The 58,740-nt window shown below is 29.6% G+C and overlaps 9 protein-coding genes across 11 annotated transcripts; 3 read left to right on the top strand and 6 right to left on the bottom strand.

Annotated features, from left to right (window-relative positions):
• Nucleotides 1-4,858: 4,858 nt before the first annotated feature.
• LOC133034588 (putative disease resistance protein At1g50180) lies at nt 4,859-9,810 on the bottom strand. The gene is made up of 4 exons (XM_061109700.1): nt 9,759-9,810; nt 8,647-9,417; nt 6,616-8,358; nt 4,859-5,591 (listed from the first exon to the last, which is right to left on the bottom strand). Exons 1-4 carry the CDS (start codon nt 9,808-9,810, stop codon nt 5,569-5,571), a joined length of 2,589 nt encoding a protein of 862 aa, XP_060965683.1. The 3' UTR covers nt 4,859-5,568.
• A 170-nt stretch (nt 9,811-9,980) lies between these two features.
• Nucleotides 9,981-16,243, bottom strand: LOC133035181 (putative disease resistance protein At1g50180). Its single transcript, XM_061111030.1, has 3 exons — nt 14,829-16,243; nt 12,935-14,671; nt 9,981-10,201 (listed from the first exon to the last, which is right to left on the bottom strand). The coding sequence occupies exons 1-3, from the start codon at nt 15,892-15,894 to the stop codon at nt 10,197-10,199; spliced, it is 2,808 nt and encodes a 935-aa protein (XP_060967013.1). The 5' UTR covers nt 15,895-16,243; the 3' UTR covers nt 9,981-10,196.
• Nucleotides 16,244-24,917: 8,674 nt separating this feature from the next.
• On the bottom strand, nt 24,918-26,521 carry LOC133034587 (putative disease resistance protein At1g59780). The gene is made up of 3 exons (XM_061109699.1): nt 26,328-26,521; nt 25,350-26,274; nt 24,918-25,249 (listed from the first exon to the last, which is right to left on the bottom strand). The coding sequence occupies exons 1-3, from the start codon at nt 26,519-26,521 to the stop codon at nt 25,124-25,126; spliced, it is 1,245 nt and encodes a 414-aa protein (XP_060965682.1). The 3' UTR covers nt 24,918-25,123.
• On the bottom strand, nt 26,200-28,134 carry LOC133035185 (putative disease resistance protein At1g50180). The gene is made up of 2 exons (XM_061111035.1): nt 26,842-28,134; nt 26,200-26,571 (listed from the first exon to the last, which is right to left on the bottom strand). The coding sequence occupies exons 1-2, from the start codon at nt 27,832-27,834 to the stop codon at nt 26,530-26,532; spliced, it is 1,035 nt and encodes a 344-aa protein (XP_060967018.1). The 5' UTR covers nt 27,835-28,134; the 3' UTR covers nt 26,200-26,529.
• A 1,386-nt stretch (nt 28,135-29,520) lies between these two features.
• Nucleotides 29,521-31,306, bottom strand: LOC133034586 (probable disease resistance RPP8-like protein 2). The gene is made up of 2 exons (XM_061109698.1): nt 30,532-31,306; nt 29,521-29,799 (listed from the first exon to the last, which is right to left on the bottom strand). The coding sequence occupies exons 1-2, from the start codon at nt 31,304-31,306 to the stop codon at nt 29,795-29,797; spliced, it is 780 nt and encodes a 259-aa protein (XP_060965681.1). The 3' UTR covers nt 29,521-29,794.
• Nucleotides 31,307-31,551: 245 nt separating this feature from the next.
• Nucleotides 31,552-33,248, top strand: LOC133034585 (G-type lectin S-receptor-like serine/threonine-protein kinase LECRK4). The gene has a single exon (XM_061109697.1). It carries the CDS (start codon nt 31,552-31,554, stop codon nt 32,935-32,937), a length of 1,386 nt encoding a protein of 461 aa, XP_060965680.1. The 3' UTR covers nt 32,938-33,248.
• A 131-nt stretch (nt 33,249-33,379) lies between these two features.
• LOC115718950 (putative disease resistance protein At1g50180) lies at nt 33,380-40,024 on the bottom strand. Its single transcript, XM_061111026.1, has 3 exons — nt 38,778-40,024; nt 36,748-38,478; nt 33,380-33,667 (listed from the first exon to the last, which is right to left on the bottom strand). The coding sequence occupies exons 1-3, from the start codon at nt 39,910-39,912 to the stop codon at nt 33,663-33,665; spliced, it is 2,871 nt and encodes a 956-aa protein (XP_060967009.1). The 5' UTR covers nt 39,913-40,024; the 3' UTR covers nt 33,380-33,662.
• A 1,042-nt stretch (nt 40,025-41,066) lies between these two features.
• Nucleotides 41,067-43,048, top strand: LOC115718655 (pentatricopeptide repeat-containing protein At5g59600). Its single transcript, XM_030647480.2, has one exon. It carries the CDS (start codon nt 41,221-41,223, stop codon nt 42,823-42,825), a length of 1,605 nt encoding a protein of 534 aa, XP_030503340.2. The 5' UTR covers nt 41,067-41,220; the 3' UTR covers nt 42,826-43,048.
• Nucleotides 43,049-54,844: 11,796 nt separating this feature from the next.
• Nucleotides 54,845-57,378, top strand: LOC115719605 (uncharacterized). Of its 3 annotated transcripts, XM_030648703.2 has the most exons (3): nt 54,874-55,154; nt 55,369-55,430; nt 56,670-57,378. In XM_030648703.2, the coding sequence occupies exon 3, from the start codon at nt 56,719-56,721 to the stop codon at nt 57,151-57,153; it is 435 nt and encodes a 144-aa protein (XP_030504563.1). In that variant the 5' UTR covers nt 54,874-55,154; nt 55,369-55,430; nt 56,670-56,718; the 3' UTR covers nt 57,154-57,378. The 3 variants fall into 3 exon arrangements, with proteins under 3 accessions (XP_060967005.1, XP_030504563.1, XP_030504564.1); XM_061111022.1 differs by having other exon boundaries at nt 54,845-55,430; XM_030648704.2 differs by lacking the exon at nt 55,369-55,430 and having other exon boundaries at nt 55,014-55,154.
• Nucleotides 57,379-58,740: the final 1,362 nt, after the last annotated feature.

The following is a 58,740-nucleotide window of genomic DNA, read 5'->3' as shown; positions in this document are numbered from 1 at the left end:
CTACTCATATATTGACTGACTTTTCCAATGGTATCTACCAAGATATAGATGTCACTGGAATGGACTGGGGCTCATGTGGCTTTAACAGTATCTGCAAGCTCAAAGACGATAAAACTTTATATAGTAAATGCCAAATCGGGCTCTCTTTCGTTGATTCAACTGACGAGTTCAGTGGTTGCAAACCAGATTTCTCACCATTTTACAGTGGTGGCATGGCATGGCATGCCAATTGTCATTAGTGTCATGTTGATGGGAGAGCCATGTTACTTGGTTTCTTATGCTACTCTTTACAAGAGAATGTCATCAAACATTGTGAGACTTAGTCAGAGCATTGAAGCCACTAAAAGGGTTCGAGGATGAGTTGGGGAGACGATCTTGTGGAATAGTTTTTAAAGGACAAACAAAATTAAGTTGAAGTGAATGTTATACGCCATACTCATCACAAGAATCTTGTTGGGTTGATTGGATATTGTGATGAGAATAATCAATAGGTTGCTTGTGTATGAGTTCATGAGAGTAACGGCACTTTAGCAAGCTTTTTTGTTTGAGGGTCTTAAATTGCTGTGACATAAATAAAGCCTCAGAATGATGAGTTCTACTTCTACAATGCTCACATTTCTGATTTTGGGATGGCAAAGCTTCGCGGGTTATTAGATCAAAGCCAATTTAATACTAAGATTATGATTAGAGGAAGAAACAAAAAGCATAAGAAGAAAAAAATTACAAAACATCAACAGAGGAACACAAAAACAAAAGATAGGAAAAAGAATCTGTAAGAGTGAGCTGAAACACTCTGCACATAAGCTTTTCTTGTTATTGCCATCTTGTCAAATTTTGTAAGGAAATTTATATGCATTGTTTATCCAAAGTTCAAGAGCTCAAACGACAATGTTCATGAGACAACAATCCAAATACATATCATATAACTGAGAAAGAGTCACAAAATTAACTAATACACACAACACAACACAACACAACAACACAATCCAAATATTAATAAACGAAGTCACATTGGCAGTGGCAAACAAATCCTCCAAATGTTGATATCAGATTATTCCCACAGCCATTTAAATTCATATATAGTCAAGTCTCCGAACCTGCATTCATTCATAGTAATGCCAACACAGAAAGAAAATGCATGAGTAAATAATTAATGCCAATTACATAGTAAAAAAGGAATGGAACAACATAAGATGTATATATATATATATGATTAGATATCTACCAAAATAACAATTGATGAATACGCGTGATGGCACATGATTGACTTTGTAGAAATCGTCTACTCCTTCCTCCATTCTTTCTTTGAATTTCTCAGGCATATTAGATATCTTTATCTCATTGAGTGTAACAAAGTTTTTTACTCCATCTGGAACTCTCCTCAATCTCTTACAAAAATCAATACTCAAATAGGCAAGTGTAGGCAATGCACTCTCCTCCACTTTCCACTCTTTCAAGTTATGTAGAGTACTAAGCTCAAGAGATTCAAGTCGAGGGAAGCCTCCTCTTGAGCACACCATCTCATTCCCTGTAAAACTATTTTTACCAATGTAAAGGGCTCTTAATTTTCGTAGCTTTTCTAATGTTAGCATTGGATCATACGGAAGTCCAAGATTACTCAACCGTAACTTGATGAGATTTGGGGAGAATTGGTTGAGTTCTGGTAACCTTAATATAGGCGAGTACAGTGAAAGCTTATAAATATGAGGACAGCTTAATATCAAAGGAACAATATCTAATATCCATGGGGATGTTGTAATATATATACATATTCATCACTTGTAATGATAAAAGACGAGTGAATGTAAGAGTTTGGGGATTGTGTAAGAATTTGTCATAATTTTCATCCACAATAATTCCTAATTTCTTGAGACTCTGCAATTGTAGAAGATCACTCAGTAGAAGATCCTTGTACGAATACCTACCAATGTTTGTAAATTTCTAGACTTGGTTGACCTCAAGAATTTACCCAATTCTATGCCACCATAAAAAATTGAAAAATATAGATGCCTCAACTGTTCCAACTTGCACATTGAATATGGTATTTTAACATCTTTTGTCGTTAAACTCGAAGTCTAGAGGAATCTTAAATTTAGGAGCCAAACTTAAACGAATAGTGCTTATTGCTTTCGCCAATAACTCCTCCTAATTTGCAATAGTCATACTCTCAAGCTTCTTTCTTTGTAGTGCCTTTACGAGCCCTTGTTGTACCAACACATCTTTCACCATGCTCTGTCATAAACTGAAATTATTCTTCCCATTAAAAAGCTCGATCTCAAATTTTTTGGAAGACACCATCTTTGACATTGTTGGTGTAGATCTAAACCTCAGCTCTAATACCACTTTTTGGGAAAAATAATAAATTTCAAGCACAACGAAATAACAAAGAAACGAAGCAAAATAATTTAAGTTTGGTAAAATTACCGAACCTACAAAGAGAGATATATTTCACTTATCACTTCAAAATTACATATGCTCTCTATCTCAATCTCTCCACCTAAATCTCAATACACATTTTGCTTCTTCCTTACTCTCACCACACAACAAACTCACACACACACCTCTTTTCACAACTCACTATTTTTCTCCACACACATACCTCTCTCACACACACAAAAACACATATTTATAAAGTTATAAAACTTGAGCATCAAGACAACTTGGGGACCAAGACATTCTAAAACTTCCTTAAGAAGACTCATCAAAACTTAGCCACCAAAACTTTCTTTTTCCTCAATTAATAATTACCCAAAAAAAATTACAAATTAACAAATATAAATAAATAATTTGAATCAAACTTCAACACCTAAAGATCCGTGGCCCTTGGCCAATTGGCGAAACACTCCCTATAAGAAAGCCAAGAATTGCAAATTTCCCTAGAGAGTCACAGTGCTCGGCTATTTTTTCATAGTTTCCTTTCTTTCATGCATAATGAAGGGGGAAGCTACGTTAAGGGACATGGGATTTGAATTTTCTGTAATGGGGAGCAGAGGAACCACGAGTAAGAAGGAAAATCATCATTGGAGGATCCAATCTTGAGTTTTTATCTTCTATTTTTACTTTTTCATGCTTGTAATTGAATTCTTTGTTTGTTGGAATGAAGATTATGGGCTAATTTCTCTTTAGGGCTTTTTTTTTATGTGAATCTTTTAGAAACCCTTTTTATAGATTAACGCAGAATTTGTTTTTCTTCTTCTTCTTTCATTTCAATTCTGTTAATTCCATTTTTAGCATATTTAATTGACAAAAATATTTTATTATTCATTGTATATTTTCGGCTGGTATGCTTTAATATGGTTTCCTATTTTGTGTATTTAAATTTGGAAGGAAAGTTGTTTAGCTTTTCTATTTTTGAAAAAAAGGTAAAAATGGTAAGCCCACCATAATAAGCCACTTCCAAGAAGGATCCCATCTCTAATTGGTTGAATCTCATGTGGTTCTAACAGTATCTGCAAGCTCAAAGATGAGAAAACTTAAGGGAAATTATATTTACACCCCCTCAAAATATACAAATGCACCCCAAAACTGAGTTTGCCCCATTTTATTATTTAAAATATTGCATTTTATAATTACACCCCATTTATTTCCCAAAATAGGTCTTGTTTGAAAGAAAATACACTCCAAGTTAGTTTTTTTTTTCATACCACCATTATCTTTAACAAATAAACTCTCCACCATAATAAGATGTATAATTTATGTGATTAATTAAAAGTTTACTGTAAAAATGCTTTCAAAACAGAAAAGTTCTAAGTATTGTTGTCTTAGCTAGTTATTTCAAAGAAGTGAGTTGTTAATTAATAGACAAAATGATTATTAAAAACCCTTTATCGATCTTCGCATTTAGAGTAGAAGGGTGCTTTTTATACTTTGATGAGATAAAAAAACAGTTTAAACAGAAATTTAGATGGAGAACTAAAATTTCAAAAGGGATAGTTTAGTCCTTTTATATTAGGATAAACATGTAATGAAATATTTTAACAAAAAAGGGTGTGTTTATAAAATTTAGAGGTGTAAATATCCCAAACTTAATCTTGTAAATGCCAAATTGGGTTGAGTTTAGTTGATTCAACTGAAGAGTTCAGTGGCTGCAAACCAGATTTCTCACCATTCTGCAATGGAATGGAATGGAAGACATATAACACTGTATCTTGCTCAGTAACTCAACTGAATTGAATACAATTGTATGATGATATAAACAATTCTCATTTTGCATTTGTTTGATGCATGTAGCTAAAAAAGTATCATATTCTTTTCACATTGAAGACAAACTAATAATTAAACTATATTTTTAAACAAGTGGTCAACTAGTCATTTTTCCTTTGATGGAAGAAGAGTAGTCTAGATTAGCATATGCATATTCATATTCAACAATATTGGTTGGTCCAAGGTTGGTGAAGGGTCGGGGTTAAGGTCTGGGTTTGGATCCAAGGTCAGGGTCCGAGATCTGGTACGGGTTTGGTGTTGGGTCCAAGCATGGAGTCGGGGTCTGAGGCTAGCGTCCAGGGCTGAGTCCGGGGTCGGGGCCATATATGGGTCCGTGGTCGTGGGTTGGGGTTAGGGCTGGGGTTTGGATCCAATGCCAAGATTGGCTCTAGGTCAAGGTTGGGGTTTGGATCCCCAACTCCAAACTCTTTCTAAATATTATAATACAAGCTAATACGAATCATTTATTATGTAAATAATATGATTCATATAATATTGAAATTTTTATATTATGTGAATGTTATAGGTTGTTTGTGTATAAGTTCATGAGTAATGACACTTTAGGTCAACTCTAATAGGATACTAAAATGTCAAATTTGTAAAGAATTCACACTTAATTTATTTCAACCACACTCGTTGTCTATAGTGTTATGCTAACGTTGTCTATATTTCATTCAAGATGTTCTGTCCAAACTAATCAAGATATCAACAAAGGAGAGTGCAGCAAATATGTTAACAAAATCACTGCTGATAACAAATTTTGATCACTGTCTCAAACTCCTTAATGTTTCCAACACTTAGAACTCAATTGGTACCTACACATTGCTAATCAAGGGTGGAGAATTGTTAGAAATTGTGGTTTGTAAGTAATGTGTCCACCTGTATGTCCATGTAAGCAATGTCTTACGCACTTGTACTCTAGGCTTAGTTTAGGTGTCATATCAGTTAGTTGAATCTTCTAGCTAGGCGTATTCATCTTAGAGTTTGTTAATGACGGTTAGTGTCAATGATGCCTATATATATTGAAGAATCATCACAATCTCTCTAGAATTTTCTAGAGAATAACTAAATAAATCTATTATTTTAGGCCAAATCCATTACAATAAAAGTAATGGGGACCTTGGGTTCTCAAGTTGTGCATCCAATAACTGAGTGTTCCAAAACCAAGTGCCTTGTATAGTAAAGTGTGTGTAGTTTAAGTGCTCCAAAGAGTGTATAAATATTTAAGAATTAAAACACAACAACACAATTCGAATATTACACATTATATATTCCAAATATTAATTATTGAATAAACAGACATTGGTGATTGGCAGTGGCAAACACATCCTCCAAATCTTGATAATGACATTCTCCCACTTAAATTCATTTATAGTCATCAGGCCAATCTGCATTCATACGTAGTAATGCCAATACAGAAAATGCATGAGCAAATAAGTACTAAGTACATATATATTCACTTCCACTCATCATTAAGGGTTGCATTTTATTTGATAATTGAAAATTCCAATTACACCATAATAAATAAGAGGAAAAAAAATAAAATTAATTGTATAAAAATAGATTCAAAATTATTCATAAAAACTATAAATTTCATAGATAGAAAAAATAATAACATTATTAGACATTAATTACACGTGTCAAATTATAGTTGCTTATGTATAATTTAATTAGTCCTGAAAATAGAGATATTTGACATTGACATACTATATGAATATCATCTTTTACAAAATATAATCAAAGTAATTATAAACTAAAAATAAATAACTAATAACTAATGGATAACTCATAACATCCCCAAAATGGGTGTTTAGTGAAAACTAATAATATAACTACAAATGTTTTGATTGCTTAAATATTTTAGGCATACAATTTATTAATTAGTCCTATTAATAGGTTTTACAAAAAAAAAAAAAAAAAAGTAATTTGTTTTTCAATTCTCCACAAAAACATAAAAGAAAATAATAAAATTATTAAAAAAAAAAATAAATACTATTTTGGATCATGTATTTTGTAAAAATTACCAATTGGATTTTCTGTTTTGTTTAATGATAAAATAGACATTGTATTTTCTAAAGTTGTACAAATGGGACATTGAACTGATTTTTTGTTAAAATAAAACTTAATAATAATCTGATCTAGAGATGTTATGATAAAACTTATTATATTTTCTGTATCTGTTCGTGTTAAAAATTGTCTTAAAATTAGTTATATTAAAAAATAAAATTATTGAAAATTGAGCTCAGGGTTCTATTTTTACCATTTTAAAAAATATAAGGTCGATTTTGTTATTTAACAAAATAGAAGGTCCAATTACTAACTTTTAAATAATACAGGATCTAAAATAGCATTTACTCAAAAAAAAAAAATTATATAAAACAAAATAATGATAGAAAAAGAAAAAGATATTACCTCTAACACAATTGATGAATACACGTGATGGCACGTGCATGACTTTGTGGAAATCGTCTCCTCCTTCTTCCATCCTTTCTTTGAATTTCTTAGGCATATTATTTATCTTTATCTCATTGAGTGTAACAATGTTTCTTATTCCATCTGGAACACTCCTCAATCCCCTACATCCATGAATACGCAAATCGGCAAGTGTAGCCAATGCACTCTCCTCCACTTTCCACTCTTTCAAGTTATGTAGAACACTAAGCTCAAGAGATTCAAGTCGAGGGAAACCTCCTCTTGAGCACACCATCTCTTCCCCCATAAAGCTATCATAGCCAATCACAAGGACTCTTAATTTTGGTAGCTTTCCTAATGTTAGCATTGGATCATCCTCAAGTCTGAGAAATTTCAACTGTAACTTTATGAGATTTGGGGAGAATAGGTTGACTTGTGGTAACCTTAATATAGCCGAGTACAATCTAAGCTTATATATATGAGGACAGCTTAATATCAAAGGAACTACATCTATGGCGGTGTAACGATTTGAACTCTCTACTTTTAAAGAACAAAGACGAGAGAATGTGAAAGATTGGGGAATGTGTAAGAATGTCTCAAAATTTCCATTCACACAAATTTCTAATTTCTTGAGACTCTTTAACTGTAGAAGATCACTCCCTACAAGATCGTTGGTACGAATACTTACCAATGTTTGTAAATTTCTAGACTTAGTTGACCTCAAGAATTTACCAAATTCTATGCCCTTACCATCTACAGTGATAAGATATAGATGCCTCAGTTGCTCCAACTTGTACATTGAACTTGGTATTTTATCACTCTTGCTCCTTACTCTCAAACTCTGCAGGCATCTTAAATTCCCAAAAGAAGATGGAATCTTTTCAATCGGCCAATTAGGAATACTTAATAACCTTAAATGGATCATATTCTCAATTTCTTTAGGCAACTTCAAAGTATAAATGGAATTATAACCAATAATCAAAACTCTAAGTTTCAAAAAGTGATTGCATGCATGTCTCAATACTCTTTTTTCATTATACTCATTTCCTCCACCATCTACAGCAAAGCACCTGAGAGAGGCATCTATATTTCCAACCATATGAATAAAATCACTACTAACAGTCTTTCCATTATCATAGATGGCAACTCTTCGTACCTTTGTTTTTATTGGCTCTTCCCATTTATTCTGCCAATCAGTAAAATGTAGAAAGTTTTCTTCTTGGGCTTTAGACACACACAAGTCTCGCATGAGATCATGAATGCAAAATGATTTTATCCTTCCTCCTCTTGAACTCATTTCTTTCACCTGAATCATACTCCTCTCTACCAACTCACACAACCAATCATGTGCCACTTCCTCCCAAGTTTCCACATAACCTCTTCTTCGCGATATTAAACCTTCTGCTATAAGTATATGACATAAATCTTTTACTCTTATCGGGACATCTTCAGCATAACGAGCCAAGTACAAAAAACAAGGCTTCAAATGAGATGGCAACTCACTGTAACTTAAACCTAACACCGCCCGAACACTAATGTATTTTGAGTTGTCATCATGTTGTTGACCACCTTCACCTATCCAGCGAATTACATTTGCTTTCAGTTGCTCCCAATCATATATGGTGTGTTTCTTTTTCGTAGATAAAAGCCCAGCGAGCACAATGATGGCTAATGGCAGACCAGAGCACTTTCTAAGCATCTCTACTGCAAGTTCTTTTTTCCTTTCTTCATCATCATTTGAGTCTGAATTTAAGTAATGGAACATAGTACTGGATTATTATCATGTCAAACATATGCATAAAGTATACTTAAATTAGGCTCTGCTTCTTAGATCATATCTCACTAATGCTACATATATTTTTCTATAAATGAAAGGAAGAACTTATATGAATAAGAATTATGATTTAACTAATGTATTCCTATCGAACTGATGTTAGTTTACTGACAAGTACATGTATATACAAATAAAAACAAAGATTAAAAAAAAGGGAATATTATGATGATTGAGTTAAAAAGAGTGAAATATATTACTTGATGGATCTGCTTCAACACAGAAGTACTTTTTATGAAACAGCTCCCAGCTTTCCTCTTCATTGAGCAAACGAGGTTCATGGATGAAACCGTGTTGATCGGCATGCAAAGCTACATCCTTGTTCCGAGTAGTGAGTAAGATCTTGCTATGCGTTTCTCCTTGAGTAGGGAATGCATGCTTTAGAAGATCCCATGTTGTTGTGGTCCATATATCATCAAGAACCACCAAACATTTTTTCTGTTTCTGAAAGTTGAAAAGCTCCCTTGCTAATTCAACATCACTTGAGTTTTTTATGTGAATTTTTTGTTCATCTGTAGGAGAAGTGAGAGAAAAGTGAATTCCTTTGAAGACATTGCTTGTATTACATTGCTGAGATATTGAGGCCCAAGCATAACAATCAAAGTGAGTCCTGACTTGAGAATGCTGATAAACCTTTCTTGCAAGAGTAGTCTTCCCCAAACCACCCATCCCGCATATCGAAACCACCTTATGCTTATGAGAATTCTCTTCTTCAGTCAAAAGGGCAACCAACTCTTCAATGTCCTTATCAAATCCAACAACAACATTGTCTTCAACAAAAGAATAAGCTTGCCTCAACTGTCTTTGCTGTTGGACATAGCTGCTTGAAGAAGCTTCATCTGCTTTTTGTATTGATCTGTGTACTCCAAGTGCTTCTAACTGTGAAGTCCAAGTATCAATGTTGGATGAGATCCTCTCAATCTCTGATCCAACTTTGTGGACATCAATAATGCGAACACACCCTTTTAAACCTCAAAACATCCTCCTAGATGACTCATTTACAGCAAGAATATCTGATTTTGGATTAGCTAAGATTTTGACAAAGAATCAGACTCAAACAAAGACTGAAATAAGAGGAACCAGAGGGTATGTTGCACCTGAATGGTTCAAAAACTCAGGTGTGAGAGTTAAGGTTGATGTGTATAGCTATGGTATAGTGTTATTGGAATTGATTTGTTGTAGGAGGAACTTTGAAGCTAAGGTAGAAGAAGAAAATGAAATGATACTGTGTGATTGGGTTTATGATTGCTATAAAGATGGGAAAATGGATATGGTTTTGGTGAATGATGAAGAAGCCTTGGGTGACATGAACAGAGTAGAGAGGTTTGTAATGGTTGCATTGTGGTGTATTCAAGAGAATCCATTGTTGAGACCCACCATCAAAAAAGTTATTCATATGCTTGAAGGAATCATTCAAATTTCTATTCCTCCCAACCCCTCTTCATTTACTAATTAATGTTAATTAATTAAGCCTTGGGTGACATGAGCTTTTCTTGTTATTGCACATTTTGCTAAAAGAAAACGACAATGTTGATGAGACAACAATCCAAACATATATATTACATAACAACATATAAAACATAAAAATTTAAAACAGACACTAATTTAAGAATTAAAACACAACACAATTCGAATATTACACTTTATATTTTAAATATTAATAATTGAATAAACAGACATTGATGATTGGCAGTGACAACACATCCTCCAAATCTTGATATGATATTCTCCCACTTTAATTCATATTTAGTCAATCTGCATTCATAGTAATGCCAATACGAAAATGCATGAGCAAATAAGTACTCAGTACATATATATATATTCACTTCTACTCATTATTGAGGGTTGCATTTTATTGATAATTAAAAATTCAATTACACAATAATAAATAAGAGGGAAAAAATAACATTAATTGTGTAAAAATAGATTCAAAATCATTCATAAAAACTATACATTTCATAGCTAAAAAATAATAACATAATTAGACATTACACATGTCAAATTATGGTTGTTTATATATAATTTAATCAGTCATAAAAAATAGAGATATATGACATATTGTATGAATATCATTTTTCACAAAATATAATGAAAGTAATTATAAACTAAAAATAAAGAACTAATAACTAATGGATAACATCCCAAAAGGGGTGTTTTAGTAAAAATCTATATATATAAAATATAAAGGAAAACATAAAATAAGTTTAGGTGGGATCTTAGATTTTTTTTATTCTATTTTTAAAATTTTGTAAAGTTTTTCTACTTTATTTAGAAAATAACTACAAAAATACATGAACTAAATATCACACATTGTTTATAAATGATGTAGGCATCATCTATGTAGCTTATAAATATTATTCTTTTTATGTCATATTAATTCATTCAAAATTATTTTTGTTTATGGGTGGTTGATTAATTTCTTACCCTATAAATTTTTATTATTTTATTTTTAAAATTTTTAAATTTTTTATCTTTCATCTAATATATATTTCATTATTTATATTTTTAAAAGTAATTATTTAATAAATATTTGTTTTATACGTTTTTTTATATTTGATGTAATATATAATAATAATATACAATTTAAGTTAATTTTATTTTAAGATTTTATATATATAATTCTATATTTTTATTAGCCCAAAAAAATTCTAACTAAATTATTTTAAATAAAATTAAACATTATTGTTTTTCTCAATATATAAAGAAAAATATAAATCAAATGAGATCTTATGAACATTTTCTTACTATTTATCTATTAATATTCTATCTATTTTATAATATTTCTTCTAAGTAATATATATATATATTTTGTAATAGTTTCACATTGTTTACAAACTATGTGAGTATTATACTTATTAACTACAAGTAAACATAATATATATTATAGAAAAATTCTACAATGCACACCCTTAAAATGGATATATTGATGCACCCCTATTTGTTTTAGCATCCGAAATAATTTTTTGGTCAAATTTTTTCTCACAGTCATGTACGTTATAGTTATTTAAGACAACCTGCAAAATTTTAAGAAATTCAGAAAAGTTTAACACGCCGAAAACTACGTTCAAACAGTGTTGCACGCGTGACTATTTTATTTTATACGCGTGTAAAATAGACTGTTTGAACATTGTTTTCTATATTGTAAATTATTCCGAATTTTTTAAAATTTTGTAGGATATCTTAAATAGATATAACGTACATGAATATGAAAAAAAATTAGACTAAAAAAATTCTTCTAGATGCCGAAACAAGTTAAGGGTGCATCAATACATCCATTTTAAGGGGGTGCATTGTAGAATCACCCTGTATTATATTTCATTAAAAAATAAACAATATGAACAAATTTATTATTAATTGCAACACTTTAGGTGGATTAATTATATTTAAGTTTAACTAACTACATGCATGCATTGCTGACCCTTTACGTGTCAATATTTAATAATTTGTTATTTTTTTTATTTAATAAAAAAAGTCACTCAATAATTTCTCATAAACCAAAAATTCTGTTATATAGCCACATTTTATATATAATAATAGATATAAGCAAATTTTTATTTTTTATTTATTTGTATTTAATAAAATAATGAATAAATAATTTCTTAATTAAATGTGAGATAGATGATTATAAAATAATTTTTTATTTTTGAAAGCATTTACCCATTGTACGACCTTTTTCTAACTTTTTTCCGTTTTTACCTGTTTTTTAATTTTCAATTATATAAACTTTTATTAACATAAATATTTCTTTATTGACTTTTTAGATTCATTTTTACGTTTTGTTGTTGAATTTATGTAAATAAAGGTTTTTACTCTCCTCCTTCCTCTTCAAATGTAGTGGCTTAATAGAAAATGCATGAGCAAATAAGTAATAACGTACCTAAGAGAAAAATAAATAAATAAATAAATAAAATTAATTGTGTGAAAATAGATTCAAATTTTTAATATAAACTATAAATTACTTGATACTTTAAAAATAATAACATAAAGCATTACACATGTCAAAGTATGCTTTCTTTGACACCATTTAGGATATGTAATCTAATTAGTCTTGAAAAAATATATATATTTGACATACCGTATAAATATTATTTTTCACAAAATATATTCAAAGTAATCGTAAACTAAAAATATATAGTAACTTGTTTCAAAAAAAATATATATAATAACTAATGGATAACATCCCAAAATGGGTGTTTTAATAAAAACTAATAATATAACTAAAAATATTTTAATTGCTATATTTTTACGTATAAAATTTAATTAGTCCTATTAACAGATTTTACAAAAAAAATAATGATAATTTGTTTTTCAATTCTCTACAAAAACAGAAAAGAAAATAATAAAAGTATTGAAAAAAAATTGTTATATTAATATAAAACAAAATGATAGAAGAGAAAAAAAAAACATGTTAATTTGGGAATTTAAGTAAAGATAATAATGATAGAAAAAGAAAAAGAATGGAGTTAACAACAAAAGATAGATATGTACCTGTATCACAATTGATGAATACACGTGATGGCACGTGGTTGACTTTGTGGAAATCGTCTCCTCCTTCCTCCATCCTTTCTTTGAATTTCTTAGGCATAGAAATTATCTTTATCTCATTGAGTGTAACAATGTTTCTTACTCCATCTGGAACTCTCAATTTGCTGCAATAATGAATACGCAAATAGGCAAGTGTAGGCAATGCACTCTCCTCCACTTTCCACTCTTTCAAGTAATATAGACCAGTAAGCTGAAGAGATTCAAGTCGAGGGAAACCTCCTCTTGAGCACACCATCTCATCCCCTGTAAAACTATTAAAACTAATCATAAGGACTCTTAATTTTGGTAGCTTTTCTAATGTTGGCATTGGATCATCCTCAAGTAACAGCCCAGTCAACTTCAACTTGATGAGATTTGGGGAGAATTGGTTGACTTCTGGTAATCTTATTATAGGCAACTCTACTGTAAGCTTATAAATTTGAGGACAGCTTAATATCAAAGGAACAATATCTATCTTGGTGCCAAAAAGATTATTCATTTGTAAAGACAGAAGACGAGTGAATGTGAGAGATTGGGGATTGTGTAAGAATGTCACAAAATTTCGATCCACACGAATCCCTAATTTCTTGAGACTCTTCAACTGTAGAAGATCACTCAGTAGAAGATCCTTAGTACTAATACCTACCAATGTTTGTAAATTTCTAGACTTAGTTGACCTCAAGAAATTACCAAATTCTATGCCATTACCATCTTCAGTGATAAGATATAGATGCCTTAGTTGCTCCAACTTGCACATTGAACTTGGTATTTTATAACTCCTGGTCCATACTCTCAAAGTCTGGAGACATCTTAAATTGCCAAAAGAAGATGGAATCTTTTTTATTTTCCATTTAGGAATACTTAATAACCTTAGATGGATCAGATTCCCAATTTCTTTAGGCAACTCGAAAGTATTGAAAGCATACCGCTGACCAATAATCAAAACTCTAAGCTTCAAAAAGTGATTGCATGCATGTCTCAATATTCTTTTTCTTTTCTCAATTCTTTCACAATATAGAGCAAGGCACCTGAGAGAGCCATCTTTGTTTCTAAGCATATGAATAAAATCACTACCATCAATATTTCCATTATCATAGATGGAAACTCTTCGTACCTTTGTTTCTATTGGAAACTCTTCCCCTTTATTCTGCCAATCAGTAAAATGTAGAAAGTTTTCTTCTTGGGCTTTAGACACACACAAGTCTCGCATGAGATCATGAATGCAAAATGATTTTATCCTTCCTTCTGTTAAACTCATTTCTTTGACCTGAATCATACTCCTCTCCACCAACTCACACAACCAATCATATGCCACTTCCTCCAAAGTTTCCACAGACCCTCCTCTTCGCGATATAAAACCTTCTGCTGCTATGAGCACAAGACATAACTCTTTTGCTCTTATTGGGACATCTTCAGCGTAACGAGCCAAGTACAGAAAACAAGGCTTCAAGTGACGTGGTAACTCGCTGTAACTCAAACCCAACACCCCCCGAACACTACGGTATTTTGAGTCATCATAATGTTGTTGACCACCTTGACCTATCCAGCGAATTACATTTGCTTTCAGTTGCTCCCAATCATATAAGGTGTGTTTCTTAGATAGAAGACCAGCGAGCACAATGATGGCTAATGGCAGACCAGAGCACTTTCTAAGCATCTCTACCGCAAGTTCTTTCTTCCTTTCTTCATCATAATTTGAGTCTGAATTTATATATCCAATGAAATACACAAAAAGAATTATGATTTAACTAATGTATTCCTATCAATCGATGTTAGTTTATTGACAAGTACATGCATATAAAGATTAAAAAAAAGGGAATATTATGATGATTGAGTTAAAAAGAGTGAAATATATTACTTGATGGATCTGCTCCAACAGAGAAGTACTTTTTATGAAACAGCTCCCAGCTTTCCTCTTCATTGAGCAAATGAGGTTCATGGATGAAACCGTGTTGATCGGCATGCAAAGCTACATCCTTGTTCCGAGTAGTGAGTAAGATCTTGCTATGTACTGTGTCTCCTTGAGTAGTAGGGAATGCATGTTTTAGAAGATCCCATGTTGTTGTGGTCCATATATCATCAAGAACCACCAAACATTTTTTCTGTTTCTGAAAGTTGTAAAGCTCCCTTGCTAATTCAACATCACTTAAGTTTTTTATGTGATTTTTTTGTGCATATGTAGGAGAAGTGAAAGAAAAGTGAATTCCTTCCAAGACTTGGCGTGTATTACACTGCTGAGATATTGAGGCCCAAGCATAACAATCAAAGTGAGTCCTGACACGAGGATGCTGATAGACCTTTTTTGCAAGAGTAGTTTTGCCCAAACCACCCATCCCACATACAGAGATCACCTTATGCTTATGAGGGTTCTCTTTTTCAGTCAAAAGGCCAACCAAATCTTTAATATCTTTGTCGAATCCAACAACAACATTGTCTTCAACAAAAGAATAAGCTTGCCTTAACTGTCTTTCTTGTTGAACATAGCTGCTTGAAGAAGCTTCAGCTGCATTGTGTATTGATCTGCGTACTCCAAAAGCTTCTAACTGTGAAGTCCAAGTATGAATGTCGGATGAGATCCTCTCAATCTCTGTTCCAACTTTGTGGACGTCAATTTCTTCTCTGAAGATGCAAATAAATCTTTTCCATTTGCTTCCTTCATTCCCCTTCAAAGCCACTTTGAAGACATAAGTCTCAATAACATCTTCCAAGTCAAGAGCATTTTCTCTGACTTGGACAACCAAAAGGCGAACTCTCTCATCACCATTTCTTACCAAAGCATCAGCATCTTTTAAGAAAGCACTCATACATTGAAGCCTGATTTGTGCATTCCCAACTTGGGCTTCAACTCCACCCAAGAATTGAGCTTCAGAAATCACCAAGTCTCCAAGCCTTTCAATCACAAACGAAACAACAGCATCTGCCATTTGATAATTTTGCTCAGTAACTAAATTGAATTGAATTGTATGATATGATCTAACAGCAAAACAGATGACTCATTTAAGCATTTCTATCCCAAGTGGTGTTGTTGGTATTCAATAATGGCTGCTGATTTTGTTCTGTTCTCTGATTTTTTTTCTTATCCTTACAGTGATTTAGAGGTGGTCCTATTCGTGTATATGTGTGGAGTAGCTAAAAGGCATTGAGCATTATTGGTAGGCCCACCATAATAAGTCACTTCCAAGAAGGAACCCATCTTTAATTGGTTGGCTCTCCTTATTACTCAACTCGATTTTCTAACTGTGGCTGTGGCTCATGTGGTTCTAACTATATCTGCAACCTCAAAGATGAGAAAACTTAAAAAGTATCATATTCTTTTCACATTGAGGACAAACTAAGAATTAAACTATATTGTCCTTTGATGGAAGAAGAGTAGCCTAGATTATATGTTAGAGATTTTATTACAATGGAAGAAAATCAAGACATTACAACACTATTGCAATATAATATAAGGATCAACAAAGAGATTAAATAAATGTTACAACAACATAATATACAACATATATACACTATATATATTATATATAAGAAATATAGAAGAAGATAAGAACACATGTAATATAAAATATGTATATATATAACAAGAGAATAATATATATATATAAATATATGTATATACTCACTCACAACCTTGAGTGTAGAATAGTAGGGATCACCATGGCTTGAACAAGGTATTACACCTTTGTCCAAAAGCTTATTTCCCCCTATCTCTAAGCACTAAGGGAACTCTCTAGGAAATAGCTTTGGGAATTATCAAGCCTTTTAGGGTTTTCTAGCAAAGTGCTTTCTTGATAGAAAACTTGACATCTCTTACAAATGAGCACCAAAGACCTCCTTTTATAATGTATAGGTGATCACTTAGAATTCAAAATACACAACACTCATTTCTCTCATATAAATGAGTATTAATATAGTTTGTAACAACTATATTTCATACCATTTGAATCCTATCATCAAATTGTGTAACAACCCTTTTATTACACTAATAATGTGTGATCAACACATGAGTTACAAGTGACAACAAATTGTAACTCCTCTCCAAGTTACAACATGTAGGTTACAAAAGTGTAGGTTATAAAATCATAGGTTACACATTTATTTACCATACACTTAATATATTATTCACATATATTTATCACATTTTAATCTACTTTATTATTATATTATAAAATAATATAACAATCCCCCACTAGATTAAAATGTGTGACACACTTGTAACACACTTGTAACATTTATTTAATCAATCAAAATATTATATCAAAATATAACATTCCCCCACTTTGATTGAATAAATATACACTTTTAAAGAAGTCTTGCTTAGGTGCATTAGGTAAAATGTCTTTCGACTTGAATTTTACCTTAGTGTAGTTACCACAAAGTTTGATGAAATTTTGGTTGCCGTAGCATTGAACCACTATCCCTTTAATACAAACCGGTGATAACACACACACCCTCGCTAATGCTCACTTGAGACCGCATGTCTTGCTCTTGCACCGTTAATGGCCATGTGCAAAATTCCAATTCATGGACTCTCTAGAGAATACTCCCAATTCTCATAAGAGGCGGCACCACCTCTAGTCCATATAGGTGGAGTTTTAGTGTCTCACCACTCGTTAGACACTTCTTAAGCTTAAGTGAGTTTTCTTAAGCTTAAGCTCCATTAAAAAACCTTTTGGTTTTAACCCTCAATTTTACAACATGTACTCATCCATAGATGGGACAATTGAGTACCACATTCACTCTATTGACTTGTTATTACCTATTGAACTTAAGACTAGATTTTTACTAGTGTTAAGATAGGTTACCATCAATGAGCAAAACGCTAAGGGAGTTTAGGTCCCATCCTTCGAAAATTCATGCTTTAATCTTGTACGGAGATTAAGCGATTTGTTATAACCTCTCACTATTGATTCCATGTGAATCATGCATGCCAAAAATATAGTGTTCATTTTGTGACCACTTTTCTCCTTAAGTACTTAAGCTTTGAAAATTTAATCATAAAAGATTAATTTTCACACAACTCAAATTCTCAATAATTTTGATACCATGCATATCAAAATTAAACACTAATTTAGACACCAAACATGTCTAAATTATACTTTATTTTAAGACACCAAACATGTCTTAAACTTTTCATATTGGAGTATCACCCCCACACTTTCACATTTCACTATCAAGATAATATCTTGATTTTAAAATATAGAAGACCACTTCGTCTCTATAATTTTTCTTAAATTTAATTTCCTTCTTGAAATTATTTTTACCAAAAATTTGACACCAAATATGTCAATATTTTCACTTATGCACATAGCCAAACTTGATTTAGAATTTGAATTCAAAATCAAAAATATCAACAATGTCTCATCACATTTTGATTAAATTTGTGGTACACCCCCACATTTCTACCATAAAGTGTATATAAAATATCACTTTTGTGTATTTTCCTCTTCAAATGACTCTTTAAAGCCACTATAAAAATACCATTTGACATTTTTAGTTTTCTCACCAAAACTAAAATATCAAACTCACGTTACTACTCATAAAATAATGTGATTATTTTTACTCATAATTTTAAGGTTATCTCCTTATTGAGATTAGCCCAAAATTATACCAAAGTTAACAAAATTCTCATCAATTTTGTTCACCACTTTGATTATTTAAGATTCAAAATTGCTTCTCCAATTTTGTTATCTTTTCACGATTTTTTTTTTTTTTTTTTTTTGAATCAACATTGACTCACTTTATTTTTGAGTCTAAAATTGTTTTTCCAATTTATGACTCATTTCACAAGTTTGGATCCCCTTTTAATCTATTGTTCTTGCTAAGACAAGACAATTCTCATAAGTGTAACTCTCATAGTCCACTTTTCCTTATCACTCATAATATGAGATGATTATCTCTTATAATCCAATAAAAGATGTAACTTATCAAAATCCATCTTTTATTATCTCATAAAGTGAAATGTTCACCACCAAATTGAATAAGAATTCAAATCTATTCTTTATTCACAAAATAGATAATAATAATTTTCACATCAATAGTAATAAACACTATTATATTACTATCAACATTATTATCATACTATATAACTCATACATTAATATAATATGTATGTTACTAATCAACATCTTATATGTAACATACACATAATGTCAATATTAAATTCACAAATATATATGTTACATATCTCATATAAATATAACATATATACTATAATATACATATCATATACACATAATATATATATTTATTACACAACTATATATGTTACATACCTCACACATATATAACATATATATACACATTAATATACATGATATATATTATATACACATATATAACATATATTATATATGCATGTCTCACATAAATACATAGAAGTAATTATTTCTACATATTTAATCTCACTAATATATATTATATCACATGCTCTACATATATATAATATATATTACTCATACATACATATTATATATTATATATCTCACATATATACATATAATAGCATGATATAAAAATTAAATATCATATTATATACTACTATATATATTAATATGATACAAACACATAATCACATATATGTCACATATATATAACTCATATATATATAATATATATTACTATTATATAAAATATAGTAAATCACATAATATACACCACCATGCTCACCCATGAAAGGCTTTCACAAAAAATCTCTTATCCTTGTATTCTCACAATCTTGATTTATCACCTCTTCCATTGAAAAGGGTTAAGCTTTTGATTGTTAGAGATTTTATTACAATGGAAGAAAATCAAGACATTACAACACTATTGCAATATAATACAAGGATCAACAAAGAGATTAAATAAATGTTACAACAACATAATATACAACATATATACACTATATATATTATATATAAGAAATATAGAAGAAGATAAGAACACATGTAATATAAAATATGTATATATATAACAAGAGAATAATATATATATATAAATATATGTATATACTCACTCACAACCTTGAGTGTAGAATAGTAGGGATCACCATGGCTTGAACAAGGTATTACACCTTTGTCCAAAAGCTTATTTCCCCCTATCTCTAAGCACTAAGGGAACTCTCTAGGAAATAGCTTTGGGAATTATCAAGCCTTTTAGGGTTTTCTAGCAAAGTGCTTTCTTGATAGAAAACTTGACATCTCTTACAAATGAGCACCAAAGACCTCCTTTTATAATGTATAGGTGATCACTTAGAATTCAAAATACACAACACTCATTTCTCTCATATAAATGAGTATTAATATAGTTTGTAACAACTATATTTCATACCATTTGAATCCTATCATCAAATTGTGTAACAACCCTTTTATTACACTAATAATGTGTGATCAACACATGAGTTACAAGTGACAACAAATTGTAACTCCTCTCCAAGTTACAACATGTAGGTTACAAAAGTGTAGGTTATAAAATCATAGGTTACACATTTATTTACCATACACTTAATATATTATTCACATATATTTATCACATTTTAATCTACTTTATTATTATATTATAAAATAATATAACATTATATATATATTGTTTTATAGCACAAATCAATTAACAAATTTCCAAAAAAAAAAAAAAATGATTGTGGCATTATTGCAGAAATTTATTCTTTCCCACCAGAAGACGATTTGGATGAATATTTACATACATAATAAAGAAAAACGACACTTTTCTTAATAAAGAAGCAAAACGACATCTTTCCTTGAAACGACACTATTCTTTATAACGACAAGATTGTTGCATGAAGTTAAATTTTTCTTCTGAACTCGTAGGAGTAGTTTTTTTCCTTTCTTTCTCTATTTTCTCTTCATTCAAGCAAAAGATTCTATGCAGTTTTTATAGTTTCAATTCTTCATATCATATAAACAACGCCATGGAATACGATTCATGGGTTTGATTCCCAAATGGGGCTCTAAAAAATCATGAAAAAACCATACTTTTTGTCGTCAAACTTCTCCCCAGACCAGTTGGCTTTGTGTTTGAATAAATGCCTCAAAGGAAAAGCTTTGAGACAAGGCAAGCAGATTCATGGGGTGTTGTTAGGAAGTGGAATGAACATGAATTTGTTGTCTTTGAATTCAAAGCTTGTGGGTATGTATGCAAGTTGCGGAGAAATGAGGTATGCAAAGAATGTGTTTGACAAAATTCCTAAGCCAAATGTTTTTGCTTTGAATTGGTTGGTTTTTGCTTCTGCTTTTAATGGCAGCTATAAAGAAGCAATTGATTATTTTTCTTTGATGCAAGAATTGGGAATTACTGGTAATAAGTTCTCTTTTTCAATTGTGCTTAAAGCTTGTGTTGGTTTGATGGAGTTGAATAAGGGAAGAGAAGTTCATTCTATGGTTTACAAAATGGGTTTTGAAAATGATTGATATGTGTATTGTAAATGTGGGAAAAATATTAAAACACAACCCAAATATAGTAAAAAAATACACTTTGTAATTGTGTATTGTATATTAAAAAATAAAAATCGTCAAAAAAAATAGTATATAATTTTTGTGATATGCAAGAAAAAGATTCTGCATTAATTTTAATTTTAACTATAAAGTTTTTTTGAAAGAAATTTTAATTATGAAATTAATAAAATGTTTCTCAAACATTTGTCACTTAAATTTATAAAATTGCCCCCTCTAATTTCTCATTCGGGCTCCGCCACTGAATGTGTAGAAATTTCCATCCACACAAATTGTTAATTTCATGAGACTCTCCAACTGTAAAAGATCACTTTTTAGAAGATTTTTAAGATTATTACTCTGATGTTGCCTCACTTTTCCTTGCTTTATTGAAAAGTAGTTTTGTTTTATTGTAGTAATTATTCAAGACACTTTTTTTTTCTTCACTTTTTCTTTGTTTAAAGTGATTGAGAAATGACACAACTTCCTAAAAATCATTCAACATTATTTGTGGGCCACCATAATAAGCAACTTCCAAGAAGGCACCTACTTCTTTTCTTTTAATATTTTTTTATTTATTTTATTTAAGTATTTATATATTATAATGCATAATAATTTAGAACCTTAAACACACACGTACCTTTTTTATTTTGGTTTACTCTCCCTATTACTCTTATGTCAATTTTCTTTCTAAACCGCATTATTATTACTCTGCCTCTAATACTACCATAGTTATACAATCACATAATAATTATTAGAAATAGTTGTGGCATAATTATTAAAATTTTAAATTTTTAAGCGACATAAATTTAATTATATTTTTAATATTATAAGTATTTAACATTAGTAAAATTATAATTTTATCCAATTTCGTCCGTACAACTCTATTAAATTTATTTAAAAAATATTTAGAAATAATTGATAACATATGTTTTTATCAAGACTCAATAATTTAAAATTGGATCCTATTTAAGACGTTAAGTCAAAACTAGACCAAATATAGATAAGACACACATCGACAAACTCAGTTGACCTTGACCCAGGGCCGGCCCTAAGCATAGGCGGGCTAGGCCCATGCCTAGGGCCCACTCTTTCCGGGGGCCCAAAATAAAAAAAAAAAAAATTAGTAGGCTTTTATTTAAATAAAATTTAAGTATATTATAAGCAACAAATATTCATAGCTTAGTTGGTTGAGGTGAATAGTATAATACCCAAGGTCATGGGTTTAAGTCTCATAACACTCTTCTTTTAGATATTTTTTTTATATATTTTTTAGGGCCTCAAAATTTAATTCGTCTTGGGCCCATATATTTTCAGGGCCGGCCCTGCCTTGACCCCAATGTCTTTCCAAGAGAAAAAAAACTCATTTATGAATTGTGTAATGGTACATCTGTATTTCCCAGTAAACAAAAAATCTCATGGCTCTCTTTTTCTGAGTTCATGTCTCTGCTCTTGTTATAATTAATGTACAAGAAATAGAACAAAGAGATAGAGATGGAGTGAAAAATAGAGAGATTAGACAATTTTTAATGGTTGCACTATTATATGGCATGTTTATTTTGTTGAAAAAGAAATAAAGTGTAAGAGAGTGTTTCTCCTCAAATTGTTTACTTATATTTAATAATGGAAAAACTTGATGAGCTCTACCTAAATTAAGGAGAAAAGTAATAGAGAACTTCTCCTCTAATTTGTCTAAGTAATAGATTTACCTGTAAAAAATATTTTTTTTAATTTTTTATATTAAAAAATTAAAAGGCCAGGCCTACATACAGCTTCTAATTATTTATGAATTTAGTTTTATATTTTTATGATTTAATTTTAAAATAAAAAAAATAAAAAAAATATTTTCTATGAAATGTAATTTAGTCCATTTAAGTTATTTCCATTACTTTTTCTATTTATATACACAAAATAAAATAATTTTGATTATCTTTCTAGTCAATTTAATAAATGACATAATAAAATATTGATCCCGTTTATTTAATATTTTATTCCTTTTCATTCCACTGATTTTGTTTTTAAAATTTCGACTACAATTTAGTAAATATGTCTTAGTAATTTAACCATAGTTAATTGTATTAAGATTAATCATGCTGTTAAGGAATATGAAATTAACCACGTGATTAAGATTTTCACTTAATCGCACTTTGGGGGTTGGTTAAATTTTCATCAATTCACCGCCTAATCCATACCACGCTCACCCCTAATTACATCCCATAATAAAGTTTTAATTATTAGGTAAATATAGTTATTCCTTTTCAATGTAATCAAGTAAAACAATTTGTCCATTAAAAAAAAAAAGTAAAACAATTTGTACCTTCTTAAAAAAATTTATATAGTTTAGGATGTCAAAATAAGTTTCCTAACTCTTCTAATCTAATCCTAAAAAGGTTTAGGATATACCAAAATTAAGTGTAGGATAAAATACAAGTTTTTGCACAACAGAAAGATACACAATAAGCAACTTCCAAGATTACAAAAAAAAAATAATAATAACTTCCAAGAAGGGACTTAGGACGCGTTTAGAAAGTTAAGATAGAATTGAAATTGAGTGTAAATGAAAGTAATTATACAGTATTGTGTTTGTCTCATCATATAAGTATTATGTAATTGTGTAATTAGAAGTAATTGAGAGACTTTAGTTATACTCTCCAAATTTTATAACACACTGATAAGAATTTAGTGTAATTACTAAAAAAAATTTGTATCATAAATATTATGGACTAAAAATTAATTATTAAATATTTTATCAATCAAGAATAAGCGTTCCTCAACTATTTTTGCTTCTGGACATAGCTTGAAGAAGCTTCATCTGCTTTGTCTATTGATTTCTGTACTCCATATTCTTTCTATTTCTGAAGTACAAGTATCAATGTTGGATGAGATAGGAAAAAGAGTCACTAATGTAATTAAGAAAAATGTATTTCTTCTGAACTCGTAGGAGTCTGAGTTTTTTCCTTTTTTTCGTTTCTTCTTCATTCAAACAAAAGATTTTATGCAGTTTTTATAGTTTCATTTCTTCATATCATATAAACAACGTCATGGAAGATGATTCATGGGTTTGATTTGCAAATGGGGTTCTAAAAAATCATGAAAAAACCATACATTTTGTCGTCAAACTTCTTACCAGACCAGACGGCTTTGTGTTTAAATAAATGCCTCAAAGGAAAGACAAGCAGATTCATGACAAGACGGCTTTGTTGTCTTTGAATTCAAAGCTTGTGGGTATGTATGCAAGTTGTGGAGATATGCAAAGTATGTGTTTGATCAAATTCCTAAGCCAAATGTTTTTGCTTTGAATTGGATGGAATTTGCTTTTAATGGAAGATATAAAGAAATGTTAAGAAAACGGTTTTTTGGACGCACTTTGGGTTCAGAACGGATCACAAGTGGCTTTGATATCATGTTAAGAATCATGGATTCCATCTCAAAATCAATTGACTCTGGAAAGAGTAATTCATTCATCTTATATATCACAATTTATTTACACATATGAGCAGTGTGGGACTAACTCTTCTAATAAGAAACAATTAGGTATTTCTCTTTGATGCAAGAATTGCAAATTACTGATAATAAATTCTCTTTTTCGATGGTGCTTAAAGCTTGTGTTGGTTTGATGGAATTGAATAATGGAAGAGAAGTTCATTCTATGGTTTACAAAATGGGTTTTGAAAATGATTGATATGTATTGTAAATGTGGGAAAAATATTGAAACACATCCCAAATATTACACATTTTTATTCCAAATGAACAAACAGATAGTGGTGATTGGCAGTGGCAATTGGCAAACACATCCTCCAAATGTTGATATCAGATTCTCCCACTTAGATTCATATATAGCCAACCTCAAAATCTGCATTCATTGATAGTAAATAAGTAAATAAATATTTAATCATAGACAAAAATGGAATGGAACTTAAGAAAAGAAGATAGATGGTTGATTAGATATGTACCTTCATCACAGTTGGTAAATACACGTGATGGCACGTGGTTGATTTTGTAGAAATCGCTCCTCCTTGCTCCATCCTTTCTTTGAATTTCTTAGGCATATTCTCTATGACCATCTCATTGAGTGTACTAATGTTTCTTAGTCCATTTGGAATACTTGTCAATCTACAACAACAACCAATTCGCAAATAGCCAAGTCTACACAATGCATTCTCTTCCACTTTCCACTCTTTTAAGTTTTTCAAAATAGTAAGCTGAAGAGATTCAAGTCGAGGGAAACCTCCTCTTGAGCACACCATCTCTTCTCCCATAAAGCTATCATAGTCAATTCTAAGGACTCTTAATTTTGGTAGCTTTTCTAATGTTGGCATTGGATCATCCTTAAGTTGGCGATTACTCAACTGTAACTTGATGAGATTTGGGGAGAATTGGTTGTCTTGTGGTAATCTTACTATAGGTGACTGCACTCTAAGCTTATAAATACAAGGACAGCTTAGTAAGAAAGGAACAATATCTATTATGTTGATGTAAGATGGATTATATACTTGTAAAGAGAAAAGACGAGTGAATGTGAGAGTTTGGGGATTGTGTAAGAATGTCTCAAAATTTCTATCCACACAAATTCGTAATTTTTTGAGACTCTCCTGTTGTAGAATATCACTCAAAAAAAGATCCTTGGTACGAACACCTACCAATGTCTGAAAATTTCTAGACTTAATTGATCTCAAGAATTTACCAAATTCTATGCCACCAACTAGATTTGAGAAATATAGATGCCTCAACTTTTCCAACTTCCACAATGAATTTGGTATTATTATATCAATCTGAGGCGATACTCTCAAAGTAAAGCTTCCACAGAACCTTTTCTTAACGATACAAAACCTTCTGCTATGAGTATATGGCACAACTCTTTTAGTCTTATCGTGACATCTTCAACATAACGAGCCAAATACAAAAAACAAGGCTTCAACTGACGTGGTAACTCGCTATAACTTAATCCTAAGACCGAAGAAACACTACAATATTTTGAGTCATCATCATGTTGTGGATTACCTTGACCTATGCAGCGAATTACATTTTCTTTCATCAGCTCCCACTGATATAAGGTGTGTTTCTTAGAAAGAAGCCCAGCAAGCACAATGATAGCTAATGGCAAACCAGAGCACTTTTTAAGCATCTCCACCGCTAGTTCTTTCTTCCTTTCTTCATCATCATCCTCATTTGAGTCTGAATTTATCCATTGAAAATGCACAAAATGAGTTATGATTTAAGTAATGGAACATTATTTATACTCTTACATACTATTGAATTGTCACTAATGCTACATGTGTTTTTTCTATGGATGAAAGGAGTAAATTAATATGAAGGAAATAAAATATTAGAATATTTTATATGGACTGACATAATTAAGCGTTATTTACACAACATCGATATCAACAAAGGTAAAAATTAATATTATGATGATTAAGTTAATAAGAGTGAAGTATAGTATATTACTTGATGGATGCATTCCAATGTGGGAGTACTTGTTCTGAAACAGCTCCCAACTCTCCTCTTCATTGAGGAAATGAGGTTCATGGATGAAACCGTGTTGATCCACATGCAAAGCCACAACCTTATTCCGAGTAGTGAGTAAGATCCCATGTTGTTGTGGTCCACCAAACATTTGTTCTGTTTCTGAAAGTTGTGAACCTTCCTTGCTAATTCATCATCACTTAAGTTTTTGATGCGATTTCTTTCTGCATCTATTTGAGAAGTGAAACCAGATAAAATTGTTTCCAAGACATCGCGTCTATTACATTGCTGAGATATTGAGGCCCAAGCATAACAATCAAAGTGAGTCCTGACTCGAGGATGCTGATAGACCTTTCTTGCAAGAGTAGTCTTCCCCAAACCACCCATCCCATAGACAGAAATCACCTTATGCTTAAGAGTGTCCTCTTTTTCAGTCAAAAGGGCAACCAAATCTTGGATATCTTTATCGAATCCAACAATAACATTGTCTTCAACATACGAATAAGCTTTCCTCAACTCTTTTTGCTTCTGTACATAGCTTGATGAAGCTTCAATTGCATTGCCTAATGATCTGTGTACGCCAAGTGTTTCTAATTCCGATGTCCAAGTATCAATACTGGATGAGATCTTCTTTATCTTTGATCCAACTTTATACACATCAATAATGCCAACACACCATTTCAATGCACGTCTCATAGTTCCATGATTAGAAGAAGAAGCCAGTTTGAAGACATAAGTCTCAATAACATCCTCCAAGGCATAAGCATTTTCTCTGACTTGGACAACCAAAAGGCGAACTCTCTCATCAGCACCATTTCTAACCCAAGCATCTGTATCTTTCAAGAAAGCACTCATACATTGAAGCTTGATTTTTGCTTTCCCCACTTGGCCTTTGATTCCATGCAAGAATTCAGCTTCGGAAATCACCAAGTCTCCAAGCCTTTCAATCACAAATGAAACAACAGCATCTGCCATATGATGATCTTGCTCTGTAAACAACAGAATTGAATTAAATTGTATGATATGATATGAACTAACAACAAAAGAGATCACTCATTTAAGCATTTCTATCCCAAGTGGTGTTGTTGGTATTCAATCATGGCTGCTGTTTTTGCCTCAAATATCTTGGCTTTTTGATAATAGTAATTAATTAATGAAAGGGAATTCTTTCTTTCGCAATTCATTTTCCATATACAGGTAGCACTTTTTCTACATATTAATAAATATTACTAACTGTACCAAGAAAAATGCAACCACCACAATTGACTGCACATATGGATAAGATTAAGCTTCAAACCTCATTAAAATATGAATAAGACACGCATGGACAAACTCATTTGAGCTTGACCCCAAAGTCTTTCCAAGAAAATAAAAAACAAAAACTCATATATGACTTGTGCAATGGTACACCTGTGTTTCCCAGTAAACAAAAATCTCATAAAAAATTATTACAGCAAAAATGAGTTCATGTCTCAGCTCTGTTATAATGTGAGATTCAATTGCTAGAAATAAATCATCCACTAAAGCCTCATAATGTTCTTCTTGATGAGTACTACAATGCTCGGATTTCTGATTTCAACATAATGTTTCAAGATATTGATGAAAAATTCCAAGTTGAAGTGAATATTATAGGCCAACTTATAGAATTATATCAAAACCAGCTTGCAAATATTACAACTTTTCAAACCAATCAACATCTATGTTAGAGTTAGAGACTTTTCTATGCTTTACATCATATTCTATTTTCTTTACAATTGCTCCTATTGTGTATACATTTAAATTCCAAATAGCCTCATTTCCATACAGTTGCCATAGCAGCTGCAAAAACTTGCCTTTTATATTTACTTTCCTTCAATTTTTCAAGGAATAATTTCCTAAACACACAAAAATAATAAAATAATTACAGAAAATACGGTTTTTGATGTATTTTTATCTTCTACTCTTTATTTTGCGGTTAATTTTAAATCATCATTTGTTGTGTTGTTTTCTGTTAATTTCATGTGGTTTTTTTGTGATTTTATAAAATACCGTAAAAATGTAAAAAAAAAATTCTTTAAACGTAAAAATGTAAAAAATCTATAAAAAATTAGCCGTTTTTGTAATTTTTCCATTTTTCAATCCCTTTCAACATCCCAGGAATTGTTCCTGCCAAAGTCCTCCATCCCAGCCAGAACTTAATTAATACCACACAAAGGACACATCTCATCAGCAATAATATGTTACATCTAAATAATCTCTCTTTCCTTTTCAACCTATCCAACACTGCAAGCTAGAGAATGAATCTGTGTTTCGAAATTGAGGAGGACACAATGCTCATTGATCCGATAAGGACTTGTTAAAACGATACCAGAGCGAAGATTGTTGAATTTATCTTTAATCATGTCTACTTGTAGTCCCTCCAATTGACCCACAATGTATCTTGTTTAGTTTCAACTGTCCATACATATTTCTCTATTGCTGCTTCTTTCTTTGTTTTACACATTTCATCTCACAACAAATTCCTACAAACCGAGTTAACTCTTTGTAGAAATTTCTTTGGAAGAATATAATTTGAGCCCAACAAATCAATATATGGAAGACTTAGTTTCACTTGGTTGTTGGGTTGATTGGACTATTTTACTTGCATTGCATATATGGATTGCATTGCATACAACACTCTGATCAAATCCAATTTAATACTAAGACTATGATTAGAGGAAGAAAACAATTACAAAACATCAACAGAAGAACACAAAAACAAAAGATAACACTCTGCACATGAACTCTTGTCAATTACAGAAAGAGACAGTAATTTAAGAATTAAAACACAACAGCACAATTCGAATATTACACATTACATTCCAATTATTAATAATTGAACTAACAGACACTAGACACTGGTGAATGGTGATTGGCAATGGCAAACACATCCTCCAAAGGTTGATATGAGATTCTATCAATCTGCATTCATAGTAATGCCAATACAGAAAATGCATAAGCAAATAAGTACATATATACTTACTAGTTTGTGAGTAAGTGTCTTTATTACTTTCACCCATTTTTAAGGGATGTAATTTTATTTCATAATTGAAAATTTTAATTACACAATAATAAATAAGAGAAAAATAAATAAATAAAATTAATAGTGTGAAAATAGAATCAAATATTTAATATAAACTATAAACTTGATAGCTAAAAAAGTAACAACAGAATTAGACATTACACATGTCAAATTATGGTTACTTTGACACCATTTAAGATATATAATCTAATTAGTCTTAAAAATATAGATATATTTGACATACTGTATAAATACTTTTTTTTTCTTACAAAATATATTCAAAGTAATCATAAACTAATGGATAAAACAAATAATATTTATAGGGAGTGTGGACTAATAATATAATTAAAAATTACTCCTCAAATTTTGATTGCTTAACTATTTAAAGGGTACACAATTTAATTAGTCCTATTATATATATTTTCTTAAAAAAAAAGTAATTTGTTTTTCAATTCACTACAAAAACATAAAAGAAAATAATAAAATTATGTATATATAAAAACAAAATGATAAAAGAGCAAAATAACCATATTAACTTGGGGAATTTTAGTGTAGATAAATAATGACAGAAAAATAAAAAGAATGGAATGAATAACATAAGATAGATAAGATAGATATGATTAGATTTGTACCTTCATCACAATTGATGAATACACGTGATGGCACGTGGTTGAGTTTGTGGAAATCGTCTCCTCCTTCCTCCATTCTTTCTTTGAATTTCTTAGGCATACCATTTATCTTTATCTCATTGAGTGTAACAATGTTTCTTACTCCATTTGGAACTCTCCTCAATCTCTTGCAATAACGAATATTCAAATAGGCAAGTGTAGGCAATGCACTCTCCTCCACTTTCCACTCTTTCAAGTAATGTAGAGCACAAAGCTCAAGAGATTCAAGTCGAGGGAAACCTCCTCTTGAGCACACCATCTCATCCCCTGTAAAACTACCATAGGCAATCACAAGGACTCTTAATTTTGGTAGCTTTTCTAATGTTGGCATTGGATCATCCTTAAGTCTGAGTTTGAACAATCTTAACTTGATGAGGTTTGGGGAGAATTGGTTGACTTCTGGTAATCTTACAATAGACGAGACCACACTAAGCTTATAAATGTGAGGACAGCTTAATATCAAAGGAACAATATCTATCTTGGTGCCAAAGCCAAAACGATTATTCACTTGTAAAGACTGAAGACGAGTGAATGTGAGAGTTTGGGGATTGTGTAAGAATCTGTCAAAATTTCCATCCACATAAATTCCTAATTTCTTCAGACTCTCCAACTGTAGAAGATCACTCAGTAGAAGATCCGTGGTACAAATAGATACCAATGTTTGTAAATTTCTAGACTTAGTTGACCTCAAGAAATTACCAAAAAAATGTAGATGCCTCAGTTGCTCCAACTTGCACATTGAAATTGGTATTATGATATTATCCTCGATCCCTACTCGTTGCTCGTTACTCCTGCACAAATTACTCCCCGGGAAGATTTCAATTTACACTACAAGAAGATGGAAATCTTGTCCTTTCCACAACAAAATTCCCATTACAGACTAAAAAGTACCCTTATTGGGAGAGTCACAAAGTAGGAAATGGTGGCATTCGGTTGATATTTAACCAATCCGGGTTTATTTACTTGGAAGAAAAGAATGGTTCCATGCTTATTATCAATACTAATTCTAGTTCAAGGCAAGGTGATGATGATGATCAAGTATTGTACCAAAGGGTAGTTCTTGAATACAATGGTGTTTTGAGGCACTATGTTTACTACAACAATGAGAGTAATTCATCAGTAACTCTCCTACCTCAAAATATTTGTGTAGATATTACAGATCAAGATGGACCAGGAGCCTGCGGTTTCAACAGCTACTGCAGCCTTGGAGATGACCGCAGACCAAAGTGTGGTTGTCCAAATGGTTACACATTGATTGATTCCAACGACGAGAACAGAGGATGCAAGAGAAGCTTTGAGGCTCAAAGTTGTGGTGGTGAAGCAGGTGAATATGAAAATGAAAATGATGATAATGGTTTTGAGTTTATAAGCATGGAAAACACATTCTGGCCTAAGTCGAATTACGATCACTTTCAACAGGTGAATGAGGAGTGGTGCAAGAAGGTGGCTTGCCTTGGTGACTGTTTCTGTGCCGTTGCATATTTCAAAAATGGTGAGTGTTGGAAGCTGAAAGTTCCTCTTGTTAATGGGAGGAGAGATCCCATTGTTGGTGGCAAAGCACACATCAAAATAAGAAAGGATTCTACTAGTAATGGAAAAGGTTTGAAAAAGAATAAACATGATAATAATGATTCAAAACTCATACTCATTGGATCTGTTTTCTTAAGTGGCTCAGTGTTTATGAATGTACTTCTTTTGTTAGCAACTTGTTTTGTTATTTTTCGATTCAAACAGAAGACGAAAGCAATTGTTCCACCGAAATTCGAAGCCATCAAGGGAAAGAGCTTAAGAAGCTTCAGTTATGAGGAGCTAGAGAAAGCAACCAATAAGTTCAGTGAGCAACTAGGAAGTGGTGCTTTTGGTACTGTTTTCAAAGGAGTTATAAGCATTAATGGTTATAGTAACTGTATTGCTATTAAGAAGTTGGACAAAATAGACATGGCAAGAGAAGCATCAGGTGAGCAGGAGTTCAAGGCAGAAGTAAGTGCCATTGGTCGTACGAATCATAAGAATTTGGTTCAGCTAATTGGGCTCTGCAATGAAGGGCAACACCGATTACTCGTCTATGAATTCATGAGCAATGGTTCTGTAGCGAGCTTTGTTTTTAGACCATCTCCAAGGCCAAGCTGGCACCACAGAACACAAATTGGTTTAGACATAGCAATGGGGCTTTGTTACTTACATGAAGAGTGTAGTACACAGATCATACATTGTGATATTAAACCTCAAAACATCCTCCTAGATGACTCATTTACAGCAAGAATATCTGATTTTGGATTAGCTAAGATTTTGACAAAGAATCAGACTCAAACAAAGACTGGAATAAGAGGAAGCAGAGGGTATAGTGTTATTGGAATTGATTTGTTGTAGGAGGAACTTTGAATTTAAGGTAGAAGAAGAAAATGAAATGATACTGTGTGATTGGGTTTATGATTGCTATAAAGATGGGAAAATGGATATGGTTTTGGTGAATGATGAAGAAGCCTTGGGTGACATGAACAGAGTAGAGAGGTTTGTAATGGTTGCATTGTGGTGTATTCAAGAGAATCCATTGTTGAGACCCACCATCAAAAAAGTTATTCATATGCTTGAAGGAATCATTCAAATTTCTATTCCTCCCAACCCCTCTTCATTTACTAATGTTAATTAATTATTCAACTTTTATAGTAATGTCGTAACAAGCAACATAGTGAATAGTGATTGTTCATACTTCATTGAATTGTTCTTTATAAAGAATGTTGTGCTTACGAGTTATAATGATGCTCTTAGGAATATTAATTAGTTCAATAATTCCATATCTGTAAGAGTGAGCTGAAAAACACTGCACATGAGCTTTTCTTGCTATTGCACATTTTGCTAAAAGAAAACGACAATGTTGATGAGACAACAATCCAAACATATATATTACATAACAACATATAAAACATAAAAATTTAAAACAGACACTAATTTAAGAATTAAAACACAACACAATTCGAATATTACACTTTATATTTTAAATATTAATAATTGAATAAACAGACATTGATGATTGGCAGTGACAACACATCCTCCAAATCTTGATATGATATTCTCCCACTTTAATTCATATTTAGTCAATCTGCATTCATAGTAATGCCAATACGAAAATGCATGAGCAAATAAGTACTCAGTACATATATATATATATTCACTTCTACTCATTATTAAGGGTTGCATTTTATTGATAATTAAAAATTCAATTACACAATAATAAATAAGAGGGAAAAAATAACATTAATTGTGTAAAAATAGATTCAAAATCATTCATAAAAACTATACATTTCATAGCTAAAAAATAATAACATAATTAGACATTACACATGTCAAATTATGGTTGTTTATATATAATTTAATCAGTCATAAAAAATAGAGATATATGACATACTGTATGAATATCATTTTTTACAAAATATAATGAAAGTAATTATAAACTAAAAATAAAGAACTAATAACTAATGGATAACATCCCAAAAGGGGTATTTTAGTAAAAATCTATATATATAATATAAAAGAAAACATAAAATAAGTTTAGGTGGAATCTTAAATTTTTTTTATTCTATTTTTAAAATTTTGTAAAGTTTTTCTATTTTATTTAGAAAATAACTACAAAAATATATGAACTAAATATCCCACATTGTTTATAAATGATGTAGGCATCATCTATGTAGCTTATAAATATTATTCTTTTTATGTCATATTAATTCATTCAAAATTATTTTTGTTTATGGGTGGTTGATTAATTTCTTACTCTATAAATTTTTATTATTTTATTTTTAAAATTTTTAAATTTTTTATCTTTCATCTAATATATATTTTATTATTTATATTTTTAAAAGTAATTATTTAATAAATATTTGTTTTATACGTTTTTTTATATTTGATGTAATATATAATAATAATATACAATTTAAGTTAATTTCATTTTAAAATTTTATATATATAATTCTATATTTTTATTAGCCCAAAAAAATTCTAACTAAATTATTTTAAATGAAATTAAACATTATTGTTTTTCTCAATATATAAAGAAAAATATAAATCAAATGAGATCTTATGAACATTTTCTTACTATTTATCTATTAATATTCTATCTATTTTATAATATTTCTTCTAAGTAATATATATATATATTTTGTAATAGTTTCACATTGTTGACAAACTATGTGAGTATTATACTTATTAACTACAAGTAAACATAATATATATATAGAAAAATTCTACAATGCACACCCTTAAAATGGATATATTGATGCACCCCTATTTGTTTTAGCATCCGAAATAATTTTTTGGTCAAATTTTTTCTCATAGTCATGTACGTTATAGTTATTTAAGACAACCTGCAAAATTTTAAGAAATTCAGAAAAGTTTAACACGCCGAAAACTACGTTCAAACAGTGTGTTGCACGCGTGACTATTTTATTTTATACGCGTGTAAAATAGACTGTTTGAACATTATTTTCTATATTGTAAATTATTCCGAATTTTTTAAAATTTTGTAGGATATCTTAAATAGATATAACGTACATGAATATGAAAAAAAATTAGACTAAAAAAATTCTTCTAGATGCCGAAACAAGTTAAGGGTGCATCAATACATCCATTTTAAGGGAGTGCATTGTAGAATCACCCTGTATTATATTTCATTAAAAAATACTATATTTCTTCATTCACATCAATTTGTCCAAAAATTAACATTGTTTCTCTTTGTAGAGGCAATTGAATACCTATTTATATATAAATATATATTCAATTGATCAACTTTATATAAATATCTAAAAATTAATTTTTTTTCTATAGATTTGATTATTTTTATTTCATAATTATTTTGAATATGTATTTTAATTAGTTATATACATTTTAATTGAGTTTAAAAAATGTAGCACTAGGAAAGAGAAGAGACAAAAATATTCATCAATTAAAATAATAATATTAGTCTAACTTAAAAAATTGATACAAACAATTAATATTATAAATAATAATAGTAATAAAAAAAGATAACAAATCATGATTCATTAATTTAATGAATTGTTGTAACAAAAAATTGATAAATAATATTTTATAATATCTACCTCTCATTCAATAAAAACGTTAAAAATTTACAATGTTTAAATTATTAATACTTAATTAATATTGTTATATAAATAAAAAAAACTATAAAAAATATTTAATTTAAATATATATGAACAAAAAATTAAGTTTTGCTATAAATGAATAAATAAAAAAATTTTGATAATTTTTTTAATTACAGAAAAATTTATACCATTATAACTTATGATTCATTTAAAAGAATTATTTTTCTAATAGCTTTTAATTATTATAAATAACTTTATTCGAAATGTGCTTTTATTTTTATTGTGTTATGATTAATATTTGTGCTAATCACAAATAAAAGAAATTTTACATAAATATATTATATAATTTAATATTATTCTTAAATAAATATAAAATAGTATTAGACTGAATTGAGATTTTATTCGTAACTAAAAATTAATTTTTTTAATGTAAAATTTTAAAAAAAAATTATTAAAACCGCGCGAAGTGCAAATCTATTCCCTAGTTAATAATATAACTAAGAATATTTTAATTGCTTAATGTTAGGCTATATTTAGCCTATGTTTCGGGTCTGAAAAGTAAGTATTTTCTCGTTTATTGGTGTATTTTAGAACGGTTTTACGCTTGATTTTCATTGTTTCAGATCCTTATTTGAAAATAAATTCAAAAATTTAATTTTAATATATAATTAATCTTCATTAAAGTCTTATAAGGAAATAAATTATTAGTTAACTATATGTTATAAGTTAATTATTATTTATTTTTATTTAATTTCTAAATTAATCACAATCATTCAATAGTAATCTAATAGCTTAAAAAAAAATGTAATCATAATGGTTTCATATTTAATGAAACCATTGAAACCTCCTCCATAATTCAATTAGTCCCTACTAATAGATTTTACAAAAAAAAAATAACAATAGGTTTTTCAATTCTTTACAAAAACATAAAAGAAAATAATAAAATTATTGAGAAAAAATAGTTATATAAAAAAAAATGCTAAAAGAGCAAAAAAAAAAAAAAACATGTTAATTTGAGAATTTAAGTAAAGATAATAATGATAGAAAAAGAAAAAGAATGGAGTTAACAACAAAAGATAGATATTACCTTCATCACATTCGATGAATACACGTGATGGCACGTGGTTGACTTTGTGGAAATCGTCTCCTCCTTCCTCCATCCTTTCTTTGAATTTCTTAGGCATACAAGATATGACCATCTCATTGAGTGTAACAATGTTTGTTAGTTCATCTGGAACTCTCCTCAATTTCGTGCAAAAACGAATAGTCAAATAGGCAAGTGTAGGCAATGCACTCTCCTCCACTTTCCACTCTTTCAAGTTTTCCAGACAATACAGCCTCAGAGATTCAAGTCTAGGGAATCCTCCTCTTGAGCAAACCATCTCATCCCCTGTAAAACTACGTGGATCAATGGCAAGGACTCTTAATTTTGGTAGCTTTTCTAATGTTGGCATTGGATCATCCTCAAGTCTGAGATCAAACAACCTTAACTTGATGAGGTTTGGGGAGAATTGATTGACTTCTGGTAACCTTACTATAGACGACAACACTGAAAGCTTATAAATGTGAGGACAGCTTAATATCAAAGGAACAATATCTATCGTATCAATAACACTCCGATTTTTCACTTGTAACGAAAATAGACGAGTGAATGTGAGAGTTTGGGGATTGTGTAAGAATCTCTCAAAATTTCCATCCACATAAATTCCTAATTTCTTGAGACTCTCCAACTGTAGAAGATCACTCAGTAGAAGATCCTTGGTACCAATACCTACCAATGTTTGTAAATTTCTAGACTTAGTTGACCTCAAGAAATTACCAAATTTTATGACCCTACCAGAAAAATGTAGATGCCTCAGTTGCTCCAACTTGCACATTGAACTTGGTATTATGATATTATCCTCGGTCGATACTCTCAAAGTCTGCAGGCATCTTAAATTCCCAAAAGAAGATGGAATCTTTTTTATTTCCCAATCAGGAATACTTAATAACCTTAGATGGATCAGATTCCCAATTTCTTTAGGCAAATTCAAAGTAGATATGTCATATTGATGAACAATAATCAAAACTCTAAGCTTCAAGAAGTGATTGCATGCATGTCTCAATACTCTTTTTCTATACTCAATTTTTCCACCATATAGAGCAAGGCACCTGAGAGAGCCATCTTTGTTTCTAAACATATGAATAAAATCACTACCATCAATATCTCCATTATCATAGATGGAAACTCTTCGTACCTTTGTTTCTATTGGCTCTTGCCTTTTATTCTGCCAATCAGTAAAATGTAGAAAGTTTTCTTCTTGGGCTTTAGACACACACAAGTCTCTCATGAGATCATGAATGCAAAATGATTTTATCCTTCCTTCTGTTGAACTCATTTCTTTGACCTGAATCATACTCCTCTCCACCAACTCACACAACCAATCATATGCCACTTCCTCCAAAGTTTCCACAGACCCTCTTCTTCGCGATATAAAACCTTCTGCTATGAGCACAAGACATAACACTTTTGCACTTATTAGGACATCTTCAGCGTAACGAGCCAAGTACAGAAAACAAGGCTTCAAGTGACGTGGTAACTCGCTGTAACTCAAACCCAAGACCCCTGAAACACCACGGTAATTTGAGTGAACATCATGTTGTTGATCACCTTGACCTATGCAGAGAATTACATTTGCTTTCATCAACTCCCAGTCATGTATGGTGTGTTTCTTAGATAGAAGACCAGCGAGCACAATGATGGCTAATGGCAGACCAGAGCACTTTTTAAGCATCTCTACCGCTAATTCTTTCTTCCTTTCTTCATCATCATTTGAATCTAAATTTGTCCATTGAAAATACACAAAAAGACTTATGATTTAGCTTTTAAGTATGAGGCTTACAAAATAATATTACTGGATTGTCATCATGTCAAAACCTATGCGTAAAATTAAATTAAATGGAGCTCTGCCACTTAGATCCTATCACACTAATGTCAGTATAATATGTATATCTGCTTAACAAACTAGGAAAATATACAAAGTGAATGTATTGACATGTATAAATATAAACGGTAGAAAAGATAAATAAAAAAAAAGAAGAATATTAAAAAGAATGAAGTAGTAGTCTGTATATTACCTGATGGATCTGTTCCAATAGAATAGCACTTATTCTGAAATAGCTCCCAACTCTCCTTGTCATTGAGCAAATGAGGTTCATGGATGAAACCATGTGGATCGGCGTGCAAAGCAACAACCTTATTCCGAGTAGTGAGTAAGATCTTGCTATGTAATGTGTCTCCTTGAGTAGTAATAGGGAATGCATGCTTTAGAAGATCCCAGGTTTCAGTGGTCCATATATCATCAAGGACTACCAAACATTTTTTCTGTTTCTGAAAGTTGTAAAGCTCCTTGGCTAATTCATCATCCCTCATCATTTTGATTTCTTCTCTTCTTTCTTTGGTGGGAGAAGTGAAAGCGAAGTAAATTGCTTCGAAGACATTGCGTGTATTACATTGCTGAGATATTGAGGCCCAAGCATAACAATCAAAGTGTTCCCTTACATCAGGATGCTGATAGACCTTTCTTGCAAGAGTAGTTTTGCCCAAACCACCCATCCCACATACAGAGATCACCTTATGCTTACGAGAATTCTCTTTTTCAGTCAAAAGAGTTACCAACTCTTCTATATCTTTTCCAAATCCAACAATATTATTGTCTTCAACATAAGAATAAGCTTGCCTCAACTGTCTTTGCTGTTGGACATAGCTGCTTGAAGAAGCTTCAGCTGCATTGTGTATCGATCTGTGTACTCCAAGTGCATCTAACTGTGAAGTCCAAGTATCAATGTTGGATGAGATCCTCTCAATCTCTGATCCAACTTTGTGGACATCAATTCCTTTTCTGAAGATGCAAATACACCTCTTTAGTAAGCCTTCATTTCTCTTCAAAGTCACCTTGAGGACATAAGTTTCAATAACATCCTCCAAGTCAAGAGAATTTTCTCTGATTTGGACAACCAAAAGGCGAACTCTCTCATCACCATTTCTTACGCAAGCATCAGCATCTTTTAAGAAAGCACTCATACATTGAAGCTTGATTTGTGCATTCCCAACTTGCGCTTCAACTCCATGCAAGAATTGAGCTTCAGAAATCACCAAGTCTCCAAGCCTTTCAATCACAAATGAAACAATAGCATCTGCCATTTGATGATTTTTCTCAGTAACTAAATTAGATTGAATTGAATTGTATGGTATGATATGATCTAAGAACATAACAGATCACTCATTTAAGCATTTCTATCACAAGTGGTGTTGTTGGTATTCAATAATGGGTGCTGATTTTGTTCTTTTCTGTGATTTTTTTTCTTATCCTTACAGTGATTTAGAGGTGGTCCTATTCGTATATGTGTGGAGTAGCTAAAAGGCATTAAGCATTATTGGTAGGCCCACCATAATAAGTCACTTCCAAGGAGTAACCCATCTTTAATTGGTTGACTTGACTCTCCTTATTACTCTCTTAAGTCACATTTCTAACTGTGGCTGTGGCTCATGTGGTTCTAATTGTATCTGCAAGCTCAAAGATGAGAAATCTTAATCTTGTAAATGCCAAATCGGGTTGTGTTTAGTTGATTCAACTGACGAGTTCATTTTGCTATTGTTTGATATTGTTTTCACATTGAGGACAAACTAATAATTAAACTATATTTTTAAACAAGTTGTCAACTAGTCATTTGTCCTTTGATGGAAGAAAAGTAGCCTACATTACCATATGCATATTCAACAATGCCTGCTTTGTATTATATATATTGTTTTATGGCACATATCACACAAATCAATTAAAAAATTTCCAAAAAAAAATTGTGGCATTATTACAGAAATTTCTTCTTTCCCACCAGAAACTAAATGGTTCTCATTGAGGATTTGGATGAATATTTACATACATATAATAAATTCGTTAAACAACAATGTAAAAATACAAACAAAAAACGAACTCTTGAAAAAGGACATTTTTTTCTGAAAAACGAAAATTTTTATTAAAAACGACAATATTTTTTTTTGCTGGAAAAAACGACAATATTGTTGCATGAACAAAACCGACACGTTTCTTAATAAACGACAATATTGTTGCATGAAGAAAAACGACACTTTTCTTAATAAAGAAGAAAAACGACAATATTTCTTAAAACGACACTTCTGTTGATAAACGACAATATTGTTACATTAGGAAAACGACACTTTTATAAATACACGACAGTAATTTTTCATGCATTAAAACGACACTTTTCTTAATAAACGACAATATTGTTGCATGAAGAAAAAAGACACTTTTCTTAATAAAGAAGCAAAACGACATCTTTCATTGAAACGACAATATTCTTGATAAACGACAATATTGTTGCATGAAGTTAAATTTTTCTACTGAACTCGTAGGAGTAGTTTTTTTCCTATCTTTCTCTATTTCCTCTTCATTCAAGCAAAAGATTCTATGCAGTTGTTATAGTTTCAATTCTTCATATCATATAAACAACGCCAAGGAATACGATTCATGGGTTTGATTCCCAAATGGGATTCTAAAAAATCATGAAAAAACCATACTTTTTGTCGTCAAACTTCTCCCCAGACCAGTTGGCTTTGTGTTTGAATAAATGCCTCAAAGGAAAAGCTTTGAGACAAGGCAAGCAGATTCATGGGGTGTTGTTAGGAACTGGAATGAACATGAATTTGTTGTCTTTGAATTCAAAGCTTGTGGGTATGTATGCAAGTTGCGGAGAAATGAGGTATGCAAAGAATGTGTTTGACAAAATTCCTAAGCCAAATGTTTTTGCTTTGAATTGGTTGGTTTTTGCTTCTGCTTTTAATGGGAGTTATAAAGAAGCAATTGGGTATTTTTCTTTGATGAAAGAATTGGGGATTACTGGTAATAAGTTCTCTTTTTCGATTGTGCTTAAAGCTTGTGTTGGTTTGATGGAGTTGAATAAGGGAAGAGAAGTTCATTCTATGGTTTACAAAATGGGTTTTGAAAATGATGTTTCTGTTGGGAATGCTATGATTGATATGTATTGTAAATGTGGGAGTTTGTGTAATGCTCGTAATGTGTTTGATAAAATGATTGAAAGAGATGTTCCTTGTTGGACATCAATGATTTGTGGTTATTTCAATGGTGGGAAGAGTGAGCTTGCTCTTGATTTGTTTGAGGGGATGAAGTTGGAAGGATTGGAGCCGAATGAGTTCACTTGGAATGCAATGATTGTCGGGTTCGCTCGGTGTGGAGATATCCATAAAGTCACTGAGCTCTTTTCTAGTATGAGAAGAAGAAGAGGGCATGTTCCTGACTTGGTTACTTGGAATGCAATCATTTCAGGTTTTGTTCAAAGCCAACATGTCGGTGAAGCTTTAGAAATGTTCCGAAACATGATAGTGTCGGGGATTAAACCTAATCAAGTCACCATCACGGGATTACTCCCCGTGTGTGGATTGACGGGTTCAGTTCAAACAGGGCTGGAAATTCATGGATTGATTTACAGAATGGGAGTTGATATAAACACTTATGTCGGATGTGCTCTTGTTGACATGTACTCAAAATGTGGTGGCATCAAGAATGCTCGAAGTGTATTCGACAGTGTTCATAACAAAAATATTGCACTGTGGAATGTAATGATCGGTTGCTACGGGAAACACGGTATGGTTGATTTGTCATTAGAGCTTTTCGAGAGAATGGAAGAAGAAGGAATGCAAGTAAATGAAGTGACTTTGGTTTGTGTTCTGTCTGCGTGCGGTCATAGCGGTTTAGTTGAAAAGGGTTTAGAGATTTTCAGCTCAATGAAAGCGAGATATGGTGTCGAGGCGAGTAAAGAGCATTATGCTTGCGTCGTTGATATGTTGTGCCGGTCAGGGAAGATGGAAGAAGCTTATGAAATTGTTAAGGGAATGCCAATGGTTATAACAGAGTCAATTGCTATAGCTTTATTTAGTGGTTGTAAAATCCATGGAAGAAGAGATTTGGCTAAAGTAATGGCTGAAGATCTGTTGAAATTAGAGTTGAAAAGACCTGGAGCTTTTGTAACCTTATCGAATATTTATGCTGCTCATGGAGAGTGGGAAGAGGTACAGAGTTTAAGAAAGGTTATGAAGGAGAAACATGTTCATAAAAGCCCTGGTTTTAGCTGGCTTGAGAAAAGAGATTGAGTTTCACCCCGGGGTTTTACTCGGGGTGATAACCACATTGACCAAGAACTGCTCGGTGATTCTACCGAGCGAAAATTCACCGAGCAGCATACATTTGATTTTATTGGAGAAGGTTAAGATTTCACCAGTTTTGTAAATTTGGATTGGAGCAATTCCAATATAATCAGAATTTTGATACTCACTGACAATGACAAGAACAACACATTTTAGCTTCTTAATCAAACTTTTGAGTTGAACTAGTTAATTTGATACCATTACTTTTTGTTTAACAGGTCAAAATAGATTAAAATGTTAGTCAATGCAAAGATTCAGGTGATGTTAAAATTGGTGTTTTTTTAACAAATATTCTTTAGTTATATTTTTTGATATTGACTATTGAGTTGGTGATTTTCACTTTGGTATCACATTGTTTTTCCTTAAAAAATTGATTGTAAGGTTGGGCTTGCACCTCGAGCCCACCTAGGTTTGGAGCCCAATTTTTTTTTAAAAAAAAATACCACATATTATTTTGATAAAGGACTTAATATTTTTTTCCTAAGGTCCAACCAAGGAAATTTATGCAAAATACTATGTTCGGTAAAAAATGTATACTTTTACGTTCAAATATATATTATATTTTTACGATTTTTTATAAAAATAATACAAGAATAACACGAAAACAACACGAAAACAACACGAAAGTAACAAAAAAATAATATCAAAACGACAAATACCAATACTACAACATAAAAATAATATAAGAAAACATCAGAAGATCTTATTTTTATAAATAAAATCTTAAAAACAATAAAAATGTTTGAAATTCTATATAGTGGTATTTTTGTAATCTTTTTGTTATTTTTGTGTATTTCTGAAATAATCCTTTTCTTTAATTCAATTCTTTTTTCTCAACCTCATAATTCTTTGATTCTGAAACCAGTTGAATAACCTTACAATAACTGAAAATTTTGATTGGCTTTTCCAGATATGAAATGGGCAATTGGCATTGCATCAATCATAATGAATGAACTTTCCAATTTTGGAAAAAGGGTATTTTTTTCCCTTTAAGGAAAAGGTGACTCAGAAGATATTTCAATGAGTATTTATAGTTATTTTTGGATTGAATAACGTTTAAGCAAGTATTACCACTTATATTGATTAATTAATCTTATTGAATGATTAGCAAAACATATCACTAATTGGTGATTTGCTGACAAATGATGACATTGCATTGGTGAAAGGAAAATAAAGAAGATAAGGACATTTTGAAATTTCATGTGACTAATTTAAGATGGTTTGTAAATGGAATGATTTTATTCTTTGAATAAACAATAGCTTGTTTTAACTTCAATTCTTTTAAATAAATTAATTTTTTTTTATCTTCGATCGAACAATAATATTAAGCACGAGTCACAGAACCAGAAAGACATCCCAACCGTTACAGTACTATATATCTCGATAAATCTTTTTAATGATTCTCGATAATTGTATTATCAATTTTACGGTAATTGTATAGTTAATTAACATGGTTTAGAAATGGAATGATTTCATTCTTAGTACAAACAATATAGCTTATTTTAACTTCATTCTTTCAACTAATGTTATTTTTTTCTCTTAAATCGAACAACAGTCTCAAGCAGGGTCAGCATTATAATTTAGTAAGTCATAAAAAAAAATATTTTGACCTTTATTTAAAAAAAAAAAATATATGATATTTTTAAAATTATAAAAATAATATGTAATTCTAAAAGAAGACAAATTTTTTGGGCTCCTGAGCTAGGTGGGCCTTAAGCATAGGCCTAGTCCACCTATACCCAAAATCATGCATGATCTCAAGCAACTAAGAGAATCAAACAGACCTCCCAACCGTTATACTACTATCTCGGTAGATCTTTTAAACGATTTTTTCTCGATTCTCATATTCTAACCATTTAAAAAGAAGAAGCATGTATAAATTATAAACTTTCCAATAATTGCATAGCTAAATCTAATATTAAGATGGTTTTAGGCTCCAACTTCCTTTTGATTATTTTGTTTTGAAGAGATGGAGTGATGTGTAAGTAAGTACTAAATATTCTTTGATTAAATGTTTGAAATTTAATACACTCCAAAAAGACCATACCCTGCAAAAAACTATGTGGCTCCCTATGGACCACACCACCACACCATGTATTTCATTTTGTTTTCTTATGATACCCACAAAAATGTTGCCAAAAACAATATATTGATGGGTTCACAACACTAAAGAAAATAAAAATATATATATTTTAATTTATTTTTTTCAAAGAAAAAAAGAAAAAAATTGAGATTTTGGTTGTTACAAAGCATATCCTCTTGAAGAAAATAGAAGCATTGTGTACTAAAAACATTATTGAGTGTAGGCCATACATAAATAAATAATAAAAAAAAATCATTCAATATGGAAGTTGAGTATTATAATGGTTAATCTTAAATTTATGATAGTAATTTCATAAACCCAATTAAATTTTCTAGTTGCACTTTTTTTTTTCATTTTCATTAAAATATTAGTCTAAATTGTTCTGTGTCCTCCTAAACTATATGGCATAATCTTTATTGTTTTTAATAAATGTACTTTATACTTATATGGTGCATGGTAATAAGGATATATATTAAATGGTAATTACAAATTCTCTATTCCATTTTTTATAGTAAATTTTTAAGTTTGAAATCACATGTGTGAATATTTTTTTAATGATGGTATTTGTTGTATTTACAATATGATCCCTATAAATTTTTAAAAGATTCTTAATAGTTTACAGTACCGAAAATAAAATTTTTAATATTCCAATTTATTACTTGTGTTTAAAAAATTTTAAATTTATTTTTCAGCACTTTAAATTATTAGAAATTTTAAAAAAATTTAAGTGAATGATATTGTAACATAACAAACATAAACATAAAAAAAAAAGATTTTAAAAAAATTATTCAACCATGTATTTTTATATTCAAAAATTAACTATAAGATTGTAATAGAAGAATGATGGCAACACTCTATAATTTATTTTGAAAAAATAAAAATAAATAAATAAAATAACAAGAAAGTCAAAGATTTTATCTTTTAATATGTATCACCAACATGGTTTGAAGGGTAGTATTTTGACAAATTTGTGGACTAAAAACCACTGTCATAATCAGTTGGCTGTCATCCATTAACATCTCTTATTTCCTGCTTGTTTTATTTATTTATTTATTTTTAATTTTTAAACTTTTTTTTTAATTTTTACACTTTCCCATATATATTTCAGAATAACAGTTTATTTTTTAAATAATAAAATAAATATATATGGACAATAAATATTTGTAATGGTGTGAATTTTTGGATACATGCAATTTGATGGATCTGGTTTGTGAAAAATGTTCATTTTGTCTCAATTATAATTTACTGTAGCTTAAAAAAACACAATAAAAACTTTAATAATAAAGAAAACACAATAAAAACAAAAATAAAATAAAATAAAATTGATAGTACATGCCAGTGTTGATAACAGCTGATATGAATTAATGTGAAATTTTATTAAAACAGTCACTTATTTTATTTTTTTGGCAGAGACTGTATAATAATAAAATATATTAAATGACAAAGTTGAAGGGATTAAATCAATTAGGTCTATCTTATTTATTTTATATTTTTTTTCCTTGTATTTAACTTTAAATTCATGTGAATTATCATCCTATACAACCAATATTATTCAATTCATATTGGACCAAATTGTCAGTTTCATTTAATTTAAATTAAGTTGCTTCAAAAGAATAAGAATAAGATAACAATAGTAAATAGTAATATTATTAATAATAATAAATCTTGTTCTTTCTGGATATAAAATTTGCCAAAGAAAGTATAGCTTACTTAAGAAATATGTAGTTTTCTCAATTAAAAAAAAAAAAGAAAAGAAATATGTATTTTCAAAATTAAAATTTATTTTAATCTTAAATTGATTATTAATTATTAACTCTAGAAGCAATTAAGTTTTAATTAATATATATATATATATAGTTATTGTCCAACATAAGATATATCTTAAAAGTTATGAAGTAATTTTTCAGTAATAAAATTAGTTATTATATTAAAAAAAGTTACTGAATTAAATTTAAAACTAGACCTATTTATTATAAATTAAAATATTAAGATGTACTTCATAATTTTATAAATTATGTGAAAGTAAATATTAAATTTATCTATAATTAGTAAATTCTTATTAAGCATCAATATCAATTATTAAGTGAAAATAATATAAATTAAGAGTTATTAAGAGGCAAATTAAACTTATGTATATATATATAAAAAGTATATTTAACAAAATAATTTCTTATATATTATTAGAAAAAATAATTTTTTCAAATAAAGATTTGCAATATTTTATCGATAATACATAATCTTTTGGATATATGTATAATTTATATAGATTTTCTCTATCATATCATAGGCACACACATATATTGTAAATATTATGAATGATAAGAACATAATATGTATATATATATATGAAATTAATAATAAATATATAAAAACATATACATACATATATAATATATAGATATATAGATAAAAAGAAAAAAGAAAACAAAGGATTCTTGAAATTGTTTCAGTCAGATAAGTATATATATAAATATATATTTAGTGTATCATGACTTTGAAACAATTCAAGAACTTTAACAAAATACTTACATTGGGACATAGCATAGACTCATGCTTGAAGCTTGGGCAGAGACTCGTGCTGATAACGTGTTATAAAATAATATAAAATAATATAAAGTAGAAGAGAAGAAAGAAGATGAAGATGAAGAGAGAAAGAGAAAGTGAATGAGAATTTCTGAGTTGTTTATTCCAATGGGGTGAACCCCTATTTATACAAATACAAGAGTGAGATATTAAGAAACTAAGAAAAAGGGAAACTAAGGAAAAGAGGAATGTTGATTACAATTCATGGTAATAAATAAAAGATTTGGACATCCACATAATTATTAATATTTATAACACTCCCCCTTGGATGTCCATAATAGCTGCCTTATTAAAAATCTTGCTGAAAACTTGATCAAAGGAAAAAGAGTATAGTGTAAACTAACTCCCCCTCATTTAGGCATTTGTGGAGATCTTCTAATCGACGAATTTGGATCTTATCTGCCGTCTTCTCAAATGTTGATGTTGGTAATAACTTTGTGAATAAGTTTACAAGATTGACACTTAATTAAATATGTTGAACACCAATATGTATTTTCTTGAAGCGTATAAAGAAGAATTTCGTGAAATGTGTTCTAACTCTATCTCCTTCAATGTACCATCCTTTTAGTTGAGCGATGCAAGCAGTATTATCCATAGAGAATTGCTTGGGTTGATACTTCTTTATTGAGTGCAATCCATATGTTTCCCAAATATGCTATGTCAATGTTCTCACTCACACACATTCTCTACTTGCTTCATAAAATGCAAGTATGTTAACATGATTTATAGTTGCCTCGTTAAAAACCTTGCCAGAAAAACCCAGTGGGACAAAATCTGAGCTAGGGAAAAAGAGTACAATATATATTTCACATTCATAACTATTTGTAAGTTGCCTCGTTAAAAACCTTGCCAGGAAAACCCTTTGGGACAAAACCTGAACTAAGGGAAAAAGAGTGCAACATGAATATGTCTCCCCCTCATGCACATATGATCCATAATTCTTTTGGTGATAATATATCTCATAAGATTATTGTTATCACTTTTAAAATATCACCATATATGATCTTTGATCATATATTTTCTATAACTCTTCTAGAGTATGTATGGACATCTAAATTATAGATGGGGGGTTCGTGGAACATTAATCTTTATCCAACTAATTGTATCATTCATGTGTGTACACAACTTTGTTCATACGAAAATTTAAAATTTCAAGTAGATATGAACATAACACATTAATGGTACTACAAATTTTCATTTGTGACAATGATGGTACTCCAAGACCATATATTTATTCCATCTTGTTTTATGATCTTAATTTCCATATCAAATGATCATATATCTATAATTCTTAATACATATGAAGTACTTCAGGACTTCAATACTAATGAACAAACTTTATACATTTAATATTTCTCGATATACAAAAGAAATAAAAGTTTGTTTTGTAATTAATCAAAAACTCTTCAAGAGTCTATCACAACGTATAATTTACGTATTTATATTGCATAGACAACCATAGGTATTTTTCAAACAATAATTTACTTACATGTCTTTATTTCATACAAAGATCTTTGTCATATAGTGCGCGCGACTTAGAATTTATATCACTTAAGACATGTATTAAATTCTTCTAGAATTTTTAGATAAGGCTTATTTCAAATTCTCACTATATTAGGAGCTCCAAATAAATAACCTTTTGTTGCAACATTTATGTGACGCTTATAAATCCTCATAAAATATATTCCAGGCTATAATCAAATCATGATTATATTTTCTCAATATTTAAGCCTTACTTCAATCAATCTCATGTCTATGCAAACTTTGTACAACAATTCATTATGTACAAATACATATATGCAAATTTCTCATTAGAAATATTTATTTGCACACCCTACAGGTCTTACTTCACTTTATGTGAGTAAATTTGCCTGGATTGCGTCATAATATTTTGGCCAAAAATCAAAATTTATGTCGATGATTCTCGACAAATCTAATACCATGATCCTTGCTATCTCATGTTAGTTTATTGCATATGCAAACATTCAATATTTATTGTCGACAAAAATTTCAATAAATAATAATTTCCTCCCATATTGACATAACTTATAGAGATCTCTTTAAATTACATATTTTTCAAATATGTTTATCATTTATAGGTACCTATAACGAATCACTTCAGGGATTCAATTATGATGAAATGTGTTATGTCTAACTTCTCTTGGGAGTTTTTTCGAGTACCGTTTTCATCACGGTTATCATTTTAATACTTTATAACATTAAGGTATCTCCATGAGTACATCTAGATTTAACAACTTCAGGGCAAATCAAATGAACATTTATTAATAATTTCTACATTGTTCATTTACGCTTCAGGCGTTTTCAACTCATTCTATCTCAACTTTGAATAATATTGATTTGCAGTTGGTATATATCATTTTGAACTATATTGTTCTTATACTTTGTGCAAGGATCATTTTTCAAAATTTATCATCGATCCCAACTGCTTCTCTCCCCCTGATCGAGAGAATTTTAAGAAATTGTGATATCTAATAATATTAATACACCAGTAGGGATTTCAATATATCACAATGAATCAATATCTATTTAAACTCATATATATTATATGACATTGAACTTCAGGTTCAATAACTTCAGTTTCAAGTTCAATATTTATGAACTTAATTCATTTCTAAGAATGAGTCATACGTGTATAATTAGAAATACATAAATTTACACATTTTGTAAATGCATGATCATATAATCTTATCACATCGATAAGAAACTATGCAATAAAAATCTAACAATGGCTCAAGATTGTTAAGAAAATATATTTTAAATATTTTCTATGTGCAAATATATGCACATTCTTCTTTTGAGCCTTATAAATAACAATGAGAAGAATCTTCTGGTTCTTCAACAAAATTTAGTCAAATTTTTTGACAATTTATTGCATATGATTGATCATGTCAAAATAATTCAATTCATGAACTTCAGGTTCACTATAATTTGTATTTCAATGAAACTTTCAAAATGTAATGTAAATTCATTACAACATAATCATTACAAGTTTCATTTTTATATACACGAATAATATAATTATATTATTCTCCAAAACATATACACTCTTCAGGAATCACTATCATCAATTCAATGATGTGTATAATTTAAAAGATACATGACAACTTCATCATGTTATTGTAATGGTCAAATAGATATAACCATAATATATCATTCATTTTTCCTGGTATCTTTTTAACAAGTCGTCTAATTTATTAATAGACTATTCATCAGTCTAATTATCATGACTTGATATATTATATATTTAAATGTACAACCAGTACATATAATAAGTTATTTCTTATCACTTTTATAACTAGATAAAAGTTATACATCTAGGTACATACAAATATATTTTACTACTCCAAGTAGCAATTGTATGTAAGACTTCTTCAGGAAGCTTTTCAAATAATCATTTTGTGATTCTTTATCACTTTGATTATATTGGATCACTAACAAATGTTAGTAAGTTATATATTCACTTCTGGGAATATGCAAACTGAATTATATAGTAACTATATATATACATATCCTGTACTAACAATAGTTTGAAACTATTGATTTCAAGAAATAATAAAATATGTATATATTAATTTGCTTTTGGCATTGCCAATATATGTGAAATCTATATTCTTTGAAATAGAATTTCATGTCTATTCATTCTCTTTAGGGAATGATATTTAAATATTCTAAATGTACAATAAATTTGTACAATTCACATTCTATTCAATAATCAAGTATACTTTTATCTTGATTATAAGTATGTCCGTACTACAGGTACGCGACCACTATTATTCAATTCCACACATGATATATAAATTTCATGCACTTTGATTATGTGTGGTATCTCATCTTTTAGTTGTTTCCACTTTTTTCTGGAAATATTTGAGTAGTAAATAATGTCATTGATTATTTAAAATCATTACATACACTTCGGGGAATGACGTTGAACAAGTAGAACATTATTATAAATTTCTTAAAAATTTATTACTTGTTCATCCATAAAAAATATAAGAAATTACTCAACAATTTCTTTTACGATATTTCAAAGAATATAAGAATGCAATTTTTGCATAGTCTCCAAGATGTATGCAAAATTTAATCTTTAATATATGTCAGATTCAATAATTTGCAACATTGCAAGTAATAACAATGTATAATAACATGACTAATACGAGGAATCTTTAAAAGTGATTGACTTCAATTCGTATCATTCTCTGCAGGGAATGATGAACAATAAATACTGCCTCATGTATTTAAATAACATTAGTCATGCTCATTGTTATTCTTATACTTTGATGTTTCAATGCAATTTTCTTAATATTCTTTTTGGATATTCAAAACCCACTATAAAATTGCATCAATAATAATCATTTTTAATGATTCTTTAGTTGTATTCACATAGATACAATCATTTTTTTTTTGACAAATATAAAACATTTACTTCAGGAAATGTTTGTCAAAATCTATATCGATATTAGATTACTTTTCATTATCCTCAAAGAATACAAGAACATATATATAAATATGTATTCATCTCTTTCATTATATATCTATCAACTATATAATGAATATTACGTTTGCATAATCTTCAGGATATATGCAAGATTTTATTGAGGACGCATAATCATCATGATATATGCAATATTTTATCGATGATGCATAATCTTCAGGATATATGCAATATTTTATCGATGATGCATAATCTTCGGGATATATACAATTTTTTATCGATGATGCATAATCTTCAGGATATATGCAATATTTTATCGATGATGCATAATCTTTAAGATATATGCAATATTTTATCGATGATGCATAATCTTTAGGATATATGCAATATTTTATCGATAATACATAATCTTTTGGATATATGTATAATTTATATAGATTTTCTCTATCATATCATAGGCACACACATATATTGTAAATATTATGAATGATAAGAACATAATATATATATATATATATGAAATTAATAATAAATATATAAAAACATATACATACATATATAATATATAGATATATAGATAAAAAGAAAAAAGAAAACAAAGGATTCTTGAAATTGTTTCAGTCAGATAAGTATATATATAAATATATATTTAGTGTATCATGACTTTGAAACAATTCAAGAACTTTAACAAAATACTTACATTGGGACATAGCATAGACTCATGCTTGAAGCTTGGGCAGAGACTCGTGCTGATAACGTGTTATAAAATAATATAAAATAATATAAAGTAGAAGAGAAGAAAGAAGATGAAGAGAGAAAGAGAAAGTGAATGAGAATTTCTGAGTTGTTTATTCCAATGGGGTGAACCCCTATTTATACAAATACAAGAGTGAGATATTAAGAAACTAAGAAAAAGGGAAACTAAGGAAAAGAGGAATGTTGATTACAATTCATGGTAATAAATAAAAGATTTGGACATCCACATAATTATTAATATTTATAACAATGAAGTAATTTTTCAGTAATAAAATTAGTTATTATATTAAAAAAAGTTACTGAATTAAATTTAAAACTAGACCTATTTATTATAAATTAAAATATTAAGATGTACTTCATAATTTTATAAATTATGTGAAAGTAAATATTAAATTTATCTATAATTAGTAAATTCTTATTAAGCATCAATATCAATTATTAAGTGAAAATAATATAAATTAAGAGTTATTAAGAGGCAAATTAAACTTATGTATATATATATAAAAAGTATATTTAACAAAATAATTTCTTATATATTATTAGAAAAAATAATTTTTTCAAATAAAGATTTGCAACTTAACTTTTTAGAGGCACTATCTACTTTTTTTTTTTTTTAAGAGAAAGTATTCTATTTACAACAATAGTACAAATAGGAACAAGAATATCTGTCTACCAAATAAAATTAGTATCTGAACATATTTAGCAAGTTCATGAGCTACAAAATTTGCAGTTCACCAACATACTTGAAGGAAACATTAGAGATAAAAGACAATTGAAAACAAATATCACTAAGTAAATCAAAGAAGCAACTATATATGGTAGTGATGAGAATGTTGAACACCTTGAATTTTCTTTTATAAAATCCTAAAATGATATTGTTCATAGCCATTATTCTTCAATCTCAAAGTGAATAGAAGGCTCTTAAAAGGGAAAAAGAATACACAATTATAAATTATACATATAATATCTCAATTATAATTGTGTTAACAATAAATCTTTTAGGAATAATACCTTAAATAAAATAATAAAATTATAAATTAACACAATCATCTATATTTATTCCTTATAAGCTTATGAAATTAACACAATCATCTATATTTATTCCTTATAAGCTTAATTGAAAAATTAAAAATATATATGCTAAATAAGATAATAAATCATCATTTTCGTTATTTAATATAATAATTGCACAAACTTAATTATAAAACAATTATATTCTTAAAATAGTACATTATTAAAATTACTCCCAATCAAAATATACCATGCAATTAATACACCAAATTTTTTTGCACATTTAATTAATTTCTAAATAAGATATAATATACCAAAAATATATATTTAATCAAGATTAAAAAAAAAAGAAGCTAAAAATATAATTTATTATCTCAATTAACATAAAAATTAAGAAAATCATAAAATTCTTAAAACTTATTAAAAAAATAATTTTAAATTTACCATTTGGAAACGACATGTTATTTTCCTTTCATCATCAAACTCCATTGAAGCTATTCAAATTCGTTTTCCTAAAATTAGACCAAGCAACCTAAACCTAAACCCGGTTGGAAAGTGCATTTTTTACATCCAAGAACATGTTTCAAGCCTAGATGAGACTGAAATAAATACACAAAAAATGCAATTTTAGGAGAATTACAAACATTATAGTAGAGAGTATCACTTTTCTCTAGTATAACATCAATATTTTCAGCATTTGAAGAAGTTGTAATACAATTTTTTCATTTAAGATACATAATTTATAGTAAAAAACTATTGGTGTAATTAAATATTTAAATATTATTTTTAACATAATAAATTATTCGAATTTTATTTGAAAACAAAGGAAAAGTGTGCTACAATTACAATATATTAAAATTTGAGTTAGAATAAGTCCTACCCATTGGAGTAAAAAAAGTCACATTTCCATTAAATAATACATTTGAATTGTGTTTGGTTATAGTGAAAAGTGAGTAAAGTATAGTCAAAACTCAAAAGCCTTTTTGGCTCATGTCATTGATGGAATGACAAGACAAAATACTAAGCTAAAATAAGCACATAAGTATTGGTATTTGGTACCTTGAATATTTATAAGTACCATTTATTTACAATGTCTTACAAATCACACTACTCACATATGTGTTGAGATCTCATATTAAATTCATTCAACTTTATTCTAAATAATAATTTTTTATCTTTTTATTTTTTTTGAGTCCTCAACTTCTTCAAACTCTATTCAAACTTATTAATCCTTTATTTTTGAAAATGACCAAAATACCCTTCTTTTTGTTTACACATAGAAAGAAAAACCCCACTCAACCACAGTTTTTAACAGAGTCGCAGACTACAGAGAGAAGAGAAGCCTAATCAACAAAAATATCTCCATTTCAGACCTCTCTCTCATTCATGGTACTCTTTTACTCCTAACCCTTGTTCATTTTTTCACTCTTTAATGCTTCTGAATCTCAAAGTTTGTTTCTTGATCTAAGGCATTCATTCTAACTTTTCCTCTTTAGATCATAGATTTCCCCACCATTAAAAAAAGCTTCAATCTTTTTTCATCTTCTCAGTTTTCTCTCTTCAAATCTACTAAAACCCCACATGGGTATTGCTCTTTTCTCAGTTTTATAGTAAGTCTATAATGGGTTTTATGCACTCAAGGCTTATTGCTTAGAAAAAGAAAAGGTCAGTAATCACTATCACTCTTTCTCTTTCTCATATATGTAATATTCTCTTGTCTTTGAGTTTTTGATTGAAACATGTGTTTTCATGTCTTTGTGTTTTTGTTTATTGTGGATTTTGGAGGTTGAAGTTAATTGGGAAAGTTCTTATTGTTTTGTTTAGTTCTATTGAGTTCATGCATTACTTGAATCTGTTTTCTTCTTATCTTAATTGATCTTGCTTGTATGGGATTTTTGAAAAGTTTGAGTCTTTAAGTATCGGATTAATGATATTTGGTTTTGAAGATAATTTGATTTTTTCTTATCCTTACCTTTTCAATGTTGAGATATTAGTTAATCCCAATTTCAGTTCTTTTTCCATGGTTTATTCAACTTAAATTTCATCTCTTTGATCAAACAAGGTTAAATTGTTTCATATTTTGATTGGGTTTTCAATCATGTAATGCAAATACTTGCTAAAACTGCAAAATTTTACCTTTTCTTAATATGATTTCTTAATTTGATTTAATTATGATTGGTATAGAAAGAAAGATAAGTTAAACCCATTAATATCATAACCTAATTAATCTATTCAAGAACATTGTAAATCAAATTAAAAGAAGGGGAACCCTAAATTCTTTTTTGGTATGTAAATAAACCACCCATTGAGTTTAAGAAAAAGGTTGTGAAACAAGAGGATAAGGCAAAGGGGTTTCTCATACTTTATTCTGAAGAAGACTTAAGTTTGATATAATAGTTAATAAGGATATTTTGATTGAAGAAGAAGAACAAACTCTCAATGATTAAGATGTTTCCTTAATTGATGTATGTAAGAGAAGACATGTTACACCCAAGTTTTGTATTCATAAACTTAGGAAGGGAGTGGATTTTATCCCGTGAGGATATCTATTTCGCGGTCTTCATAACCATTGGATTAAGATTGAGCTGATCTATCAATTGGAAGCCAAAGTACATCAAAGTGAGCTTAGAGTACATAAAACAATGCTTATAGTACATAACGAAATGCATTCGATTTTTTTAAGAAGTTTCTCTTTGAGTTTTGTGGATTGAGCATCTCTGATTTTTGCTGTTGTAAGTGAAATTTTGTACCTTAACATAGTGATAAGTATAAGTTTGTTTTTGGCTACTTTATGTTAAGGTAATGAAATGATTATTAGATTGAGATTTGATGGAAATGAATATTTAGTTATTGCCATCTTTGTTTACATGTTTTGATTTGTTTTTTTTTTTTGTTGTTGGGCAGAAAATTGCTTTTTTGTGTATGAATTATACTTTTGTGAAGTTTTAAGATTATGGGTAGAGGTAGAGGAAAAGGGAAGAGATTAACTGTGAGCAATCACGATGACACCGGAAGTGGTGAGGAAGAAAAGATACCGGCACAGAAGAGAAGAGGAAGACCTCAAAAACCATTGAAGGACGAGATCGATGAAGAAGAAATTGAGAAAACAGAAGAGGAAGATAGTGAGAATGCAAAAGCTGTTATAACAACAACAACAACAACAACAACTAAAGAGGCGAAAAGTCCAACTGCAGCAGAGAATGGAAAGAAGAGAAAACGATATTCGCAGGTAAAAGAGAAATCATCAGATTCGGTTAAGGAAGAAAATGGTAATGGAACAAGATCAAGCACTGATGACTCAACTAAGTCTAATGGATTTCGACATAATGGGAGTAGGCGAAAAAACAAGCCCCGTCGAGCTGCTGAAGCTGGTGTTGAATGCAAGTGAGAGTGAGACTAGTACTAGTAGTTCACATGATATATTGCCATAGAAACTGAGGCAGAGTACACCTCTAGTTTCTAGTTTGCAGGTTTTTTGTTCCTTCCTACACCTTTTTTGGTAATGCCCATGTCATTAATTTCTTTCTTATTTAATTTGAAATATTTGGAATTCATTATGTTGGTTGTAGTTTTTTCTTATTATGATATATAATGATATTTAAATTCTTGACTAGTTAATTTATTATACTCTGTATAATCAGCAAAGACATTACTTAAGATGGTTTTTCTCTTCTTTGATTGAAATTACTAATACAACATATAGCTTATCAAGTAATACATGAATATTTTAGGTGGCCACATCACTTTTGTTTACAGTGTAAAATAAAATAAGCACTTATGTAAGTGATTATTTGATACATTAAATCACTATAATTATAATGTAAGTTAATTAGGATTTTTGTCTTCTGAATTTTGATATGCACTAAATAATGTTCTTTGAACTTTTAAGGTTGTTAAAAAATTTTCTTTGAACTATTGCGGTTATTGTATTTAAGAATTTTTATTCAATTTTAGTAAGTAATGTCTAACATGAATAAAAGTTCAAAGAACATAATTTACTATATGTCAAAGTTCGAAGGATATGATTTGGTAGATATTAAAGTTTAGGAATTATAATTTAATACATAAATAATTACTAAATTAGTAAATTTTAATGAAATTAGATAAAAGTCTCTAAATTTAAAAATCTTAATATATCAAGAAAAAATTTTAACAGTCAAAAAAATTTAAGGAATATAATTTGGTATATGTCAAAATTTAGAGGATAAAAATTTTAATTAGCTCATAATGTATATTGTCGTGTATATATACCGAATAAAAATTATCCCTATACTTCTATATGAATAAAAGTGACCTTCTCACCTAAAAAATTTGGAATACATTAAAATGTGAATCTTTTTTAGTAAGATAAGGGTGTTGTTGTTTAAAGGTAAATAGTAGATATAGAATAGGGAAGTTGAAGTTTTGAGTTGCTTTAAAATGAAGCTTGTGAACCACATAACATAGCATAGCAGAGCACGTTACACTCTAGGGTCTTTGTGTTTGACTTGGACTTACCATAATATAAGCACTTTAAAGTCACAATTCTCTTTTATTTATAAATATATATAGTTTTGAAAAATTCTACAATGTCCTTTGTTGACCCATGTACCATGAAAATAAAAATTAGAAATGAATGTAATATATTTTTTGTTTTCTTGAAGGAGTGGAATAAAATTTAACACTTACACACAAAATTCATAAAAATACATAATTTTTTTATCAATCATTGGAATGATTTTTTCCTTTTTTTTTTTAAAGGAATGTTTATATTAGAATGAAATCGAAATTTGATTCATTTTTTAACTTATTAATGATAGTTTTATAGTGATTTGATTAATTTAATTACTAATGGAGCATTGTAAGTCAAACAAAATGTATTTTTGTCTATTGTAGATATAGTGAAAGTTTATGTACAATCCTCTTTTTTTAATGTAATATTTTCTTTTTTAATCTTTCAAATTTTCATTAAGGTTTTTAGTTTTTTAAGTTTAGG

The sequence above is a fragment of the Cannabis sativa genome, chromosome 2 (assembly GCF_029168945.1).
Source record: "Cannabis sativa cultivar Pink pepper isolate KNU-18-1 chromosome 2, ASM2916894v1, whole genome shotgun sequence".
NCBI classification, from domain to species: domain Eukaryota; kingdom Viridiplantae; phylum Streptophyta; class Magnoliopsida; order Rosales; family Cannabaceae; genus Cannabis; species Cannabis sativa.
This window is presented reverse-complemented; position numbering and strand designations above follow the sequence as displayed.

Bases quoted from the DNA above. Each gene is read 5' to 3' on its own strand.
- LOC115718950 (XM_061111026.1), bottom strand. From the start codon at position 39,912: ATGTTCTTAGATCATATCATACCATACAATTCAATTCAATCTAATTTA. The intron at 38,479-38,777 runs GTAATATACAGA...GGACAAATTTAG, and splicing joins TATTGGAACAGATCCATCAG to ATTCAAATGATGATGAAGAA.
- LOC133034585 (XM_061109697.1), top strand. From the start codon at position 31,552: ATGCTTATTATCAATACTAATTCTAGTTCAAGGCAAGGTGATGATGAT.
- LOC133034586 (XM_061109698.1), bottom strand. From the start codon at position 31,306: ATGTGCAAGTTGGAGCAACTGAGGCATCTACATTTTTTTGGTAATTTC.
- LOC115719605 (XM_061111022.1), top strand. From the start codon at position 56,719: ATGGGTAGAGGTAGAGGAAAAGGGAAGAGATTAACTGTGAGCAATCAC.
- LOC133035181 (XM_061111030.1), bottom strand. From the start codon at position 15,894: ATGGCAGATGCTGTTGTTTCGTTTGTGATTGAAAGGCTTGGAGACTTG. The intron at 14,672-14,828 runs GTAATATATTTC...ATATAAATTCAG, and splicing joins TGTTGGAGCAGATCCATCAA to ACTCAAATTATGATGAAGAA.
- LOC133035185 (XM_061111035.1), bottom strand. From the start codon at position 27,834: ATGGCAGATGCTGTTGTTTCATTTGTGATTGAAAGGCTTGGAGACTTG. The intron at 26,572-26,841 runs GTAATATACTAT...GGATAAATTCAG, and splicing joins CATTGGAATGCATCCATCAA to ACTCAAATGAGGATGATGAT.
- LOC133034588 (XM_061109700.1), bottom strand. From the start codon at position 9,810: ATGGATTCTCTTGAATACACCACAATGCAACCATTACAAACCTCTCTA. The intron at 8,359-8,646 runs GTAATATATTTC...ACTTAAATTCAG, and splicing joins TGTTGAAGCAGATCCATCAA to ACTCAAATGATGATGAAGAA. The intron at 5,592-6,615 runs GTAATATCTTTT...GTATGAATGCAG, and splicing joins ATTCATCAATTGTGTTAGAG to ATTGGCCTGATGACTATAAA.
- LOC133034587 (XM_061109699.1), bottom strand. From the start codon at position 26,521: ATGCTTAAAAAGTGCTCTGGTTTGCCATTAGCTATCATTGTGCTTGCT. The intron at 26,275-26,327 runs GTTACCACGTCA...GTTATGTTGAAG, and splicing joins TTAGGATTAAGTTATAGCGA to ATGTCACGATAAGACTAAAA. The intron at 25,250-25,349 runs GTACATATCTAA...CAATGAATGCAG, and splicing joins ATTTACCAACTGTGATGAAG to ATTTTGAGGTTGGCTATATA.
- LOC115718655 (XM_030647480.2), top strand. From the start codon at position 41,221: ATGAAAAAACCATACTTTTTGTCGTCAAACTTCTCCCCAGACCAGTTG.